This window comes from Lytechinus pictus, chromosome 6 (genome assembly GCF_037042905.1).
Source record: "Lytechinus pictus isolate F3 Inbred chromosome 6, Lp3.0, whole genome shotgun sequence".
In the NCBI taxonomy this organism is placed as follows: Eukaryota; Metazoa; Echinodermata; class Echinoidea; order Temnopleuroida; family Toxopneustidae; genus Lytechinus; species Lytechinus pictus.
Genome location: NC_087250.1, coordinates 21,280,681 through 21,352,769, shown reverse-complemented (window position 1 = coordinate 21,352,769; position 72,089 = coordinate 21,280,681). Strand labels below are relative to the sequence as shown.

General features: G+C 35.6%; 2 protein-coding genes, 1 long non-coding RNA gene and 1 other non-coding gene across 4 annotated transcripts in view; 2 read left to right on the top strand and 2 right to left on the bottom strand.

Annotated features, from left to right (window-relative positions):
• Positions 1-2,175, top strand: part of LOC135154348 (uncharacterized) — a 4,387-nt gene extending 2,212 nt beyond the window's left edge. The window contains exons 2-4 of the mRNA XM_064100475.1: positions 1-238; positions 1,500-1,602; positions 2,149-2,175. The exon at positions 1-238 is cut by the window's left edge and continues 280 nt beyond it. Coding sequence (XP_063956545.1) covers positions 1-238; positions 1,500-1,602; positions 2,149-2,175 — 368 coding nt within the window. The remainder of the gene's footprint in view (positions 239-1,499; positions 1,603-2,148) is intronic.
• A 25,379-nt stretch (positions 2,176-27,554) lies between these two features.
• Positions 27,555-31,794, top strand: LOC129262842 (uncharacterized). The gene is made up of 4 exons (XR_010293823.1): positions 27,555-27,654; positions 29,289-29,455; positions 30,214-30,326; positions 31,248-31,794. It is a non-coding gene; the product is annotated as an uncharacterized LOC129262842 (long non-coding RNA).
• Positions 31,795-33,866: 2,072 nt separating this feature from the next.
• Positions 33,867-33,938, bottom strand: TRNAL-UAA (transfer RNA leucine (anticodon UAA)). Its single transcript has one exon. It is a non-coding gene; the product is annotated as a tRNA-Leu (tRNA).
• A 17,833-nt stretch (positions 33,939-51,771) lies between these two features.
• LOC135154347 (uncharacterized) lies at positions 51,772-53,910 on the bottom strand. Its single transcript, XM_064100474.1, has one exon. It carries the CDS (start codon positions 53,908-53,910, stop codon positions 51,772-51,774), a length of 2,139 nt encoding a protein of 712 aa, XP_063956544.1.
• Positions 53,911-72,089: the final 18,179 nt, after the last annotated feature.

Sequence of the window (72,089 nt, the reverse complement as noted above, 5' to 3'; positions counted from 1 at the left end):
GTCTTCGTCGGACTGGAGGACAAAATCTCAAACACATTATCCTTCGCAATCTGGACTCACTTCCATTAGAACAGTGTCGCGTATCTCGAGAGACCTTGAGAGGACTGAGTCTGCTCATTAAGAAACATACAAAGAACCTACAGTGGCTCTATCTGGACAGGGTGAAGTGTACAGACGAGGATGACTTGGTTTATCTCATTGAGTGCTGCAGACATGTGAAGACGATGGAATGCGTAAAGTATGTTCTTGCTTTAAACAGTATTTGTTATCATTAAGGTACATCAATCAAAAGCGTTAACATTACAAGAAATCCCCCTGTAACTAATTTGCACCAGGGCTAACATTTCAGCTACTTAAACTATTAAACCAATTACAGAATTTGTGTAAACATTAAATACCACAATTGAAAAAACAGATTAATACTATTTGTTATTTCCAAATTCAAAATATTGAATACTCGATACGTTGGTGTATTTCCCCCAATTTCTCTCAATATTGTATTTGCATCATTTTCATAAAATATTAATGTTTACTTGTGTTAATCAAAATGATTCAAACTTATTAAGCTTAAATTGAAAACTCTTCTAAAACAATATCAAACACGTGACAATTATAGTATTTCGAAAAAGGTCCGATTTTTCCTTTAAGATTTACTTAAAAGAGTTGGACGAAGAGGGAGTAATATGTTTGTCTTATCACAACATTGAAATGTACATCTCAGAACAAATAGTTCCATTTTGGTAAAGTTATTATATTGAATATGGACTGTTATTATTATATCATTAATTTGTTAATCTTATGAAAGTGATCTGACAATCAGAATGTCACCTTCGGGGATATCGAGCTCCCTCTCGCAGTAATTCTGTTTTAACTTCTTTGAAAATGGCCCTAAGTGCCACCCCCATCATTTAGCAAATTAAACGACAAAGCCATAATTTATCAGCACATCATGCTTTAAAATGGCATTTTGTTAAACAGATGAAGAGTATTGCGTTTTTATTTATTATATTTGTCACCAAGTCGACCAATACAATTCTCAAAATGTATTCATTTAAACTCGTTTGAGTAAATTCACTTCGTCACAATCATCTCACGTTAACTGCAGGCCAAACAATTACATTTGTTAGGGTGAGGTGGTCGCCGAAACGCATGTTCAACATATATACATGACACTTGCACACAAATCGCGTTTCAATTTGAAATGATATTTGGAGAACCATGATCTTGATATCCGTTATTGCAAACTCTCATGGAATCTTGCAATGCGCTAACTCCAAAGGGAATAATGTTTCAAACACTTTTGCATTATAAAGTATTAATGTTGATTTCCGAAGGGAAGAGTAAAAAAAAATTATTCAATCCAAACGACACATTCCAATATTACAAGCATATCCACCTCAAAAATAAAATATATTTACAAGACACGCAAATACTTTTTGATAAGCATTCCCCATATTATTGTGATTTCTTGCACCCATAACTTTCTTTCATGAATATAGGCTCCGGCACTGTGGGACGATGTCGAATGGGAGGGTGGATTCTCACCTCCTGCGCCTTCACACTGAATCACCCAACAATCTCTACGTGTATGTTTCCCATGATGTAAGTCACATGCTCTGCTTCTGTACACTATGTAATTTCAATACCACATAATTGACACACTAGTATCATTATTGATGGTAAAGCATGTACGTGTCAGGATAAATCGAAAGATAATCCAACAGTGAAAGATTAAATTAATGCAATTTGAAATCTAATGTGTAGTAGTAGCTCTTCTCTGATTCATAATTCACTCAACTCTTTTCAACGAAAATATATAGAATTTCTGATAAATTCGTGAATTGTTTCTCAAAAATTCACGAATTTATAAGAAAAACAAAAGTTTTTTATTTTGTGTAAGTCTTTGCCTAGGTTAGTTCTGTTTTAAACACGTTTTTTTTCTGTTTGCAACCGTTTGGGATTTGCCTTCGATATGCCGTTGGCCTTTGTTAGTTTCCACACATTTGTATTCTCGGTATTTTGTTTGATCTTATGTATTATATGCCTTTTATCATGGTAGTTGTATGTATTGCCGTCTTACGCAAATGTGATATAAATTAAATTGAAAGCAGTCAAAACGCGTTATTTGATTTTACCCTTAATTCTTAGCATACTCCAATGACAATGAAGAAGTGAACCATATTCTTTTTTTTTTATTAAATAAGACAACAAAAAGCACCCAGTAAATGCCGGGAATGTGGAAGAAACATGTGATCACGATTTAACATATACTTTGCTGTATATTTCATGTAAGAAAAGGTCAAACGGGGAAAATGAGATGAAGGAAGGGAAAGGGGGAAAAGTCAGAATACGTAAATTTGGCTATTTCTTATCGTAGTCGGTCCAATGCACCATATATAATTATTCCCTTTATGCGAGTTAACCTTTAACCGATCCTATACCATTAAAACGTCGTAGGTACCAAGCGCTATATAATAAGCCAGTTCACGGTTAGCTCATGATCAACTTTTCTCAAATGACCTTTGTGATTTTTCATTAGGATAAGCACTATCATTTTCAAATGTAGATGTTGCGTAAGCTTTACCGGTAGAGTATTCAAATTATAAGAACAAAAGGCATTGTATAGACCAGGTGACTAGAATAGTAGGCCTACATCAGGGATAAAGTTTGGAAATCTGTTTTATTGTCTGCCTTTGGCACATTTGACTATTGTTTAGGCTACTGTCAAATATCAGTGATTATGAAGGCTCTATTTATTACTCTTCAGCTTGGATGTGATAAATATTTTGAAAGGAATACATGAATAATCATCAAATCACAAATGCCTATGTCAGTGAATTTGAAAGCCGCCTTCATGGTTGTCTCCAATGACCTTTTTCTGCTCGTGCGCAGTTTACAACCGTGAACAGGCTTATTAACATGAGGGAGGAAAATGGAAGTCATAACTCGATCACAATCATGACTTGCAAATTGCATAATTATGTTGTAACGAACAGCGAACTTAAGGATGCTTGATTGGTGATGCTTACTTTGTTATAACGATCGTTGTCTCACGGTGGCTTTTATTTCGCCATCTACGATGTCAAGCATGTACATTCATATGATGACTTTAAACAATATAAACGCACACACACACACACACAAATTATAGCGTGTGGCGGCCTACGATGCCCCATAAAAAAACGTAAATTGATACATTGTGTGATGATCGTAGAAAATCTACATTATAGGCAATAACTACAACAGGCCATCGGTAAATATATACATTCGATTAAATATAACCATGTAAATACAATATTATATGAAACAAATAGAATATTACCACTCGTTATCCTTTTTTCAATCGATTGTCATTTCCAGTGAGAAACAACAACTATGGTATCTTCAGGACATGTGATGTTGTTTTCGTCTTAAAATTCAGACACTGTCAGCCAAAATACTTTTTAAAATCCTTTCTTTCTCTTTTTCACTCCTGTGTAAATTACTCAGAAAATTACATACCCCCGATGAATGAGATAATTATCAAAAGATTTTAATCATTACAAGGATTACGCCATTTATTTTGTTATATTATATAAGACATTGATAATTCCTTACTCGTATTTTTTTTTCGGGCATGGAGTGCACGATTTCCTACCTGTCTTATTTCTATTAGCTTACCAATTACCAAAACTAATCACCACAGAAAAGAATGCAGTCCAAACTTTTTTGTTTACATTTTAAATGCGAAAAAATGAGCAACATTGCAAAACGAAAGACATTCTTTTACCTCTTTGGGAAGAAAATAGGAAAGGAAAGCAGAGTTGAAATAATACACAACAAAAAGTGAGTCCCTCCTTAGACAAACATCAATAATTTTCGAACCACTGAGAGAGGTCGATATATTTTTACATGAGCGTGTAGGTAATTGTATAAGCTACCCTCAGAGTGAATGTTACGGACGTACTTTATGCCATGCTTTAGTGAGCACCGTCAGGAGGCAAAATTGTCACTTTTTAAAAGTCGTGAGCCAAATATCATGACTGATTCCATTTTATTGGAACGAATTCTACATTATCATCACGAAAAATCGTCAGATGGCTTGAAAAATATACTTTCTAAAAGACCGTATAACTTTTTTTTGGCTAAATTTCACGGTTGAATAAATACAAGTCAAAATTTCCTATAATTGGATTTTTTTACACATTTCTATCGATAAAAAAGTTCAAATATGATGACAAGATGACAATTATTTTTGGAAGAGTATCTTTAACAAATTACATAGGCAAGAACATTTTATTTTGGGAAATGAAATTATCGTATCAACTTCTTTTCGTTACGTTCATGACAAATTAAATGTTTCAATGATTCAACATGTTCAAAGGCTAATTAAACATTACCGCTTGAATGAACATGTGGAATGTGAATAGCTCTTTATTTTTACTTTATTGGGAAAAATGCAATTGCTTACTATGGATATCTGTCACAAACCTTCTTGCATAGTTCTTTGATATGATTTTTTTTATGAAATCCCAGTGCCTTATGCTTCAGTGAGGACAATATATTCGAAAATTATGCAAAGGAGAAAAAAGTTCAAGGCCTTGTTCCCACTCTGTGAGGTATCAAATGATTATTTTAGTGTGCGCACTTTTTGGATAGTGTCAGTCTGAAGCAATGGGCGAAGTTTCGTGAAAAAACTATTGGCAAAAGTAACAAAAACCGTCCATGAAACAAACCCTCATTTCACTTTTATTAAAATGTTGGTTTCCTCTGTCATAGACATTTTGTACACTATGGGTGAAAATGTTTAAGAATGAGTAACCCCTAATTTAATATGGTGGAACTTTCTTTCAAAGCTGTCTTTATCAATGTCATTTGACAGAAATGTTTATCAACCTGTGGGCGGAATTCTGTGCAAAAATGAAATCCATTTGTTTATTTATGGATGATGAGCACGAATCAAAGAGGAAAATATTGCATTTTCAATGTCGCAGTTATTTTAGGGGATATAAAAAGACAAAGGGGCAAATTCCGTTACATATGTGAATTATTTGCTGTTGGTTTTATCTTCCATCATTTGTATCACCACACGGTTTCTGAAGTTTTTACACTTGAAAACTTAGGAATGAATACTCTTTATGTAGCATAAATGCATCCCTTTCCTAACAATTTCTCAGGATCAGTTAAATTTAAGGACAAATCAGTGGTGGATTCAGAATTTGAAAATGGGGAGGGGCCGAGAATTTGGGGAAGGGGAGCCACTAACGCTTTTCAATTTTAACATGTATTTTTTAAGTTATGTAGGATACTACTTTAAAACCCTATAATGATCCGTCATAAAAAAATGTGCTCAACAATGAACAGACGCTATCAAAATTTTGTGTGGAGTGGCTAAATGATGGATAGCGAAACATCATTAGCACCGTAAAACTCACCACAACAGAAAAGCATTCGCCCGACTTTGCATTTACATAATCTGATAAACTACTCTTGTGACTGTAAAAAAATGTAAATTTTAATTCAATCTTTGATTACCCATGCATGCATGACTCAACCGATCAATTTCATTTTCCCCAAGAGTTGCTTTATGACTCTAGAAAACCACCTACGAAATATTATAGGCCTATCTCAAAATTATTCCATTCAAAATTACAGCATTTTGATTTAGGAGGGACTAAGTTTCCAATTTCTAGAAACAAGATCAAAGTAAGGATAACCCCAGAAATGACCATTAAGATATTAGTCTGCAAGCACTGACCCCAATCTTGCGTGAAATGAGAGTAGAGTCGGTCACAGAACTTATTGATTTTAGCCAAACTGCTTCAGACCCTGCACTATGCAAAAAAGAACAAGTGTCTGTGCCTTTAGACCAGTTAAGTTTCATTTCACCAAAATAAAGTAAGAATTAAAGAATCAATAGCTAAAACCAAAACAAAAGTTTCGTTTTGTTTATATTTTTTCCCGTTATCGTTCCGTGAAAATAAAAATTGAAAATCGAAACGAAATTAACAAAAGGAAGCAAACATCTAACCTATTTTCCCAATATTCTATATTTCGCTTTTCCATTTTATCAAAAGAAAATTATTTATCTGATCGTATAATCATATTGTAGATTAAAATGATACTATATAAATAGAATTGTAAGCGAAATAACCGGCAGACGAATAAAAAGATATAGACGAAATGAAGATATATTAAACAAATTAGCGAGATAGGGGACGGTAGGAAAATTTGATAAAAAGGGGAATGGACAGGGTCATGGGAACTATTTTTTAGATGAAATAAGTATTTTACAAGAAGTTAATTCTACATTTATTTGCACACCAAGTGGTTTTCAGGGGGAATTGCCTATGGTGTATAACATACACAGCACCCCCCCCCCCCAGAAAAGTAATAATAATGATAATAAATAAATTAGTATTTAAATCAATGAATAAATTAAATAAATAGATAAATAAATAAAATAGATATTGGGGCGCTTCAGCACCCAGCACCTGCGCTTCCCTGGGCTATGGGCGTGGCTCCGAATTGGACGAGGGTTATAACCAAATGAATTAGGCAACAAAAACAAGGGGTGTATAATTATCAAAACCAATGTATATCAACCCAAAAAATAGTCTCCGTTCCCGTTACGTTAAAAATTATATACAAATTGAAAAATGTGTCATCACTAATAAATGTTGTTTATCTCGGTGGCATTTATATTGTTTTGTGTCTCGTTTTAGGATGACTTTTTTGATTACGAAACCTACATCATTCCCTACATCGATTGAGCGATGAGCATAATGAGAGTGAAGCTGAATCCTAAATGCGCCATCATATCCTAATGCAAGCAGGTTCATAGTACCACGCCATGGAATGGATTTAGACGCTGAAAACACAAGAACTCGTCAAGTCAACTGCTATGTTCCATGCCTTTATGGTTTTTTTGCACAATCTTGTAGAGAAAGCTACTATAATATTCATTAATATTATTTCTGAAAGCAGCTTATTATAATATGATAAGTAATATGACTAGTTTAGACCCCATTTGCTCCTACCGAATGTCTTTAATCTTCTTACACTTATTTGTTAGTAGCCTTAAAATGAACTGTTTGTTTATTATACATGCATTTTCGTTGATCTTAATTTAACCAAATAAAAATGTATTGTATTCATCAATAACTATTATGTTGTAAATATTTGTTTTCTATTATTACTCGTTGACAAGTAGCATGTAATATCATTTTGTACAGATCTTTCATATCACCATTGGATGTTTTTCATGTATATTTATGTATATGTATTTTATGTTATGCAGGGCCTCCTAGTATAACAGCGTTGTAACTACTGATGGGACTACCCTGTTGAATAAAGACGAAATAAATAAATATCAGCAAACGACATGCATGTAACATGCATTATACATTTTATGTATAATTATGCAACTAGTGTAAATATAAATGTACTCATTTCCACACTTCATTCGAGTTCATAATTCAAGTTGGCCTGATTACGTAACAGCTTAACCGACAGTATAATAATTGCAGAAAAGCGGATATGATTAATATTTTCAATTCAATTCAAATAAACATTCATTTTTAAATTTTCATAAAATATAATTTTCGATATGAATTATACAAAATTATTCGTCATAAAAGCAGAGAATTACATTTATAACATATCTGAAGAAAAAATTTATTCTCAAAAATGCATACTTCTTGTCAAATAATTATTTGAAGTTATAATGGTTTTTAACTACAGGACATGGTGTATTTTTTTTTTCTAGCGATGTAATCATAGCAGTTAACACGTTGCTAGTAATTAATGAGTCGCGAAAATGTTTGTGGTGGTGTAAGTTATAAATTTCAGTGTCGGGGGTTGGAATTATGCTTGCTTGTACTTACAGACCTACACCTTTTTACTGTTTATAAGACTGCAGTGCACTTTAAACTGGATCGTTTATTAGATTCTAAGGATAGCTACAGGGGTATGCAAAACAACGATAATACGGTGCAGAGATTTGTTTGTGTTAACTTAAGGCCTTTCACACGTAAATCTTGAATCATCATTATAATGATGATTACTATTGTAATCGTGACTGTGATTATCGTTCGTGATTCTAAACAGGTTCTAGGTTGGTTTAACACGTGCTAAATATTCGCCATTGCCCCTGTTTTTCACTGGAATCATTCAAATTACTTTTTTACCGTGTGAAAGGGCGGCTAATGGTTCTCTGAACGGCATACATTTTTTAGAGCAGGTGCAAGTATTTAACATGTAGATTGGCATGTACTTGGGCAGCCAAGTATGTGAGGCGTTTCAATCAGTAATCTTTGTTACTCAACCCGCCCTTTCACACGACAGAACAATATCATAATTTGAATGATGATTCCAGTGAAAAATATGACTAATGGCGAATGTTTAGCACGTGTGAAACCAAACTATAACAACGAACGCAAATCACGAATTCAAATTCTACCCCGGATGTGAATTCCAGTTAAGTTTCACTACAATGACGGTACGAATTTTACGCGTGAAAGGCTTGACCTCCAAAACATCCTTCGGGGGCGGAGCTTACGTGTCCTTCCAAGCACTTCCGTAGATAATACAATTGTCATGCACTCATCGTACCGATGCAGTGCTTTGATTGACAAGTCACCAAAAACACCTTCGCTTGGTCGGAATTGGAATTCAAATCACAGTTTTCGATTGAGCGTGTGAAAGGTCGGATGATTCTACAGACGAATTGCAATCATTAATGCAATGATAATTCAAGATTCACGTGTGAAAAGGCCCTATGTCAAAAGTACTTCTGTAGTTTGGAAATTCTCAGCCGTCTAAAATAATAAAGGCAATTTGTTTTATTGAATAAGAACATGTGTGATTACGATAAAAATCAATAGAGGATAAGACCGAATACTCTCAAGTATGGAAGATTTTAGAAATATTGAATATTATATATTACTTGTTTAATGACAAGTGTGTTTCTTTAAAGAGCAAGTGAAAATGATAAATGTGCAAAGTCAGCTCAATTTAATGTACCGTATGGGCGCATTTTTCGCTGAAGTATGGTTAGTGTATTATCAGGATTGCAAAAAGTTAAGATTAATACTTTATTTGGAAGATCTGAATTGTATTGATTGTGTGGTTTTAGATTTTGTTTAATAGTGGAAATGTGACATTTAGAGATGGCAGACCCACTGTACTTATGCCACGCCTGCTTTGACTCTACATTTTTTGTAAACATGATATTAAATGGTTCAATGTTAATAGTGCTTTAAATCAGATGTGATGAAAATGATATTTTGAATTCAATTTTTATGTCTGTAAATACTAAATAATCAGGCCCGTATTCTGAATTCAGGTTTAAATTAAACCCTGGTTTAAAGTTGTGGTTTAACTATGGAGAGCCAATTGGGGCACGAATCCCTAAAAGTGCACATCCAATTGTTATTAACTCCTATATACCCAAATCGTCTGGGAATGATAACTGAAGTATTTTGAAGTATTTTTTTTCATTGTGATAGCAAAAAGAAGCTGAATAGTAAACATAAGAGACATACAATGCAAACATAATTTTCGACTCCCCATAATTCAAGCACAGAGTGACCGTGGTTTGACTTCAGAATACGGGCCCCAGTGTTTGAATGTTGGAGTACAGGTTGGTGATTTGAATTTTGATTTAATCTTTGAGCTGCCTGCTTGCTGTTCGTTTTATGCCATTATGATGATCGCAATGTTGAAAAGGAGTCTGTTATGACTGAATGTAAGTTTTACCGTGATTAAATAAATACAATACAATACAATACAATATAATAAAATACAATACAATACAATACAATACAATACAATACAATACAATGTGACAGGGCCTTAAGAGTTGGAGTAATGTTGTTGAATCAAGTGAGTTTATTTATGAGGTTTTGTAAATATTACAGTTTTGCTATGGACCAGAAGATGATATGATATATTTATGTCTTGTTTTGAATTTGATGATTGATAAGAGTTTTTGCTTCAGATCATTGAAGATTCTATAAAATATAAGGTATCTTTATTGTAATAGATTATTAAAAATGGCAGTTCTTGTAGCAATAGTAATAAGTAATATCCAATAATGTAATTAAATGATTCTAAATACTCTCAAACTTATATATGTGTAGGCCTACCTCCAGTATGCATTTCATTTAACTTTATTTTTAGAAGATATTTAAGGTTTTAAGATTTAAGAGTAAGGGTTGCAAGTTAGATTTTTATTTCCAAACTTATTTTGTTCTTGCCTTGTAAGATGACGAGTGTTATCACAGGATAACGAGGAAGTAACTATTGAGAAGCAAGTCAGAGGATTTTCATGTCACATTCGGGGTGACGATGTTCTCGAGAAAAGATATACAATTTATTCATTATCTGATTTGATGATACAGATGGGGGTGTTAATGAATAACATGTAATTTTATAACTGAAGATTTTAATATTATTTACAAATTGAACTTAGAAAGATTATAAATTTCATATTTGTTGAAACACTTAATATTACTACAAAAACATCTATATAAATTTTCAATGCAATACTAAGATGTATATTACAGAATATGACTGCCTTGTAGCACAGTGTACTTACTTATTGTATTTATCATGTCTTTGCAGGGTTTTTGTTTGTTTTGGTTTCGTTTTCATGACACTTTGATCTGGCTGTAAAATAAAAGATCGACTACAACTCAATCTTTTGGCGTCTTGACTGCTCTTTATTGTCCTACCCACGACATATGGAAAATGACCAAACATGAATAACGAGTTTAGCTTTATTCATTAATATAACAGTACTATTTGCACGCTTAACTCTTTTAATCGCAATATGAAAAGTACATAAAAAAATATTTCCCTTTTTTTCCTATGGTTATAAGATTGTTTGTAAAATACAAAGACAATGTGACAATGTCAACAACTAATATAAACAATTCCGTACGTATGACGGTCATTTTATACAATCAGTGTTGAGATGTTTGGAACAAGTTAGAGCTGTTCATGGTTGAAGTAGGATGTATCACATTCATAATCTTATTCAATTCATTCGTGTTTTATCATTGTGTAAAAATGATTGAACGTATAAGTAATTAATCTTGAGCGCGAGAGGGCGCGTTGTAATAATCAATAACACGAATAAAAACATACATCCCAAAGTGAAATTGGTATCAGGACAACTACCCCCTGGACAATCACCCCCCGGACAACTACCCCCCGGACAATTACCCCCCGAGGACAATTACCCCCCGGACATTTACCCCCCGGACAATTACCCCCTGAGGACAACTACCCCCCGAGGACAATTACCCCCCGGACAATTACCCCCCGGACAACTACCCCCCGGACAACTACCCCCCGGACAATTACCCCCCCGGACAATTACCCCCCGGACAACTACCCCCCGAGGACAATTACCCCCCGGACAACTACCCCCCGGACAATTACCCCCCGGACAATTACCCCCCGGACAACTACCCCCCGAGGACAATTACCCCCCGGACAATTACCCCCCGGACAACTACCCCCCGGACAATTACCCCCTATATAGACAAAGGGAGTGCACAGAGTCATACGTCGGCCGTACGTTTGACGTAAGAAGTACTCAAGGCATTCTCGAGTATCTTGGAATCAAACGTACGCCGTAAGAAAGCTGTAAAATTGAGCTCTATCCATAGGCGGATCCAGGGGGGCGAGGGGATCGCCCCCCCCCCTATCGGCAGAGCAAAAAAAATGAAGAAAAAAGGGGGAAAGAAAGAAAAAAGAAAAAGAAGGGGAAAGAAAGGAGGAAAAATAAGAGTTAAAATAAGAGGGAGACGAGTGAAAAAAAAAAGGTCAGGGGATGACTTGGAAAATGATTAAAAAATATATTTCATGTCACTATATTAATTTTTTTCGCTCGCGCTTCGGGCTCGCATAGCCTGTTCGATGAGATACACATCTTGCTAAATAGGCTGATATGTAGCTTAAAATGTCAAGTTTTGAAGTCGATATTACAAAGCATATTTCAGCTCGGACATTATTCATAATTTTGTTTGATTTACAAACTGATTTTTAAGTGCTCTGTTTAATGTCCGTTTTATGGTGTGAATATAACTTGCAGCTTGCGCTATGCGCTCGAATTATTTGATTTGCCAAATTATATAACAAACTACTTAAAACCCCCCTTTTATGACAGTTTACCAAAAATTTCGTCTCACGATTTGCGCTCGCATTTTTGTTAAAAATATATCAACTCACAAATCCTATTCATGATTACAAAAGTGCTTAAAATATCAAGTTTTCAGGCCTCCGTGTCAACACATTTTACTCACTCATTTAGGCTTATTACATTAATAAATATGATAATAAAATTTTCATGAATTCTTAATGACTAAATTGTCCCTTTTCAGAAAAAAATATCGACAATATCACAGTTTCATATGTTTCATATCGCGCTCAGGAAGAGGAATAAGAAAGTTGTCATCATTTTCATTTGATGACAAAATGTCCTTAGACCTAGAATGTCCAGGTCCTAGGTCAAAATAATAATGAAGATATCATTTATTAAGTGCTTTCCACATCCACTTCACAATTTCCATACACAATGCTTTAGATAGTGCTCAAATTCACCATTTTCATACCGGAATATCAAGTATTTTCCGCTCGCGCTTCGCGCTCGCATTGCTTTTTCGATGAGATTAATATCTTGCTCAATATAGGCTGATATGGAGCTTAAAATATCAAGTTTCGAAGTCAATATACAAAACATATTTCATCTCGGATATCGAGCTTTCATTATTTTTTAATTTACACATTGATTTTTCAAGTGCTCTGTAAAATGTCCGTTTTATGGTCTAAATATTAATATTTTTAGCTCACGGTGCTCGGTCGCATTATTTGATTTGCATAGGCCTACTTCTTTATAAATTCTTACAAACCGTCCTTAAAATGCACCTTAAACGAATTGTATACTATCATGATTGCCAATTTGTATAGAAAAAACACTGTATTTGACTATGTCATATTGTTTACAATTTAGTAAATTTGGTACTTAATTTCCTTCTTTAATGTTTAATTGCTTTCACCCAAGAATAATACACACAAACACACCTTGTAATTTACAAGGTGTTCTTGTGTGTATTATCTTTGCATAACGTTTTTTAGCTAACTGTATTAAGTTATAAAGCCACATCTTAATCTGGAATGTGCACCAATTGTTTCATAATTCTTAGCTTCTTGTTAGTTGAACTGTTAAAAAAACAGATTTATAGGTCTACTTGACAGTATTAGTGTTCATAGTTGCGTTATCGACTTTCAATTTTTCTACCTATTAAGGTGGTTTTTTTTACGTTTTATCTATTTGCCTGATTTCTTACCTGAAATTAAACCCAAAATAAATATTAAAAAAAATCAGATCAGTTGGAATCAGGGATATTCAGCATATGTGATTATTATGACTAATCGTGTTCAATTGTTCTATGAAAACTTAGAATGAGGGCCAGTTTACAAATTTTCTGATGTATATATGCATAGCCAAACGGGAGGTTTCGGGTGCAAGCCCCCCCCCCCCCCATTTTTCATGATGCAGAAGGCGCCGCTAAACAAAAACAAAAAAGTAAAAAAGAAGAAAGTGAGAAAACAGGAGAAAGAGCAATATAAAAGAGAAAGAAAAAGTTATTAACGTAAGATAAAGTAGAAAATATTTCGGAAACCTGTGCCACCAACCAAAACTTACAATGGGTCCCGCCTTATTCTAACATTGATGCTGGAGAGAAGGGGGTATTTTCTGAAGGTAATTGTCTGGGGGGTAATTGTCCAGGGGGTAATTTTCCGGGGGGTAAATGTCCGGGGGGTAATTTTCCGGGGGGTAATTGTCCGGGGGGTAGTTGTCCGGGGGGTAGTTGTCCGGGGGGTAATTGTCCGGGGGGTAATTGTCCGGGGGGTAGTTGTCCGGGGGGTAGTTGTCCGGGGGGTAATTGTCCGGGGGGTAGTTGTCCGGGGGGTAATTGTCCTCGGGGGGTAGTTGTCCTCGGGGGGTAATTGTCCGGGGGGTAATTGTCCTCGGGGGGTAATTGTCCGGGGGGTAGTTGTCCGGGGGGTGATTGTCCAGGGGGTAGTTGTCCTAGAACCAGTGAAATTATTGCATAGTGTTGGATTGTGTGCGTGGGTGTTTGTGGGGGAAAGGGGGGGGGGAAGAAAGTGGGAGAGAGAGGAAGAGAATAATTTGTTAAATCAACTTTAGTTCGTCTAATTTAACAAAATGTATATTTTAAGACTAGCCATTCATGTATGGTATTGGATTTTGTGTTTAGGTGTTTGTGGGATAACCCTACTAAAGTAGCCATTCTTAAAACATGAACAGAATCAATGAGACACTACACAAAGTTTTAGTCAGTGTTGTTCGCTACCCATTTAAATCACAAGAATGAAAGAACAAATCTAAATGCCTGATAGTCCAATCTTAGGAACAGATTGAGCGTTTGACGACGATATTGATTGGTTATCGGCATGTTTCTGTTGATAGCAAACTATGGTATTGATCATGGGGGTCTGGATCGAGACAGATTTCTCAATGCATTCGACTGTTCAAAGTAACAATTTCGACAGTGAAACAAATTTGAGCTTTTATTTCTTTTTAGCAAGTGCACACCTAGTTACCAAAATGCGTATACCATTCTCATTTATTTGAATGCATGATAAAAGACCATTATCGAAGATCGAACCCCGGACTTTCCATGTATTGTCAGGCCCTTTAGACCGCTCGGTTATGACTCATTTTATTTTTGTATTATTAAAGTTACTTGTTTTATTTGTTATTTTAATTTTATCAACTATTTTTTTTACAAGTGCACACCTAGTTACCAAGAGTGTGTATAGCATGTTCATTTATTTGAATGCAGGATAAAAGACCATTATCGATTAAAAACAGGCATTGGTACCGCCGCCGAGGATCGAACCCCGGACTTTCCATGTATTGCCAGGCGCCTTAAAACTATGACAATAAAATTGTTTTATTTTATTTTTGTATAAAGTAATTATAATTTTTTATCAATGTTGAAATCAATTTAAAAAAATTTCAAACCAACAATAAATAAATAATATGACAGAAATCTGCTAATATAACAAAGTACTTTTGCTTCAACCATTACCTTTCTTATGAAAGCTGCATTTTAAAGAATCACCCCAGATTAAATAGTCTAAAAAGACTGAAAAGCCTTTAAACATAATAAAAAAAAATAAAAAAAAGATGAATGACTTTATAATCATTGACAGTGCATTTAAAAGTGATGTTAGGCGCCTTAGTCCACTCGGCCACGGCTCCGTTTATTTTTGTATAAATAAATTATATTATTTTTTTTTATTATATAATATCAATATTGTAATCGATTAAAACCGTTTTTACCATTAATTCGTTTGTGTGTGTGTGTATTTGAGTTTTGTCAGACGTGTATCAATCAGATATGTTTATTTACGTCTGGGACCGACCTTTTACGTCACCATCCGAAAGACGTGACCAGGGCTCGTACCTCGAACCTCTGCATCAATTTGTAACTTCCCCACATAGCTTGGATTACAGGCGCACGCCACAACGCCCAGTTGTGAAAACTGCATTTTTAAGAATCGGCCAAGATAGCTTATTAATGAGTGATTAATAACTTCATAGGACACATTCACATTATAAATAAACAAGTTCCATTTTCGCTTTTTTTCTTTTACTTTATAAGTTATAATCGATTGTAAGTCTAATTTTGTTGAGGCACTGAAGCGTTTGGTTAACGTGTCTGAGAATGAATATCACTCTGTTTTGGTCATAATTATTTGAAATGGGCAAGACCAGATCAAATTCACCCCCTCTTCCGATCTCGACTATTGGGGCCTGTAACACACAGGTTATCAACTAATCGCTAATATGAAAGAACAATTCTGATTGGTTCCTCGATAGCCTACTGAATAAAATACGAATGCAACGATGATCTTGATAGGCCATTTCAATCGGCAATTAATCTTAACCTTCGTGTTCCAGTCGCAAAAATTCGCACAAAATGCCTAGGGCCGGCTGTAAACTACAAGGCTGAAGAGTAGTTTTGAATAAATTTGAAGTAATTAATTATGCAAATGACTGTGAAATTCAGGAGAACACTACAAAACCATTTCTATTCTACTGAATAAAATTCATTGATGTTTTTAAACAAGTGCACACATAAATATATAAATAATGCTCTATCATTGTCATGTGTTTGAATGAAGAATAAAATTGTTGATTAAATTCCTTGCTCACGGACACAAGTGCCGTGACCAAGGACACAACACATGACTTTTGTGATCAAGCGCCTTTAATAGACTACCCGGCCAAAGAATTACAAGCCATTTATTAAAATTTGGTTCACCCTGAAAAAGCGTTCATTGTAAAAGTAGCAGTTTGACTTGTGACGTAATGCGAGCAGTTTATCCTCATATCGTATGGTAAAATAATCGGCGAAAGGCCACTTTCTCAGAAAATTTAAATGTAGGTTTTACTGTATCACGAGTACATCAATAGTCCGATTATTTCACATCGGCTCCTAAAGAGAATACAAAAATAAGTCATCTCAAACAAAGTAAAACATTTTAATTTAGGCATTTTATATTAATCAAAATATGAAACAACTGCTCGGTTATGAAATCACATATCCAAAACTTGAAATTATATTCACTTTCTTAATCTTTAATTGATTTTTCGGCAAACCTACAATTTGTGTATTATCATTTCTGTCAAAGCGACCTTATATTGTCAAATCATGGGGAAATTGAATCAATACGAAATTTGCAAAAGGCCAATTGACTTGCATAATATATTCCGTCCGTCATGAGAGCCCGTCGGACTAATGCGATAAAAGTTCGGACAACACGAATTCGACCGAACTCGTGATCGTTATTTAATTCGGGCTATCGCAGTTCTAGTTTCCAACAATCCCAATTCCTAGACTCTTAGCAGGTCTCTTGATTGCTAAACCAAAATAAATAACCTTTGTGAAGTTACATGTTTCAAAGCGAAAACACATTTTTCTTCTGCTTGGTTAGTCTAACTATTGCTCTCCTGTATTAGACCTCCCAGGCATGCCGGCGTCTATTACATAACACCCCTAGGCATATACACCCGAGTGAAAGACTTTAAACCCTTCTCCGTTCTGAGATTGGTCTTGATTTCCCCATGATTTGTCAATGAAAGGTCGCTTTAAGGGTGAATTCCCTCTTTAATAAACAATTTTTGTTTTATAAACGATTTTTTTTAAGGATGTTTTATTGTATTCTCTCAAATCAAAATAAACATTCACATTCCATAAGCAAGTTGTACAAACTATTTGAAACATGATTATAAATTATACAATAAATCCATAACAAATATAATTATACAAACTATACATCAAACTTCAAAGATACTAGAAATTAATACTAATGCGTTTCAGCAATTACAAAATGAAATATTAACAAGATGTATGAATGATAAGAGAGAAAAAAAAAGATAAAAAGTGTTGTTCTACCTCCCAACCCCCCCCCCCCGGTCCCTAGGTTAGGAGCACCCTCCCCTTTTTATGCCTATACTCTACATGGAAGGGACTACAATTCTCCGTATTTATTTATTTTTGTATTTTTTGTGTGGTTTTGTCTCTCGTTGTATATATACCTTTGCCTCACTCTCCCTATATATTCTTTTAATTCAGATTTTCCCATTTCCTTAAATGTAGAGACATCTTACCTCTACCTAGCGCCAGCCTTCTTTCTTCCCATTCTTCTTCTTTAAATTTCCTTTTAATTTCATCCATGGTTATAAGTGCACCCTTTTCCTTCCCTTTGAAGATTAAAAATTTAACAAAGATTAGAAAATGATTGACTAAACGTTCCTTTCCTTCGTCATTTAATTCTACACCTACAAGAATTTCCTCCCAGCTTAAATTGCCCGTCGAAATAAAACCAAACATCTTCTTACAATTATCCCAAACCAAACAAGCATATTCACATTCCAAAAATAGATGGCGATATGTTTCTTCCTCTAATCAATATTGTAATCGATTAAAAAAGATTTCAAACTAATGAAAAATAAAACGACTGAAATCTGCAAAAATACAAAACTTCTTTTCGATTTTTTAAAATATTTTTTAAGGATGTTTTATTGAATTCTCTCAAATCAAAATACACATTCACATTCCATAAGCAAGTTGTACATATTATTTGAAACATGATTATAAATTATACAATAAAACCATAACAAGTATAATCATACAAATTATACCTGTACATCAAACTTCAAAGATACTTGAAATTAATACTAATGCGTTTCAGCAATTACAAAATGAAATATTAACAAGATGTATGAAATGATAAGAGAGAAAAAAAAGATAACAAGTGGAATGCCTCTGGCCGTCTCACCTGCATCACGCGATTCAATATAGCAGCAGTGCTGATTTTGAAAACTACTATAACTCGCACAAGATGTTCAGTGATACTTGGTTACTCTTATTTCCACGTTTTATGAACTAGACCAATACACTCATAGAGATATGATGGCAATTCAACAAATACCCCCAACGTGGCCAAAGTTCTTTGACCTTACATGACCTTTGACCTTGATCATGTGACCTGAAACTCGCACAGGATGTTCAGTGATACTTGATTACTATTATGTCCAAGTTTTATGAACTAGACCAACACACTTTCAAATTTATGGCTGTAATTCAACAAATACCCCAATTTGGCCAAAGTTCATTGACCCTAAATGACCTTTGACCTTGATCATGTGACCTGAAACTTGCACAGGATGTTCAGTAATACTTGATTACTATTATGTCCAAGTTTCATGAATCAGATCCATAAACTTTCAAAGTTATGATGGTAATTCAACAGATACCCCCAATTCGGCCAAAGTTCATTGACCCTAAATGACCTTTGACCTTGGTCATGTGACGTGAAACTCATGCAGGATGTTCAGTGATACTTGATTAACCTTATGTATAAGTTTCATGAACTAGGTCCATATATTTTCTAAGTTATGATGACATTTCAAAAACTTAACCTTAGGTTAAGATTTTGATGTTGATTCCCCCAACATGGTCTAAGTTCATTGACCCTAAATGACCTTTGACCTTGGTCATGTGATATGAAACTCAGGCAGGATGTTCAGTAATACTTGATTAACCTTATGGCCAAGTTTCATGAACTAGGTCCATATACTTTCTAAGTTATGCTGTCATTTCAAAAACTTAACCTAAGGTTAAGATTTGGTGTTGACGCCGCCGCCGCCGCCGTCGCCGTCGGAAAAGCGGCGCCCAAAAAGTGATGTTCTACCTCCCAACCCCCCCCCCCCCCTTTGGATACTAACTCCTCTAGATCTATTGACAAAATTCTTTTTCAGATATAAATGATATTCCTTCCCTAAGAGAAGCCTCTTTGCTATCTATTTTCATATTTCGTTTCCAGCTGACTGGAATAGTTTTATAAATTGACTCTATCAAATGAAAATCATTTATGTTTAAACCCTGTCTTTGGAAGTACGAAAATGACCTTAAGTTTCTATCATAATCCATAATTTTTTTCACTCTGTAAATATTATTTTCACATACCTTTTGGTTAAATATGCATTTCCCTTGAATTCGTACAAATTTATTGTTAAAAACATTTCCTTTAAATGTATCAGATTTAAATCGAAAATCCTTCGTCTCTATCATGTCTATCCATACTTCTAACAAATATATAATACTAGAGACAGGAGAGACGGCTCATTTTAATTTTAATTTATGAAACACCGAAAACTTCGCGCTTCGCAAGGGAGGGGGAAACTCCCCCTCCCTGCACCCATCTCCTAGGGAGCGCGCTTCGCGCGCTCTTTAATTGTTGGCATGCTTCGCGTGCATTTACCGCCCCCTCCTAAATGAAATCCTGGCTACGTGGTTGAGTACTGCTCCTGTTGATTTTGTTCAAATGTCAGTTTTTGTTAATCTTCTCAATTGAAGACTCAATAACCGTAGTAAGAGGGTTATGTCAAGGCTAAGCTATGTTTTTACCAAGATTTTCCAGGAGCACAAAAGCACAGGTCACTCATTATGATGGTGATACTTCGCAAACTTAAGTGTCTCCTTTTGTGTCCCGATAATCATAATAATCATGATAATCAAAGAAATATTTATGTGATTTTAACTTTAACTTTTCTCTATTTATGCTGACATGAATGTCTTTAACAATGTATATTAACGGAGTTTGGAGAAATTAATCTGTTCGGTGATTTTTTGTTGTTGTTTTGTCTGAATGTGCCGAACCCCCTAATACAACCGCATGTCCCGACGATATCATCAAAATTGAATCATAATTTCATAAATTCCGAATGGATGAATATTATATTAGGCTCTGTGCCTGAGAAATACCGATGATAGTTCTTTTCTTGAATGAATATATGTAAATATGAGTACATGTTGAAAATTTTGCAAGAAAACAACAATTTTGTCGGATATTTTATGTCCCGTAATTCTGTGTTATCTCCGTCACAAAACCTAAGGGCGCCATCTACGACATGAAATATGGTATAGATACATTTCGATGACAGTGCTATGATGTTGCAGGCTAAAGATGAAGAAATAACCAGGTGTTCTCCCTGATTCATCTACACAATCTCTCAAAGTTCGTGTTTTTTTAACAGATCCAGGTCGTACCTTTAATCAGCGTCAACTCCGAAGGTGCCGAAATAAATATTCGATAGCAGTTATTTCTAATTTTGATGGCATAGTTAGAGAGATATATGGATATATGTTAACACACATAGGCCTTATGCAATTGTATCCCCAAACAGTTATATCCCTAATGAATGACCATGCAGAAAGGGTAGTTCGTGTATTTTAAAAGATTTAGTACAAGTTTATTGCAATTCCGCTTCCCCTGATAATAGCAAATGACCAACAAATGCAAAGATATACAAAACGAAGTAAGGTATTTCATAATAAGGTATTAATACCTCAAGTAGTTAAACTATTACAACCGCAGAAAACCATTAGCGTATTACTGTAATGTACATAAGTCTTGTCGCAGGTACTGCTGATGAAGTAATCACTTTCTAACTTTACCAAAAATCATCTGATCTGTGATATCTTTCAGATTAATTCTAATGTTTAAAAATATTATTTGGCAGCAGAGAAATTAAATTTAATCTACGCTAATGAGAACAGTGACATAAATTGAAATTCCGGATTACATAAAAAAATCTCTATCGACAACCAGCTTTAAGTATAAAATGAAAAAAATTGCTTCTGTCGTTTTATATATAAATATTTCTCATCTTACGTTTCCTTTTGACTTTAAACATGATAAGATGAACCATGGACAATTGTGGTTGCGGCATTTATATTTTGCCCCCCCCCCCACTGATATTTTGTTGAGGATTCTATTTTCATGCCCGCCTCCCCGCTCACGTCTCCCTCTCTTGTTCCCTTTCCTTTTCTTCTTTTCTCTGCCCTTTCCTTTGTATTGTTGATTGTATTGTATTTATGTCTATAGGCGTATCCCGCCACAAGCCTCAGCTTTTAGGGTATACGCCTTCTTCCTTAAACCCAACATGTATATATTTATATTTTTCATAACAAATTGATTTATGTATTTATGTATGTATGTTACAAGAAAACTATGTGATGAAATAGAAGAAAATAAATGTTTTATTTGAATTGAATTGAATAATGTCAAGTAGGCCTTTTTTTTCAGCTGGACAAAAGTCATGTCGCAATTTACAAATCATTCAGACTGAATCAACAAACATTGCTTCTGACATCACATCAACATCATACTAACTGCAACACCGGGAATTAACACTTTAGTATCTGCTGTGCCTTATTTTGGCCTTGGTCTTGGGAGGGGGTCGTACCAGTTTGTTGATGTAGGCATCAGAATGGCATAAAAGATGGCCTCACGAGTGTTCCACAACTCCCCCCACATTATTTGGCTTCGTTTCCATGTGCTCTCATTCATTCTGCTTCATACATGCTCAATAAAAGTCATGTCTGGAGACTGTGCTGTCCTATTCTCAAGACATTTGATCTTCTTGTGCTGAATAAATTTCTTGGTGGAAGCTGACGTGTGACAAAGAGCTCCATCCTGCTGGAAAATCTGCCCTTGTAGGTAGGTAAGAATGTAGCTGGAGGTCAGAATCTGTTAAAAACCTAATGCTGTAAATGGTCCCATCTTCTCTGCAGATCTTGGGGCTACATCAGATCTGGTGGTGCAACAAAGATCTGCAGAGTACGTGGACAGCATTCAGTATCAAGAGATTCTGACCTCCAGCTACATTCCCTCTTTCAAGGACAGATTTTCCTGCAGGACAGAGCTTCACCTCACCATTCAGCTTCCACCAAGAAATTTTGAATTTCAATGAACAGGCTTTCGATATTTTCAATAAATGTGACCAAGTCTGGGCGTTTTATATATTTTATATAATCATTTATATACATGCCTACGCCTCCTCCTCTTTTGTTATGTCTGTGTTTGCCTACAAATGTATAACCTGGAATCATACATTCATGTTCTTCCTCATTATTGAGCCATGTTTCACAAGTACCAATAAATGACAATTTCTGACCAATTTCATCAAGACAATTAGTGAATGTCTCAAAATTACACTTTAAACTACGGCAATTGAAATTTGCCAAAATCAGATTTTTCTCACCATGTAATTTCAATGCATTTCCAAATTCCGTAGGGGTATAATATTATTTATCAAATTTTCAAAGTACCCATAATTTTCATCAAAACTAGTTTCAGATTCTTGTTCATTTCTTAAAGGCCTACATAAGAAACAATCATTACAAGTTAAGTTACATTGCCTGCTACATAATACACAGCTACAGTTAGAAGACATTTGGCATTACTGAAGGAAAAATATACAAAAACAAGTGGAACGCCTTTGGCAGTCTCGCCTGCATTACGCAATTTAATATAGCAGCAGTGCTAACTTTGAAAACTACTATAAACTACTATATAAATAATCATTCACAAAAACATCATTCATATAATGACATAATACCACGTTCATTGACCATAAATGACATTTGAACGGAGACTTAAGACTGTCAACTACACCAATGTCCACATTTCATTCACTCTATCCATAAACTTTCAAAGTTATGATGGCACTTCAACAATTACCCCAACATGGCCTAAGTTTATTGACCTTAACTGACCTTTGACTTGGTTTTGTGACCTGAAACTCACAGGGGATGTTCAGTGATGCTTGATTACTCTTATATCCCAAGTTTTATGAAATAGATCCATAAACTTTCACAGTTAGGATGGTAATTCAACAAATACCCCCAACACGGCCAAAGTTCATTGACCTTTAATGACCTTTGACCATGGTCATGTGACCTGAAACTCGTACAGGATGTTCAGTGATACTTGATTACTCTTATGTCCAAGTTTTATGAACTAGATCCATAAACTTTCAGAGCTAGGATGGTAATTTAACATATACCCCCAACACGGCCAAAGTTCATTGACCTTAAATGACCATTGACCATGGTCATGTGACCTGAAACTCGCACAGGATATTCAGTGGTACTTGATCAACCTAATGTCCAAGTTTCATGAACTAAATCCATAAATTTTCAAAGTTATGATAGTAATTCAACAAATACCCCCAACTTGACCAAAGTTCATTGACCCTAAATGACATTTGACCTTGATCACGTGACCTGAAACTCAACCAGGATGTTTACTAATACTTGATTAACCTTATGTCTAAGTTTCATGAACTAGGTCTATATACTTTCTAAGTTATGATGTCATTTCAAAAACTTAACCTTCGGTTAAGATTTTGAAAATAATTTTCCCAACATGGTCTAAGTTCATTGACCCTAAATGACCTTTGACCTTGGTCATGTGACCTGAAACTCAAGCAGGATGTTCAGTAGTACTTGATCAACCTTATGTCAAAGTTTCATGAACTAGGTCCATTTACTTTTTAAGTTATGATGTCATTTCAAAAACTTAACCTTAGGTTAAGATTTGATGTTGACGCCGCCGCCGTCGGAAAAGCGGCGCCTATAGTCTCGCTCTGCTATGCAGGCTAGACAAAAAAAAATATATATATATAACAAATAAAAAAATCAAAGTATACGGAATATTCTGTTCAATTCAACAACTTCCAGAGTTAATTGCATTTCATCTGTCATATCAAATCTCTATTTTGATCTAGTAGATGATGAGAGTTGCTTCGCTTCCTCTAGTGATCTAGCGAGTTTCTTGACAGTTTTGCCATTTGAAGCCGGTAACGCCACAAAGATTCGACCATCACTCGACCATGAAGCTGTGACCTTTGTCGACTGTCGTGCTGTTTTGAGTATCCCATAATTTTCAGCCGTTAGATCTTCTGAGATGGAAACTCCAGTACCTTTCAGCTTCCGTCGAGAAAGGAGAATGGTTTGGCGAGCACGATACGAGGTGAGCTTGACTATTCTTGCTCTATGATGAAGACGATCCCTGTTCGAGGTAGATGGTGACGGTGTTAACTTGCTGGCATATGACGTCGAAGAAGAAGCTGAAGAACTCAAAGATGAGGTGTCAGTAACAGCACTAGCAGCAGACGACGAACCCTGGACACTCTCATTACTACGTTGGATGTTACGGATAGGCCCAACTCTGTGACTTCGGTCGATGTCGCCGATACCGATATTGACTCCCAACTTCTCCTTCACGACATTTAGTACAATATTATCAGTATTTTCACGTGAAGATTCTTTGCCCTTATAGACAGGTTCTTGTATAGACATACCGACGAAAAAATGCCTGGTTTTTATAGTGGCCACTGTAGGAAGGTTTTAAGTATAGACAGGTGGCCCCAGACACAGGTGTTACGTGATTTCTTGCCTTGAAAATCGTTGAGCTCATTTGTATTTACTAAGAACAAATTTCCTATTTTAAAATATCACAAGAATAAAAAATCGATAGAGATGAGATTGACCGGATCAATCACTATTGTTTGTACAAGTCCCTTGTCCACACGGTTTGTGCCATCACAACAGATTATCGCTTTGGGTCGGGCAGTCGCAAATACCCAAATGCGTTTAAGCAAAAAGCATCCTAAATTCACGAAATTTAAGGGGTCCATTTTACCCGAGAGTTCGAAAACTTTGTTATAATTTTCACTAAACATTGGGTTAAATGGACCCTACCTTTTATGGATCTAGGATGCCCTTTTCTACCATCTGGGTTGTCTCATCTTGTCGCTTGATACCGATAACTTGGTCCAATTATATTTTATTGTTATAACCTTTTTTTACAGCGGGTTTATTTTCTAATTATTATGTTAGAAAATACCCACTTAATCTAATAAATACAATAATAGACGAAGTGTATTGTAGGCCGAACTAGACCGATTTCATATCCTATCAAATGAGTTTAGAATATATTATAATACGCTTTCTGACATGTAGACCAACTTCCTGCATGCCAAAAAATAGAACATTATGAATGATAAAAAAAACATCAATCCAAATATATTATAATTCATCACTATCATGTATCGACATGTCTGATTTTTCTCTCAAAGTTAAAAAACTCTCTTTCTGGGTCGCAATTCTATTTAAAACTATTAACAACTCTCTTTGTGATTTCGATCCAAATAAAAGAATATACCACAAAAGAAATATCATTAAGATTTTGACCAAATATATTTGGCGAAAGAAAAACAAAAGCAATAATAAACATGAAGAGATAAGTTTGAAATTACAGAGTATCATCATGTTTTAAATAGAAGAAAAATACAAGCAAAAATCGGGCGGTATGAAACTTAGCAAATACGTCGCAATCTTACTATTTTCGTTTCATTTTGGTGCCTTAAGTCTGTGTGTATAAATTACTTGCTAAGGAGTGTTGAAAATGTATTGGAGTATTGTATTTGTTTTATGACATCTTATGACATGTTTTATGGCATTATATTGTGTTACTGCATACATGTACCCCACAGATTTTCAATAAAGGAACCCAGACCTGTGGAAGGTTATTAAGAAAAAAAATTATTGAACTATAATTTTAAACAGTTTGAGATTGCCTTTATTGTACCTTACTATGACTTTATATACGCTCCTTGAAATCAAATGCAAATTTGATGTTAAAAAGAGAGTATATGACACTAACGACCGGCCCAGTATAATTTTACACCGGGAAAATCTGGAGGATGTTTATTTTTCGTTTTCAATGTTTTATTCAGCTTTTGGTTACAATAGACTTTCAAGAATGAAATTATTGATCACAATTTTAGAAGAATTGGCCCAAATTAATTATGTTTTATCGAGTATGTATCCGATCAAAAAGAAATTGCAAAAATTGACAACTTTATTCTTGTTTAAATCTATTAGAATTTGGTTGTAATAGACCGCTTTTATTTATCGGACAAATATTTACCAAATTTTTTTTTACTTCGACCAATCTTTTTTATGAGTGGAAGGAAACATTTCATAGGGTACTGTAAGAAAAAATATCATAGATGTAGGATAATTGTTTACTTTTGAAATATGGGGAAGGACCCCCGTGATACCAGAAGACTTTAAAAATTATCATGGATAATAAGTTAATTAAAGGACGGAAAGCTTGATAAAGTTGGCTATGCTCTAAGCTTTGTCTTCCTATCAATTTATACACACCTTTGATATACTTTCGGAGGGAGTATTACTTACTTTTATTCATTAATTTTTTCAATCTTTCCCGAGTAAAGAAATCATTGTGACTGTCTTTACAGATACTAGCTAAACAAAGGAATCATTGTAGTTATAATTCTTAACTATTTACCTTCCCCGAAATTAGAGGTTGCATGCATGCCGGCAAATGCCGTGGAAAAATAAAGATATATATAATAAATGAGCACAGCATCAGAGTCATCGAGGGTCGTCCCTTTTCTTTGCATTTGTATTGAATGATTATTTATGCGTACGGCTCAGCAAAACGTTCCTGGATCGAATCGCCGCTTGGTCTACCAGCTAAATGTAATTGTTCTCTTTTGTAATATTTCAATCATATTTCAATCACTAAATGATTGATCACACTGCCCTGGGAAAGGTTTAGAAATAGGGGGTGCTGGTTTGTTAAAAAGACCAAGAAAAAGGGTTTCACTTCAAATGACCATGATGCCAGGGGATTTTGTTCAGAAGAAAAAAGATGACAAGAAAAAAGAAAGATTTATTCCAACACAGAACTAAATTTAGTCTTTAAAAATTACAACAACAATAATGATAAGTAGATAAACATTTTTCTCTCTAAAAATGAAGAAGATTTTTGTCAAACCTCTACATTTAACATACCAACCAAATGTCCAGGGGTGCTGCTTACGGTGTACAAAATATCCAAAAGCAATCCCGCTTCCCAGGCTATGATCGTCCAGGGGGGTGTTTCATCAATATTTTCGTCCGACAACTGTCAGCGCTGACTAAAATTGTCAGCGCTGACAATTTAGTCAGCGCTGACAAAAATTCGTTTCATCAAACTCTCGGAGCTTCTCTGACTATTGTCAGTGAATTTTTATTTTACAAATCGTCTTGAACGAGGTTCGCTGACTAATTAGGCCACGCCCACTCCCAAAGTCGTGAAAAAGATGTAAAATTGGTTGATGTTTTCGCCGCGACCATTTGAAATGAAACGAAGAAATGAGAAGAAGCGAAGGTCCTCGTAGAGGTGAATGAGGATTTTACCGTAAGTAAAACCCTTCAAAATATCCTTCATATTGTATGTAAGGTGATTGAATTATTCGTTGTGCGTGATTATCAAATGAATTACAAGAAAAGAGGATCTTCTGGCAGGACCCCTGTCGATACGATCGGTGAACTTGACAGTACAAAATCCAGTCTCGTCCCATACCCGTGTTTCTGTGTCTGTAGAACTATCTCAGGTCCAAACTAACGACACGGCTCACGGCTGTCACGTTTTTATGATCCGCACATGGCTGCAATTTTATAAATTTTGCAAAGATAATTCTTTATATTGTTCTACCTTTATGTCATTCTATGTTGCAAATCATATTTTTTCATTTCCTTTGGTTTTGGAATAATTTTGTTGCTCGGTGTGGTCGGAGATATCCTTGATCACCAGGCAAACCAGCGTGTGCAATTGTAAATGCACACATATCCAATGGGGCCATCCTAATTCTGTGTTACAGATATTGGAATTGAACAGGAGCTAAATCACATGGTAATTAATAGTGTGAGTGGTAAATTTGTAAAGTGGATGTTCTCAACTATTAATGTAGGCTTAGCCTTAGCAAGTCACAAGTCGAATGAAGTGAAGGCTCTCGACAGCTGGCGAGGATTCGGGGGGGGGGGGGGGTGATGCGATTGTGGCAGAGGTGCGTTCACACCCAATAAAAATTAAAATCTAGATATAAAAAATTATTAGATCTAAGTTTTAAATAGTGCACCCGGCCCATGGCCGTACTAGGCCTAGATCTATCTTAAATTATCTTTGACTTTGCGCACCCAAGTGAAATGAGCCATTGCATAGCTCCCTTTTAAAAAAAAGATTGATCATCCAATTTGGGGGAGACGAAATAATGCTCTTCATTTGTGTGCGATTATGAAGTTTGTTTTGCTTTTATTTTTCTAAGTCAATTTTTTAGACAAATTACTATTTAGCATGAATCTGCAATAGCATCGGTGTTATTGGGGTAAATAAATTAAATTATTGTTGATAATGTCTCTTAATCTATTTTTTGAAAAATACTGTCGTACCTAACCTTAAATAGCATGTAAAGGTTAAAGGTCTCTTCATTAGAAAAAAATATAGGAGAATATGGAATGGATCTCATCAATCCCAAGTATTTTTCTGCCTTGAATCTCATATTAAAGTTCCATTGAACAAAGGTCACAGTCCAGAAATAGTTGACAGTTTGATGGGGATGCAATTTGCTGCAGTTATGAATTAGGAGCCTATTCATATTTTTTATTAATTTGATCGTGGCTTTTAACCGGCAAGGTATCCAAGCGCTATTGAGTTAGAAAAAAACTTTTGTTTTTATTTTTGAATTAAAAAAAAAATTATTGAAAAAGCTGTTTTACTATTTTGTATGGTTAATGTGTTAATTACCGTCTTGTTTATAATCAATTGAAAATTATATGAATTAACAAGGATAAATTGTTGACCGATTGTTGGTAAATTCTATAAATTTCAGGATAATAAAAGAAGAAAAATGATTGGTATATTCGATCATTCCCCTTTAGGAAATGTCAACAATATTCATTGAAAGTGCAGTATTTTTCAATGATCACTGTAAATCTACATATTTTCTTTGCTACATGTATAACAATGTGATATTATTAATATTTTAATTTCAGACTATGGACATTTGAACAGTATGCAGAAGAAGACGGATCTGGAACTAGAAAGCAAGGCTCTGACTGGTCTACTACAGCAAGGAATGTGCCAGCGGCCAATCTGATGAACATGTGACAGAAGATTTGGCAATGGGTGAAGAAATACTGAGATTGAAATGCAACCACAGGTAACATGTAGACTAGTAAAATGCGATAATGATTAAAAAATAATGAAGGATATTGTTTTGGTTGCAGAATGTTAAATCATAAAAACCCACATCAATGACAATGAAATCGGACTGTGACCAGATTTTCTATTTAAAGTCAGTTTGAAATGCAAACATTACATAAGCATGAAAGACATAATAGATTCAATATATTTTGCATGTTAGCTGCAGGGTCAGCAGAACGGTTTTGAAAGTGAGGGGGCTGAGCCGAAAGTGGGGGGGGGGGGGGCTGACCAATGCAAAAAATCATAAGCAGATGGTCAATTTTACATTTTTGTACATGGTTTTGGAAAACAATGCGGGAGCTGAAAAATATGAAATGACCATCTGGTTATGCATGGTCAGCCCGCTCACTGTAAAATCCGTTCCGCTGACCCTGCAGCTAACATGCACCCCCCCCCCGGTTTCCGGAGCCCCTGCTCTCACCCCTCAATCCATTTAGCACTACTTGCTCATGTGTATGTACATACAAGCTACATTGTGAGGAATAATTTCACTTTTTAAGTTTCTCAGCCAGAGCATATGTCATTTACTATTGTTTGTATTTTTTATTAACATAATAAAAACTTGAACCCTTTATTAACCCCCTTCTATATGAAACCTGGTAATCAAAAGATGTTTTATTTCCTGTTTTTAGACATGTACATATACATGTGAGAAGAAATACCAGATTATGGCAAATATTTTAATGAGTTATTTCAATACTATTTTTCCTTCAGGTGGAGGCTTCAACCAAACTTTTCAGACAGACATGAGATACAAAGTTACACAAGTATAAATGGTTGAAGGTTTAGGAGAGCCAGACAAGAAGGCAGGAAATGTGATGTCACTTGTAAGTTAAAACACACTTAATTATGACTGCCTCACTTTGGCGAAGAAAGTAAAGTCACATTAAAAAAAAATATTAAATTACTGGTACTGCTCTCTTCTTTATTTGGTCTACTCAAATATTTGAAAACAATGACATCTATAAGTGCTTAGATGCTTAATTGATTAATGGTGATATTTATTGGACAATATCAATCAATGCTAGATGGTGTGACTTGCTTTCTATTGCCAAAGTAGTAAATGAATGTTCCATTGTTCTGCATTCCTATTAGACCCCCCCCCCCGCCTCATCACCATCTGCTTTGTATGGGAGTAACACTGGAAGATTACCCCCCCCCAAAAAAAAAAAAAAAAAAATTATATCTCTTGTAGGCCTGTATAAATGTAATGCCTACAAAAGCAGTCATGAAACCTCATTAATTCAAATGATCTTGGTAGGGGGGGGGGTGCCTCAGGATCTTGCCTGTTGATTGTGCACTCGCTTCAGAAATCATGCTGCTGTTCCTGATGTTTTTTTTTTTTTTTTTAATATGATAACATCACTCTTGCATGAAATCAGCATTTGGCTCAAGAAATAAAGACCAAATGTGATAATTTTGGATTTTGACTCCCTTTCTTTGGTAAACCAATGAGAAAAACCCAAGTCATTAAAATCAATTGTGTATAAAAAAAGAGGAAATTTTAATCATTTTCTTATGCATTTCTTTGTTATTAACTTTTTTGTTTTCATTGTTTAATAAGGCTTTGGTGACAATATTTTAACCATTTAGAACTTAAAGTTCTTGTTTCAAACATTAGAAATAAAAAAATGTAAGTTTTAACAATGATAATTAAATTAAGAATAAATGACTGATATCAATAATGATGGAAATTGATATCTTTATTAATAAAATATCACATGCTCTATAAATTAAATCCATTTCAGTTACTTCAATGAACATGGACAGCAGCAGGAGCAACAACAGCATCAGCAGCTGAAACTACAACTGCAGTAAGAGATGCAACAACCACACCGACAACATCAACAGCAGCAGGAGCTCCAACAACCATGCAGGGAACATCGGGCGCAACATAAATAACTTCATCAAGAGATGCAACAACCACAGTGGTAAACATCAACAGCAGTAGCAACAACGACAGTAGAAACAAAGCCAACAGCAAGGATTCTAACAAGCAATCATACAAGCAACAACACAAGCGACAACATCAATAGATGCATCAGGAGATGCAACAGCCACACTCGTAAACAGCAGCAGTAGAAGCGATGACAACAGCAACCACACAGGCAACACCTTGAGCAACATCAGTAGCAAAAATAACTAATTGCACCAGGAGATGCAACAACCACACCCACAACACCAAGAGCAGCAAAAACACCCAGCAATTCCAGCAATCACGATGACAACAGCAGCAGCAACACCAACAACACTAATGAACATTGAAAAAACTTGTACAAAAGTCAATGAGGTCGCATTTTCAGACATTATCAGACATTATTGATTAAAAAATGCACAATGATTTATTTGGGTTAAAGAAAATTATGTTTGAAAAAATGTGTACATTTGAAGATGTTTCCTATGTATTGATTGATATAATATAGTTTTAAAGATGAAAATATTATTCATGAAATGTCTACTTTTTATTTGTCATTGACTAAAAATAAATACATTTTCTTTGAATTTTCTCAATGAAATGAAAAATAAGCAATTTATCAAAATTTTATATTCAAAATCAACTGAAATTGATCGATTTTAGCTGCAAAGGCCCTCAAAAGGCTGATTAGTCGGTGAAAATTGGATTAGTCGGTGAAAATAAGTTTTGTCGGTAGGTGAAGGCCACCGACAAAATTAGTCGGTGGTTTCCAATAATTTGTCGGAGAAAATCACCGACAAATTTTCATGAAATGGAATTTAGTCGGTGATGGCAAAATTGTCGGTGAAAATGAAATTAGTCGGTGAAAATCACATTTAGTCGGAGAAAACCACCGACTAATTGTTTGATGAAACGCCCCCCAGGTGTTTGTATTTAATATTATATTGGATGCAGCAGTAAAGTTCCAGGGTCTTTACTTTTATAGAATCCGAACAAGAACCTCGATAGGTTTACCTGGCAAAACACGATTTTTATTGATTTACTTAAGTTACAAAACGTTTACCTGGCAAAACACGATTTTTATTGATTTACTTAAGTTACAAAACCAGTGACGAACCTGGGAATGCATGCTTATTGTCATTCAAATATCTAAATATAATAATACAGACGACATACAAATAAGGACAAAATATGTAACCCTAATCGTTCGTGTCTAAGCTTTCCCCTCAGTATTCCATGTGTTTTCCCCGCCCCCTAATCTGTATCTATCTCTCTACTTCTCTCATTCTGTACTCTTTCTCCTTTTCATCGGTAAACCTGGTAAAGCTTTTGATCAAAAGAACCAGCCAGACAGAAAGGAATGCTATTAAAAACGAGAAGTAAGAAGGGTGCAGTTTCATTTTGCTTCTGATAAATTGAATGAAAAATAGCTTTCCTTTGATTTCATTCAAAAAGCCGTCACGCTACAACGCAACCAAATTCGTAAAAAACATTGTTAGGCCAATAACGAAATTACGATATGATGAAACGCCTAACCGTGACATGCACTGAAGGCAAAAGAAAAAGATGAAAAAGAACATTACGATGCATTGGGTCAGATGCATAAAAAGTAGCAATTGCTTTTTCGAGGCTTTTGCCTTGCTTTTGATTGATTTCGTATGCATAAACTGAGCGAGCATATGCTTTTGCCAGTAAGTTCAAGAAATCGCTGACTGCTAGCATTTCCTTGACGATTAATCTATTGCTAAAAATCGTATGCATAAAGCGAACATTTTGCTTGCGTGTTAAAGTGCTTCCTTGGTTTTTTTTCAAGCACGGTCAGAATAACTTCAGCTTTTGCTTGATCAGGGTGTTTTTTAATCATGTTTATGCACCTAAGAGAGAACACCAAGGTATACCGTAGCCTACAAATACATGTTTAATAAGTATAAGTATTTATTTATTGTCCATAATTGGAAATTCTTCTTGGTTACATGCCGTGCAAAATGATAGACAACACATTGTAAAAATTTAACATGAATAATGCAGTCTACATTTGGAACATGACAATAAACATAATAAATCTTACATAATAATTCATACATTTAAATAATAAGTGCAAATCAAATGTTAAATATATAGAATTATCAAAAAGAAACAAGGTAGTTTGACACCAAGCGGTAATTTGCTGAAACATGATCGTTTACTTGCGCTTGAAGCAATTGCTTGCCAGCAATTGGTACTTTTATGCATCTGCCCATTATCACAGCCTCGTATCGTGCATGTTTGTTCCCCCTTTAATGATTACGAGGCCGAAACGATGTGTAAAACATCTAGGCCTACTCTGCGCAATATATATATATATATATATATATTGTAAAGAAATGAATGAAGAGAACAATGGTAGGCGTAGCTTAAATCAAGGTTCTCCAGAGCTATCTACCCTTTGGAAAAATTGGTGATGCCGAAAAAATGTCTCTGCCGGGAATCGAACCCGAGCCCCCAGCTTTTAACGCCGGTGCCTTAACCACTAGACCACAGAGACGTGTTAGTGGCTAGGTCGACCCCGATCTGATTGACCGTCAGATAGACAGATTTTCGACACAATACCAATTATAATTTCCTTTGTCGGGTGAAGGTGGGTTTTGAACAATGACAAGCCGCCATGCCTCAGCTGGATCAAAGCTATTGCTTTGATACAGTACACGTATGGGAGAAAGTATACAAATGTGTGAAGTTATACATGTACAACAGCTTTGGCAACTCTTTTTATTCTAAATATTGTAAAGAAATGAATGAAGAGAACAATGGTAGGCGTAGCTTAAATCAAGGTTCCCCAGAGCTATTTACCCTTTGGAAAAATTGGTGATGCCGAAAAAATGTCTCTGCCGGGAATCGAACCCGGGCCCCCAGCTTTGAACGCCGGTGCCTTAACCACTAGACCACAGAGACAGGTTAGTGGCTAGGGCGACCCCGATCCGATTGACCGTCAGATAGACAGATTTTCGACACTATACCAATTATAATTTCCTTTGTCGGGTGAAGGTGGGTTTTGAACAATGACAAGCCGCCATGCCTCAGCTGGATCAAAGCTATTGCTTTGATACAGTACACGTATGGGAGAAAGTATACAAATGTGTGAAGTTATACATGTACAACAGCTTTGGCAACTCTTTTTATTCTAAATATTGTAAAGAAATGAATGAAGAGAACAATGGTAGGCGTAGCTTAAATCAAGGTTCCCCAGAGCTATTTACCCTTTGGAAAAATTGGTGATGCCGAAAAAATGTCTCTGCCGGGAATCGAACCCGGGCCCCCAGCTTTGAACGCCGGTGCCTTAACCACTAGACCACAGAGACAGGTTAGTGGCTAGGGCGACCCCGATCCGATTGACCGTCAGATAGACAGATTTTCGACACTATACCAATTATAATTTCCTTTGTCGGGTGAAGGTGGGTTTTGAACAATGACAAGCCGCCATGCCTCAGCTGGATCAAAGCTATTGCTTTTATACAGTACACGTATACCATACACCATACCTCTGTGGTCTAGTGGTTAAGGCACCGGCGTTCAAAGCTGGGGGCCCGGGTTCGATTCCCGGCAAAGACATTTTTTCGGCATCACCAATTTTTCCAAAGGGTAGATAGCTCTGGGTAACCTTGATTTATACTACACCTACCATTGTTCTCTTCATTCATTTCTTTACAATATTTAAAATAAAAAGAGTTGCCAAAGCTGTTGTACATGTATAACTTCACACACACACACACACACACATATTTATATATATATATATATATATATATATATATATATATATATATATATATATATATATATATATATATATATATATATGTATATATGTGTGTGTATATATATATACATACACACACACGCACACACCCTCACACACACAAATATATATATATAGCGATGGAATAATAACTACTATAATTCTTAATTGAGTGGTATGTTGTGAATCGTGTTGCTTATAATCTAAATAAGATAATAGAATAATAACAATTCATCCGCAATCCACATGAGTAAAAAAAACCCTAGTGCGCTAAAGGTGAATGAAACCATTAGACTGTTATAGTCCAGTCAATATAGGGTTTGACCCACCACTAATTGCAACACGAGATATTCCACTGCAATGCTTTCAAGGAAGGTCCCCTAAACAACATACTAAAAGTCCCAAGAAATCCAAGCAGTGGAAATTTATGAAATTTGCATATTATGCAAATTAGCCATATAAAGTTAGAAAAATAAGGAAAATAGCCCAAAGATTACAAATTAAGTGTCCAAAACAATTCAATTTGAGCGAAAATTCATGATAAATAACTGTATTCAATGTTTTTTGTCAAAAGTGCAAAAAAATCTACCTCATTTGCATAATATGCAAATAAGCATCCTTATATGGAAAAATGTCAAGGTATTGTGATTTTTCTCTCATTAACTGCTTGGAAATTTCATTGATGTTGAAATTTACATGCTGCTATCACTAAGGACGTTGAATACATTTGTATTCAGCTTAGTGTATGTAGTGTAATTTGCATATTATGCAAATAAAAGTATCTAACATGTTATAGATATTCAAGAAAACTCACTGTTGATACATCCCTCAAAATTGCAAGTAGATTATCTATTGAAATTGGAATATGGCAATACCTTACAGGAAGGTTTCCTAAACACCATATTAAAAGTCCTTAAATATACAAGCATATAGGAAAATCACAAAATTTGCATTTTATGCAAATTAGCCATAATTAATTACAAATAATGAAAATAATCCAAATATTGGAAATCAAGTGCAGAAAACAATACGAATTGAACTGAAGCCCATGATAAGTTTTACAAATTTATTTATTTTTTAAATAAAAATCGTAAATAAATCTACCTCATTTGCATATTTATGAGCATCTTCATATGGAAAAAAATCCAGTAATTTTGATTTTTCTCCCCAAACCAGTTATGAAAACATTTTAGTCTAGATCAATATGATGTGATCACTAAGAATGGCAAATACATTAATAATCAGCTTAATATCTGAAGTGTAATTTACATATTATGCAAATAAGCATCCGACATATTATAAATATTCAAGGAAAACATACGTGATACTTTCCTCCAAAATTCCAGGTAGATTATGTATATTAACCATGATGACATTCCCTACACTTCTTGCTTGGTTGATATTGACTTATGTCACGAGCAGTTACTCCACTCATATTGTACAATGATGAGTCCATTCTACATGGATCCCACTGCTCGAATGCTTCATTATTTCCATCCAAGTCTTGCTCTCTTCTTGACGTTGTAGAGACTTTGCGTTTCTTGCGAGTATATAGTCCACGCTAGCAAGTTCCTGGATTGCCAAGTGATCAGCACAAGATGTCACACCCGTACAAATAAAAGCCCATTAGCTTCGAATATTTGGTCCTTGTAGCACACCACTTAGCTTATAAACTTGGGGTCCTTGTATTTAAAGCGCTTAATGATAAATCTCCACCCTACATATCAGAGCTCTTATCTCAGCATAGACCAACACACAGTCTCAGATCAGCAGATCAAGCATTGCTGAGGGAATCTCTCAGCCACACAACCTGGGGTGACAGTCACTGACAGAGCCTTCTACATTTCTGGATCAAAGCTGTGGAATAGCCTTCCCCAATTTTTCAGGAGAGCAGAGACCCAATCAACTTTTGAGTCTTACCCGAAGACCTTCTGTTCCCCACTCCAACATTATCCCAAGAATAACTCAATTGTAGCATTACTAGGACAGTACTTGAACTGAATGATGATCCTAAGCACTGTTTGAAGACATTGAAATTTGTGAGATATTTCCTATTTTTTAGCAAGCGCCATGAGCGCCCAGCTGAGGCGGATACCGGCGCTTTACAAGAACCCATCATCATCATCATCTTTATCATCATCATCATCACTTGTCATGGTGGTGAATATGAGTACTTGCTTGGATCACAAGATATCTGGGCATGCTTAATAAGAGTAACAATGGACATTTGCCTATACGAGCGACATGAAGGCCATTCATAAATTCATGATGAAGGCTTAAAGTGCATTATAGGCATCTTTCTCAGATACAGGAATCGTGATTAGACGTTCTTGCTGAATCCAGTTGCTGCTTCATGAATAAGCATCCATTTTCTTTTCTTTCCTCTTTGATAAATCTCCTATGGCAACCATCTCCATATATTAAAGCTATAGTTTCTAAGTAAGTCGTATGCAAATAATAATATTAATTTCCTGATATTGATGGTAAACAGAAATTCCTCAGTGAGACAATGAACAAACCAGATGGAGGTTATAAGCCAGATTATTGCCTTTCCAACAAGAGGACACAACAAAATGGAACACCCTGAACATCACCATCAAATACCATCCAACATTGATTAGACAGTGTGTACCACTTCCAGGATTTATTTGCCACAATGTGTTACTCATGGGTATACTGTGTGGTTATCCAGAGGAATAAACCTTTTAGAAATTATCTGGAGGAATGCTGACTTTAATAGTGTCATGCAGATGTACTTTGGACAATCATACAACTCTCATGACTCTCTGTACTGAAATCCGACAAGTCGAGCATAGGAGACTGAATGCCAATCAAGAGGACTCTAACAAGAACACACCGTTAACCATGTCTTCTTCCGACACAAGTTGCCTCAATGAGAAAATTGACATAAGTTGTGTCGGAAGATGTCAAGAGTTTTAGAGAAAGGCTAGAAAGGCTTGCACATTTTAGAGCTCCAAAAGCATCAGTAAGGTAAAGCTCAGAATTGCTACAATGCATTAAAGAGGACCATTAGAGGGTTTGTACTTTGTAGACAAGCCTATAATACATAATTTGTTGACCGGATTGACAATGATCCAGGCTGTAACAATTAATGTGTTGGGAGCCCTTAATATCAATAGCTATGACTACATTGGAATATCATTATTAAAGGAAGGCAAAGATTTTTAGTCTTTAATCACCACTGATGATGATGATGATGATGATGACGCTGATCTACAAGTCCTGGGACCCAGCCCTGACCCAGATATGGCCAGATAACATACTGAAGAAATTGTTAAAGAAAACAACCTGCATGAAGCTACTAGGCCAGACGAAATCTCTGCTACACTTCTTAATGAGACTACTCATCAGATCTTACCTGCCATAAGTTTGCTTTTCCTGGCCTCCCTTTATCATGCTTATACGGTGAGATTTCAAGAAAGTCTAAGTCGTTCCCATCCATAATAAGAAAGGGTTGTCAACTTTAACAAACTACACACCAATTCAAATTTTGTGCTTTTGTTCTTGCCAATCCCATCATCTTGTCAGACTAACAACGCGGCTTAGGAAGCGAAGAACATATTTCCAGTATTTTTCCTTGAATATAAATCATACTAAGGATACATTTGAATGCTTAGTGATAGCAGTATATTAATTTGAAAAACTGAAACGTTTTCACTGCAGTCAATGTGATAAAAATCAAAATTTCTTGACATTTTCCATATAAGGATACTTCTTTGCATAATATGCAAATGAGGCAGATTTGCTAGATTTTTTTTAATAAAGACATTGAACTTATTTATTCATCATGAACTTTTGTTCAAAATTAATTGCTGTGGACATTTGATTTGTCATCTTTGGATTAATTTCCTCATTTTCTATTTTTTTAATGGCTAATTTGCATAATATGCAAATTAATTTGCAGGCATTGGGATGAATTCTCATGCTTAGTGATATATTAGCATATTAATGTCAACAATAATGATTTTTTTTTTTAGTAGTCTATATGAGAAAAATCACAATATCTTGACATATTTTCCATATAAGGATGCTTATTTGCATAATATGCAAATGAGGTAGAAATGTTTGCACTTTTGATTAAAAGCATTGAATTTAGTTATTTATCATGAATTTCCATTCAAATTAAATTGTTTTGGACATTTAATTTGTAATCTTTGGATTATTTCCCTTCTTTTTCTAATTTTTCATGGCTAATTTGCATAATATGCACATTTCATAAATTTCCAAAGCTTGGATTTCTTGGGACTTTTAGTATGTTGTTTAGGGGACCTTCCTGGAAAGCATTTCAGTGGAATATCTCGTGTTGCAATTAGTGGTGGGTTACCCCCCTATTCTGGCTAGATTGACTGGACTATTAGAGCATGTTAGCTCTTTAAAAATAGAGGAAAAAATAAATTTAAAAAAAAGTTTTAGTAAGCTTGACAATGAGAAGGTTATGCACATTTGAATATCGAGATCACTAATTATAATTGTACATCGTCTGAGTAGGGAGTTTTCGCCACCACGACGGGAACGTTAGACGTGCACTTCGTGTGCAAAATTGTAGTTGCTACTATGGTAAGAGCGATGTGACTCGTGCTTAACGATCGGTTTGACAACTTCAGACTTAATAAACGCTGGTCTGAGTGGACTTTATTGGGAAAAATCTACCAATTAACCGCGTACGGCGATGCCGTCAGCAGTCATACCCCCTTTATGTTTAAATATACTATAATAATTATGACTTTAATCAATTTCATTAGAATATTCAGACTTTCGTCAAGATGGATTGTGAAGAAAGTGCAAAGATAATCAAATATCGAAATATTATTTACTTAACTGTCTCATTTGGTTTTCATATAAGTATGCATTTAGCTGGGCTAAATAAAAATTATACATTTGATTGAAGACAAACCATGACTATTATAAAGGAAAAAATCAATGTGCTGAAGATCATATATAGTCATTTATATAAAACATTATAAACTTAGATATATAACAGCATAAACGTGCAAAGAAATAGAATATAATGATTGGTAAGCTTTCGTCTGGCAATGTAAAAAAATGAAATTGTAATTTTCATCGTTTATATGAATCTATCTACAGTTTTTTTTTCTCCCTTATATTCATTCCCCTTTAATAATCCCGTTTAGCTTGTCTGAAAACAAACCTTATCGAGTTCAGGTGGTTACCATGTGAGCCCATTACGATAAAAATAAAATATAAACAAATCAACTCCCCATTCCATGGTATTTTTATTAGTATTATTGTTCTTGTTATCATCATCATTATCATCATCGACATCATTATTATGAAAATCGTTGATGTTGTTATAATTTTGTTTGCTTATAATGTTGATTTTAAAGTTAATATTATTAGTATTATTATTGTTATTAATAATTATCATTATTAGTAGTAGCAATATTAGTAGTTATAGTAATAGTAGTTATAGTAGTAGTAGTAGTAGTAGTAGTAGTAGTAGTAGTAGTAGTAGTAGTAGTAGTAGTAGAAATACTAGCAGGAGCAGCAGCAGCAGTAGTAATAGTAGTAGTAGTAGTATCATGTGTTTCTATATACTTTAATCATGTTAACCGGAACGGTATGCTTTGAGAAAATAATACAAGCAGGATTGAAAAGGGCGCAATGTAATTTTCAAATGATCTTTAGAAAGATGAAAATGTCTAACCTGAATAGATCTAGCCTTCACAATGAAAGCATTCTTTCAAACCAGACAAACTGCCAAAGAAATCAACCCAAACTCTTCAACAGTGAACTGCATTACATGGCTTCTTCTGAAAAGATAAAACCAGCAATGTGTCGAAAGGGAAAGTTTTCTGTATTAGCTAAAACAATAATTTGGTCTCTAGAAAGTAAACATTTGAAAATAAGCTTATATAGAGCGTATTTTTTTCTCTATACTGTCGGAGTGATTCGATTTGCATTTTCAAACGAATTGGTGCGTTGTAGAAAGCATCTGCGTATTGATTGAGAAAATATCGTAGTGATGAAAAGATGACGGTGGTATTGGTCGATTCGACGACGAAGACGAAGATTAAGACGACAATAATGATCATGAAGATTAGGATGATGATAATAATGATTACTCTAAGGATAATGGTGGAAATTACGATAATGATGATGATGCTATATTTTAATTATTGTATGCATGTTTTTGATAATGATTAGGTGATGAATAAAATATAGTTAAATATCTGGGCGATTTGAAAAATAAAAATAATGTAATTAGATAATAAAGTTTTTTCTGTCCAGGAATGAAGAAGATTAGTGTCAAATCTCTACATTTTAGCATACCAACCATATTTTCAGGGGTGCTGCTTGTGGTGTACAAAATACCCAACACCAATCCTGCTTCCCAGGTTATGATCATCCAGGTGTTTATATTTAATATCATATTGGATGCAGCAGTAAAGTTCTAGGGTCTCTACTTTTATAGAATCCGAACCACACCATCGATTAAACTCAAATAGGTTTACTGGCAAAACACGATTTTTATTGATTTCCATTAGTTACAAAATCAGTGCCGAACCTGGGTATGCATGCTTAATGTCATTTAAATACTTAAATATGATACTACAGAAGACATACAAATCAGGACAAAATATGTAACCATAATCGTTCGTGTCAACATTAACGTCTAAGCTTTCCCCTCGGTACTCCAGGTGTTTTTCCAGCCCCCAAATCTGTCCTTGTCTCTCCACTTCTCTCATGTTTACTCTTTCTCCTTTTCATCGATAAACCTGTAAAGCTTTGGATCAAAAGAACCAGCCAGACAGAAAGGAATTTTATAAAAAAAGAGAAGTCAGATAGGTGCAGTTTCATTTTGCTTCTGAAATATTGAAGGAAAAATATCCATCCTTTGATTTCATTTAAAAAGCCCTCAAGGTACAATGCAACCAAATTCGTAAATAGTATTGTTAGGCAAATAACGAAATTATTATGATGAAACGCCTAGCCTTGACATGCACTGTTAACAAATGAAAAAAAATCGTCCAGGTTTGTTCCTCCCCCATTAATGATTACGAAGCCGAAACGATGTATAAAACATTAGGGCCTAATCTGCGCATCATAATATATATATATATATATATATATATCTATATACAATATATAAATAAATGGTTTAATAAATGCCGTTTAAATGAATTCGTAGATTTTAAACAGAACACTGCTCTCAAAAATGAAAGGTAAAGTCACACTCTTCGTCAGTGCCCATGATGTGACAAAAAAAAGAAGATTCTAAATCCGTTTCTGAAACAGTCGTGAAAAACACGTCTGTTTATGGGCATACGGATTGTGAACCTCACCTTTCAAAGAAATCAATGCGCTGAAGATGGAGGAAGCGCACTGTAAAAGACGCATCTAAAGACGCGTTGCCATGACTGCAAGATGACAATGGCGAATATATATATACAGTGCGTATAAAAAAAAATTTACACTTAGAAAAATCCTGTAAAATCATACATTTCAATTATCCTGAAGATTTGTCTACATCTGGTACAGATCCATTTAAGTAAATGACGATATAACTGTCGAAAAATATTTCCGCTTGAGTGAGCACCACTTACTTTTGAAAAGTAAGTGAAAAATTATTTGCGTAGAACTTTGAAATAGTTATGCGAATAAAAGTAGACCTTAATCATGAAGAACACATGGAATTTAGCTAATAAAATTGATTTGAAGATATATTTTACCTTTTTAACTTGTTTCCTTGCCCAAAACACTTCGAAGAGTGCATTGCGCCCCAACCCACTCCTCCAAACACAGAAGCCATCGTGACGATATTTGCTTTACACTGACATTTGATTTACAAGCTTAGGCTTGATTTTCATTTTGTTAATCATTGTCAAGCTTGGAAAAAGTGTGGAGAAACAAGTATTAAATGAAAAATGAAATGTAAACCCACTTTAAATGATAACAACTTATTGAAAAAGTGCTAGAGATGTCTGATATAACGTTTTGTTCGGATTCAGTTATGTCCTCAGATCCAGCTGGCCCAAAAAGGGTAATAGGTTGTGCTTACTAAGTGTTGAAATTTCAATTTTGGTGGCAAAATTGTTACAAAATGCTTGAATGTATCCGTTTTATTTCAATCGACTAAAAGTGCAAGGGAAGTGTATGAGAAACGTTTCGTACGGTAAGTTTGATTTCGCTCTTTCCCCTTGACACAGCGTGAAAACGAGCATTTCTGCGCAAACAGATTTCTGCGAGCTTTACAAAAAAGGACAGTGCTCACTCAAGTGTAACATTCTGTCAAAACTTTTACTTTCATTGCATAGATGAGACCCAAACCCAAGATTATATGTGAAAAAATTACCCACATTATGTGTATTTCTTAATTCCCAGGGCTTTTTCAAAGTGTAAATTTGTTTTTGATACACACTATATATATACATATATTCTTCGAAAATGCTATCCTTGTATAGAGTGCTCGATGTCCTTCACAGGAAGAGCTTTGAATAATAAATAAATATAAGTTCACAAGGTTGACTGGAGGTTCATCAAATTTAATTGCAACTCGGAGTTTCACGCAACCTACTTGAGGTGCGATCTCCTGAATTGAAATAATCTACTTCATAATTAAAACGTTGCTTGAAACATCTTTTTTTCGGTAAACAAAAAAATCTGCGCGCATTAATATTTGAAATGTCCACTTTTCGGATCAGTATAAAATTCCAGTACGCGCTTCGCGTTGGCATGTTCTGTCCAGTTAGATGGTCCTTGAAATGTTCATCATTAAAGTCTGTAGCCCCCTTATCCCCCAAGAGGAAAAAATCAGCTCGCGCTTCGCGCACGCGAGATATTTGTTTAAAACACTGCTTGAAATATTCAGTTTCTGGTTTGTTTAGTGATATATTAATGAGGCAACTTGACCCTGTTCTTCGCTACGTTTTGCGATGCTGTTGTCTTGTATTATGTCCCGTTGCCCCACTCTCGCGCACTGACCAAAAATGGCTTTTGTTGCTTGTGTACCCGTTCCATACATATTAGCATTGGATCCACACATTCCTGATACGTTCCGCTTGACTTCTCATTCCTGTCCGCGTGTTCCCGAATCACTCCGCTTGCCTTCTTATTCCAGTCTGCACGTTCCTGAAAGTTCCTGAACCCTTGGCTGCTCTGCTTCCTGAAGCTGTCCTGATTGGGGATTGGTTTCGGAGGGTTTGCGGAAGACGAGGAAGGGTTTAGAAAGGGTGGGACATCATCGGGACATCGTCAGGACAAGGTCCCGAATGTGTCAGGAATTCACTTTCCGTGTCCAGATTTTACTCTCGACTAAATTCGGATGCGGACAAATGTTGATGTCCCGAACCTTATGAAGGGTTAAGGACAGCGCGCAGACACCCCTTGGAATGTCCGGACAGCCGGACAGGTTGCGGTAGGGACGTGGGTTGCAAATGCTGCATTCCGCGCATTGTCCTGGCGCTGTCGTGGCCTTAGTGGAAACGTGGGTTTTTAAGGTGAATGAAACCCTTATAGCAAGTTAGCTCTTAAAAAACAGAAACAAAATAAGATCAACGAAAGCTTTAATAAGCTTGACAAGTAATGGGAAAGTAATGCAAATTTAAATATCGAGATCACTCATTCTAATTGTGCTGTACATCGTGTTAGTGGAAAGTTTTCGCCACCACGGCTGGGTCGTCAGATTTGCACTTCGTGTGCAAAATTGTAGTTGCTATCATATAACTTATGCCCCCCATTCTGTTTAAATATTCTATCATAATTATGTCTGAAATTAATTTCATTAGAATATTCAGCCTTTCCTCAAATAGGATCGTATAGACAATATAAAGTTTATTACATTTCGAAATATTGTTTTACTAAACTATCGATTTGGTTCACATAAGTATGCAGTCAGCTGAGGTTAAATTAAAAAAAATATATACACTTGATTGATCAGATCAAAGTGCTGAAGTCATTTATATAAAACATTACCTACACTTTATATATATATACAGCATAAATGAGATAAGAAAAAAAGAATATGATTTGTAAGCTTTCGTCTGACAATGAAAACAAAATGAAATTGTAATTTTGATCGTTTATATGAGCCTATCTTTAGTCCCCCCCCCCCCGTTCTTAAATTGAGTTCCCTTTAATAATTCCGTTTAGTTTGTCTAAAAACAAATCATACCCAGTTTAGGTGGTTACTACGTGAACCCACTGCGAGAAACAGAGAATGCAACAATGTAACTGCAATCAATCAATACTATTATTTTGTTCATAAAAGACTATTTACACAAGGGGACAATGGGTCAGATGCATATAAAGTAGCAATTGCTTTTGCTAGGCTTTTGCTTGATTCTGTATGTATAAAAATGAGCAAGCAAATGCTTTTGCTAGTAAGCTCAAGCAATGACTAACTGCCTGCTAGCATTTGCTTCACGATTAAGTCATTGCTAAAAATTTTATGCATAAAGGGAACATTTCGCTCGTGCGTTTTTTTTTCAAGCTCCGTCAGAGCAGCTTGAGCGTTTACTTGATCAGGGCGTTTGCGATTTTTTTGTCATTTTTATGCAAGTGAGAACCCCAAGGTGTACAGTAGCCTACATGTACAATTTTTCTTCCTAATAAATCTAAAAAGTGCAAATCAAATGCCAAATATATAAATTTATCAAAAAGAAACAAGTTAGTTTGACACCACGTCTGAGGAAGAGATGTTATAGGAAAGAAGCGGTAATTTGCTCTGTCAAACCGTTGTGTTTGAGCCCTGCATTTTGAGTATCCCGTAATTAGTAACCATCTGGAATAAAATTATTGGAAATGTTTTTTTGACTGATTTGAGAAGATATTGGTGTCAACATTTACCAAAAAAGTTAGGAGGAATACGGGTTGGGGAAAGTTTTTTTCAAGGTTAAAGGTCAATGACCTTTTTAAATATTCTGTATCATGGTATCTCCCAGATAAAATATTACAGGTTGGTGATCATGGTGTCAAAATGCACAGATTCTTACAAGAAGATCAAATAAAATAAAAGCAAGTACCTACAATGCTCATTCACCCATTAAATTCAAGGTCAAAACCTTTCAAATGTCAATGACCCTTTTCACATTATATAACATATACGTATAATGGTATATCTGAGATGAAAAGGCACAGGTTGGTGATCTTGTTGTCAAAATGTACATATTCTTACAAGAAGATCAAATAAAATAAAATCAAGTACGTACAATGATCATTCACCAATGAAATTCAAGGTTAAAGCCTTTCAAAGGTCAATTACCTTTTTCGCCTTATTTACCATATACGGTATCTCTGAGATGAAAAGACGCAGTTTGGTGATCTTGGTGTCAAAATGCAGAGGTATACAGGAAGATCAAATGAAATTAGATTAAGTACCCAGAATGCATAATAATCAATAAAGTTCAAGGTCAAAGGTCATTGGCTTTTTTACATAGGCTATATATATCGTTTAATGGTATCTCCTAGATAAAACACTGCATGTTGGTGATTTTGGTGTCAAAAAACAATTTTTGCAAGAAGATAAAAAGGCACAAAATAATCATAAAGAATAATCCTTCACCTTTGATATCCAAAGTCAAAGGTCAAAAGATAGTAAATATTTATATATCCATGCATGATTCCCCCAAAAAGAAATTAATCCATTATATTCACATTTTATATGTGAATAATAGAAAGAAAGGTAAATATGTGTAATGAAAACTTGGATGTTTAATAATTTCACTCTGAAATAAGGATAAATAATGGCCATGAAAAATATATGTAGGGGCTAGAGGTCAATCAACCATGTCAATAACGTCAGGGAATTTAAGTAAATAGGTCGATAACTTAATTGTGGCATGTATATAGTGATTCTGATGGGAAACAGACTGACCTGCATGGAAAATGGAGGAGCCGTGGTGTAGTGGTTCAGACTCTCGCCTTGTAAAGAGAGGATCGTGTGTTCGAATCCCATCGCGGTCTGGCGTCCTTTGGCAAGGCGTTAATCCACACTTTGCCACCCTCGACCCAGGTGCTAAATGGGTGACCCGACAATTGCTCCGCCGATATCTGCTCCGCCGACAATTGCTACGCAAAATACGACAACTGCTCCGCCGACAATTGCTCCGGACAGTTGCTCCGCCGACAGTTGCTCCGTCGACACTTGCTCCGCCGATATCTGCTCCGCCGACATCTGCTCCGCCGATATTTGCTCCACCGATATTTGCTCCGCCGACTTCTGCTCCGATTATATGACAATTGCTCCGCGATAATTGCTCCGCCGATAATTGCTCCGTCGACATCTGCTCTGCCGACAATTGCTCCGCCGATATTTGCTCCGCCGACATCTGCTCCGATTATACGACAATTGCATGAACATCTTATTTCTCAAAGTTGGTCTATGTTTGAAATGATAAGATATTCATCCTGATACAAATTGTTATGTTGGTTTTTTTTTCTTGTTATTCGTTAATATTTTATTTATTTTATTCTCCCCCTATCATCACAGCTTTCTGCTTAAAAAAAACAAAACAAATCGTTCTCCCTGCCGCTGCCACTTGACAAATTGTAACGGAGAAGGGGAATGACACACTCCCCATTGAAATTGTGAATCTGGATTTTTGTTCATATGTTATTATCATTGGTTTCAATCCGGTCTTGAGCGGGGAGAGAAATTGGGGGGGGGGGGTGCTGGACACAATATCTCTTCTGCTTTTCAGCAACTTATACGCCATACATTCGCACGGGCTCTCTCTCTTTCTCGTTTTGTTCTTTCACGCTGTTTATTTTCATTGATGACCGCTTGATTTATTGTATATTTAGCAGCATTATAATTATTGATATTTTTATCAATAATTTTTATTTACATCTTGGGCCTTATCTACCCTTGCATCTTTTTTCTTTCAATTTGTTCCAAACGAAAGTATGATCATCACTGGTGTACAGATGGGGGAGGGGTGTGCTAGTGGTCTCGGATCCCCCCCCCCCCATTCTCCCTACCAATGAAAAAAAAAAATAAAGGAAAGGAAAATAAATGTAATCCTTGTCTGGCCCACTCCAATTGTTGTTGTTGGCTCATTACGCTACTGGTGAGTTACTATAAAACTAGACTTCGGTTGTATTTTTGTTCTATTCTGTGCAATAGCGACAATATAAATAGGTTTTAATAAATGAATATATGTATCTCTCTCACTACGTCTAAACAAATAATGTTATTTTTAAAAGACAATAATATATATACCAGTAATAATATAGTTACAAATTCATGAAACCCGATACGCATTAAACTGAATTTATAATGCGAGCACAAAGCGCGAGCTGTTATTGACCTGGAAAATTGTAAACATTGAAGCATATCTCGGGGGGGGGGGGAGATATTTCATAGTGAGAGCGCAATGCGCTAATTGAATATTTTTTATATATTTCAGAAAAGGGACATTTTGTGATCGTGAACTTGAGACATATTTAAGGAGTGGACCAAGCTTTCGCCACTAGGGTTGGGGGCCGGGTGGAAAAAACATTTTCATCCACATTTTCGCCGATCAGCCGCTAAAAGCGGATTTTTTTTTTTAAAGGGTTAGTCCTAACTAAAGACTAAAGTTTAAAGTGGAACCGTCGTGATGTGGTGTAGCGGTTCTGACTCTTGGCTTGTACTTAAACGGTCGTGTTTTCGAATCCCACCTTGGTGTCGCATCCTTTGGCAAGTCGTTAATCCACACTTTGCCATTCTCAACCCAGGTGCTAAATTGTAAGATGTGAAAGTCATTGTAGCTTGTCCTGCATTATGTGCGCCTAATCGGTGACAGGCTGGATTACTCCCCAGGGAGTGGAGGATGTGCATACGTTGTGTGCGGGAATAGCTGATTAAAATGATGACCGGGGTGATAAATATGTAAGCGCTTAGATACATACCATGTCTTAAGCGCATTATAGATAACCAAATGATTGTTATTATTATTATTTCCATTGTCCACAACTTGATGTTCTGTTGGTATATTAAACAGTAACCGGACTTCTTCCAGAAATCTAGGGTTATTGTTATATATTCTATCAAATGGGTCCTCTTCTCATTGTTCACTTCTCTTTCTAATTCAAGACCTTCCGTAAGATATTAGCTGTTCCAAGCAAGCTTGCCTTCTGTATCGTTTCAAAGGACACCTCGACTCCTAGAACAGCCAGAAAGCTTCTGTGTCTTGTTGTCACTGTTCCTAAGGCTCCGATGACTATTGGTACCACCTTCGTCTTCACCTTCCATATCCTTCTCAGCTCCCATGCCAGATCCTTATACTTCTGTATCTTTTCCTCCTCTTTACGCCAAGCTCTGCAGTCTCCCGGAATCGCAATATCTATGATGAGACATTCCTTTTCCTTCTTCTTTAAGAGAACGATGTCTGGTCGTCTAGCTTCAATGACCTTGTCTGTCTGGATATTAAAATCCCATAAAAGTTTTACATCGTCGTTCTCTACTACAGGCTCTGCCCGATGTTCGTACCATTTTTCCGCATGAGGTAAATGGTACTTCTTGGCCAGACCCCAATGAACCGCAGCTGCTACTCTGTCGTGCCTTCCTTTGTACTCTGTCTGTGCCATTTTGCTGCATTCACTCACCAGATGAGACACCGTTTCGTCTTTGTCATGACACATTCTACATGAGGGAGATGTATGCTCCTTTTCAACTTTGGCTCTTCGGTAATTTGTTCTAATTGCTTGGTCCTGAGCAGCAACTAGCATACTTTCCGTCTCCTTCTTTAAACTTCCTCGTTTCAGCCACTGCCAACTCTCTGGTCCAGCAAACTCCTCTGTCTGTCTTAAATGCTGCCCGTGCATCACCTTCTCTTTCCATCCTTCCAGTCTCATTTTCCTTTGATCAGCCTTCAGCTGTTTCGCTGTCACATCCTTTCCTTTCCTCATCGAGTCTTTGACTGCCGCCATGATGCTATCCATCTGGCCTTCAATATAGCAGTATAGGCTTTGTTCCTCATATCTTACAGTCTCCTCTATTCCAGTCAGACCACGTCCTCCCTTCTCTCTTGACACATAAAGTCTATCTACATCAGACTTTGGGTGAAACATCCCATGCATAGTTAGCAACTTCCTTGTCTTCCTGTCCAGGGTTTCGAGTTCAAGCTTGTTCCATTCAACTATGCCAGCAGCATATCTCACTAGGGCTACTGCCCAAGTGTTAACAGCCTTCACCATGTTTCCAGCATTTAATTTGGATTTGAGCACCTTCCGAATTCTCCTGATATACTCTGCAGTGGCGTAGCTACGGGGGGGCCTGGGGGGGCACGTGCCCCCCCTGAGATTTGGTGTGCCCCCCCAGGTGCCCCCCCAGAAAAAATTGGCAGAGCAAAAAAAAAAAAAAAAAAAAGGGAGAAAGAAGAAAAGAAAAAAGAAAAGAAGAAGAAAGACAGAAGAAAAAAAAGAAGAGGAAAATAAGAGGAGGAAGACGAGTGAATGAAATAATGTGAGGGGAAGACTTGCAATTAAAAAACAAATCTTTTCATGTTACTATATAAAATTTTTGCTGGCGCTTCGCGCCAGAATTGCCTGTTCGATGAGATTCATATCTTGCTCAATAGGCTGATATGGAGCAAGTTTTGAAGTCAATATGCAAAACATATTTTAGCTCGGACATCGAGCTTTCATTATTTTTTTTTCATTTACAAATTTAAGTGCTCTGTGAAATCGGCCCGTTTTATGGTCTACATATCAGCATTTTAAGCTCACGCTGCGCGGTCACATTGTTTGATTTGCCAAGTTCATATTGTATTCCATAATGTTCCATTAAACAAATGTATTCAGAATGCCCAGATTCTAGGTCTAAATCTAAAACATGCGCGATAGCCTGCATGTTCTTTATTTAAAATGTACTTAAATTATCCAGTTTCACATCAGAATATCAATAATCGTCTACTCACGCTTCACAATCGCATTATAAATTATACCCAATTGACTATATTCTATTTATGATTTACAAAATATGAATAGAGTGTCCCGCTTTTAGGTCTAAAATCTCAATTTTAAAATTTCTTCCTCTCGCGCTTCGCGCTCGCATCAATTATTTAGTTACATATCTACTCCATTTATTAATACAAACAGTGCTTAGAAAGACAATTTTTTAGGTCGGAATGTCAAAAAATTTGCTCGCGCTTCGCGCTCGCATTATTGAAATATATACCGTCTTCGTGGGTAACTGTAAGCAGTCCTTAAGCAGTCCTTTTCGATAATGCTAGAACAGTTGATAAAAATTTCTGTTCACGCTTGGCGTTCGCAGTAACCATCTAGTTACATACGAATCTTGTTCAGGATCACACATAACATTGCCCAGAAAATTAAATTTTCAGGAAAAAATACATGAAAGTTTTTTTTTTTTAAAAATCGCTCGCGCTTCGCGCTCGCACTTTTTATAAGGCTTATGAGATTATTTCATGTTTATGTTGTTCTATAAGAATAAAACTAAGAAGTTACTGATATAGGTGAAGATAATTTCGGGCCCCATCCCCTAATGGCGAAAGTCGGATCCGCCCTTGTGACACATACACACACACACACCGGAAAAATGGCCGGTGCCCCCCCTGAAGAAGCAAGGACCCCCCAGTGCCCCCCCGTGAAAAAAATCCTAGCTACGCCACTGATACTCTGCCTCAATCTTCTTCTTCATTTCTTGATGTTTCAACTGATCTGCCTCTAATATTCCGAGATATTTATAGCTACCACCGTCTTCGATTGATCTGATCTCTTTTCCGTTCGGCATCTGGAAGTTGTTGTCATTGGCTGGCTTACCTCTCATGAGAGTAATCATTGCACATTTATCCATCCCAAACTGCATACCGATGTCTTCGCTGAAGATCCGCACAGTGTTGATGAGAGACTCCAAGTCACTTTGTGTCTTACCAAACAGCTTCAAATCGTCCATGTATAATAGATGGTTGATTTTTGCCTTGCTCTTGAACTCATATCCTAGCCTGGATCTTCTGAGTACCTTAGTTAATGGTGTCATTGCCATCACAAACAGCAATGGAGATAGACTATCTCCCTGAAAGATTCCTCTCTTGATACCAACCTCTCCAAGCACTTCACCATTACTTTCCAACTTAGTTCTCCATCTCGTCATACTTGTAATGAGGAACCTTCTGATATTGTCTGCTACCCCTAACATTTCCATAGACTCGATGATCCAAGAGTGTGGAACCATGTCGTATGCTTTCTTGTAGTCAATCCATGCCATTGCGAGGTTCGTTTTTCTTTTCTTGCTGTCTTTCATAATTCCTTTGTCGATGCATAGTTGTTCTTTTGTTCCTCTACTTCCTTTTCTACATCCCTTCTGTTCCCATGGTAGTATGGCTTGATCGTCCAGGTGTTGATATATTTCTTCTGATATTATGCCAGTCAGTAACTTCCAGAGAATCGGCAAGCAGGTAATTGGACGGTAGTTTGACGGAATGTTGCCTTTGGTAGGATCCTTTGGGATGAGAACCGTTCTTCCTTTTGTCATCCAATTAGGGGGGTTACCATTCACGACAATCTCGTTCATTTGCATGCTCAGCCTTTCATGAAGATTTGTGAACCTTTTAACCCAGAAAGCTTGCACACCGTCTGGACCGGCAGCTTTCCATGGCGCCATTTTCCTAATGATCTTTTCTAGCTTGCTTTTGTTGATCGTCAGATCATCCTGTGCAACTATATTTGCACATTCCTCTTTCGTTGTTTTCAACCACATAGCTTCTTGGTTGTGATTGTGTGGTTGGCTCCAAATGTTGCTCCAGAAGGCAATTGCTTCAGCTGGATTTGGTGGTGGAACTTCGTCTTTCATCTTTCCATTTATTTCTTGGTAGAACCTCTTCTGGTTGTTCTCAAACAAGGAATTCTGTCTATACTGTGACACTCGATCGGTGTACCTCTTTACTTTTGCTGTAGTGCTTGTTATCCTTTGTTTTAGTTCCTCCACGACGATCTTCCTTCCTTTCCTTCTAATACTGAACTTCTCCTCAAGGTACTTAAAATCATTGATATCTGCTTTGCCAAGGTTTATCTCTGTCAGTCTTGATAGGTCTGTCCTCCATCCCTTTATCTGATTATCAAGTCTCCTTTTCCATGGTGGTAGGCAGTGCTTCCTTGTGTTCTCCTGTTTTCTTACACCTAACCTCTCTGTTACCAGAACTGCTCCAGCATATATGAGATCATTGGTATCCTCAATACTGTCTGAGCTGATAAACTTCATAACATCGTTGACTTTCTGAGTTTCTATCAGCAGTTTCTCTCTTGGTATTCTCTTCAGATTAGGAGGGGTGGGGCGCTCTCCTTGTGTTACCCACTCTTTTATCTCCAATAATATAATCTTTATCTCTTCCTGCTCTTCATCCAATCTGTTAGTGGTTGGATCCAATTCTGTTTGAAATTGAGCTGTTGCTTCTGTCTGCTCTTCTCTTCCCGGTCTGAGTACTTCCTCCTGCTCATCTCTCACAGGTTCATACACATTTCGTCTGATCCCTTCCCTCTCAACTTCAGTCAGTAACTCATTCCTTTTGATCACACGTACCTGATCTGCAAGTCTTTGCTCTGATGTTGGGAAAAGACCCTTCTCTTGCCAGATCTTGTACATTCTCTTGATGTAGCCTCTTTCCTGGTCAGGTCTGCTCTCATAATAACATTCCATGACATTCATATTGTCTCTTCTGCTCCATTCTCTTCTTGTTGAAGTTTTTGGTCCAGTAGTAGATTGACGACTGGATCCTGCCTGAGCCTCCACAGAATCCATACCGGGCGCGAGCGAACTATGCAGGCTAGTTCTCTCGTTTTCGCCGTTAACGTTTGTATTCAAATCTGTATTCATCATTTGCATGAGTGATTGTGCCGTATCCCTGGCTCGGGGAAAAGAGTTGGCGTTACCCTGGAACTTTACAATTAAAGTTTAAAAAAGTTTGTTCAGCTAGGCCGTTTATCTCCCAAAGTATCTCAGTTCTCCACCATCATAATTATCTCCTTTCATCGTTCTACGTCACTCAAAGTAGCGCGTAACAATGGTTGCCATCAAGCCAGCGTAGTATCATCTACTTGTTATCGTGCGCGCTTCTCGAATAACAACTTTCTATGAAATTTCGATAAAAAACATCATGAAACTCACTGATATATGTCCTAATTATTCTCCAAATGCAAATCACGGTACTCCATCGGGTGCCTGGTGTTGTATTGCATCTGCTGATATAAATTTCCTTCCACAAATCGTAAGATAAACAGTAAAATGATGGCAAAATACGGGAGCAACTTTTAAACACGTCATTATTATTATTATTATTACCATTGCTTTTTCATTATTATTATTATTATCATTGTTATTAGTAGTAGTTGTATTATTTGTATTATATTTCATTCTCCTTCCTTTCATTTTTTTAATATTTCAAAATATTTTGATATCCGTTCCAGAAATTAATCAAAAGGATACGAATCTCGCCAATTAAATTATGGAGGAGATAAGCTGAAACTTTTTTTTCATAGGTTATGAAAACGGAATAAAAAAAAAAAACACGATCATGTTCCGTATCTTACTAAATAGCGCGATATGCAAGCTGGGATTATTTATAGGCCTACTGGTCTGACGCTCACAATGGCATAATGAGCCAAAAATGGCTGATGGAACAATAGTTCTAAAAAGATGCGAGCGAGCGAGCAAATTTTTTGACATTTTTAATACAGAAATCGATTTTTTTTTTTAAGAGTTTGACTTAATATTCAGAAAATAATATACCATTTCACCCTTTCCGTTTCATTTTCTTTCTTGTTCATTTTCTTCTTAGGCGGCCATATACAGATGAAGGTATATCATTTATAGAAGAAAATCTTGTTTGATTGATTTGTTTTATTTTGAAACTACGTGTAAAATTATATATATCCCCCATCAACAACAAATTGTTACTTACATTATAACATCAGAATGAATATAATTCGACTATTGGCGGACCATATGGATTTTATTTTTGAATTAAAAAAAAAATTAAGTATCCTTTTTCTATCAGTGAAGAAAACAATCATGATTCACATAAAACAAAAAAGCAACTCACTATTATATATTATCATAATCTAAAAACCTACGGTGTATATGACATGATGTTATCAATAGAATGAAATTTCTTTTACCACAATCCTCATTATTTATGCTTTATTCGTCATTGATTTTGCCATACCTGAATTGCGGTCTCTTGATTTGTGGTAATACCCATCAAACGTTGATAGAAAATATTTTTATACTGCAAAAGTAGGTTATCCGGATTATTTGCAATGCTCTAATACGCTCTCATTATTTTTCTTTCGAAAACAAGATTTTTTAAAATTAAGGATTTATATTAATTTCAACTAGGTCAGTTTATGTATCAATATAATAGCAATGATTTACCTATTGTTTTTATGACATATTTCATAAAGATGAGAGCATTCATAAATACCCAACTAGGCAATCAGATGAATTCCATTTACCGCTTTTCAGGACGTTCAAAGCCAAAAATACTTTCATTTATGAAGGCCCAAAATTTTGGAATTCCCTTCATAGCGACTTAAAGAATTCCCCCTCTCTGTACACTTTTAAAAGAAAGTTAAAATCTTTCTTACTGAAATCCTATAATCACGTCTAAAAATACATCATCACAGATTTTTATCTTTAATCACCGTTCCTTTTCACTCATGCGCTACGTTGCTTCTGTTTGTCTACACTCCTCTCCCTGTAGTTCATTATGCAGTTCTCACATTCATTCCTCACCCCCCTATCCTCTCTCTTTCTCTCTCTCTCTCTCTCTCTCTCATTCATCCGCTTTCTTTCTATACTGTTTCTCATTCCTGAGTTTTTTGCGTAATTTTCGTATATTTTGGTTATTTTTTAATATTTTTTTTAAATGATGTCTCCTGTTGGTAATCATGGTTTATATTTTGATTTATATATATATAAATTCATTTCTCGCTTGTCATATTTTGAGGACCCCACAATATACAAGCTTTGCTTTTAAGTGGGATCCTCCATTTTCACAAATTATAAATCACAAATCCTTTACACATGATTACTTTGTATGTAACTTTCTTATAACATGTCTTTTTCAAGTTGATTTTATGACCTTGGTATATTTTTTTATGATGTTGACTTGTTATGATTGTATTTATTTGATTTATATTTTGTTGAAAATTAAATAAATGAAATTAAATGTGGATCTGGAGACCAGAGCACTGTGCATACGAGAGGATATGGAAACCAGATTGGAGGGGTGTGGCGAGAAGGTGACACGACATGTAGCGTTTCACAAGTTGGTATTTTCGTGAATATTAATTTTTAATTACTGAATGTCTTGGTCATGTTTGTGTGGGACAAAATTTGCCGACAGTAAACATTTTGCGTGACTACAGTACAGGTTTTCGACAAAAAAGGTGGGGTACCGTTGAATTTCACCTGGAGCAAATATCTCCACTTCGGAGCATATTTCGCCAGAGCGATTTTGACGCTAAGAATGGGGTATATCTAAGTTCTTTGTACTGTTATAATAATTACATGAAAACGCGTATTTTTTTTTCATTGTAATCACCAGGCACGTAATAAAACTTACACAAATGCTCCCCCACCATGAATAAGAATTAATAAATATCTATCCCTCCTTTGTGCTTACCCCTTTTTTCTATTTCTTTCTATATGCATGTATCAGAATTCAGGAGCCGCGGATCCGTGGGGCTTCAGCCCCCCACTTTTTTCCAAAACCGTGTACAAAAACGTAAAAATGACCATATGATTGCGATTTTTAGCATGGTCACCCCCCCACTTTAGACTCATGCAGCCCCCCACTTTGAAAACCGTTCCGCGGCCCCTGTGTATGCCATGTAATATATCATGCAAGCATTATCGGAGCAGTTTACGGCGGAGCCATTTTCGGCGGAGCAGATGTCGGCGGAGCAAATATTGACGGAGCAGATGTCGACGGAGCAGATATCGGCGGAGAAATTGTCGCGGAGCAATTTTCGGCGGAGCAGATGTCGGCGGAGCAACTATCGGCGGAGCAATTGTCGGCGGAGCAAATGTCGTATAATCGGAGCAGATGTCGGCGGAGCAAATATCGGCGGAGCAATTGTCGCGGAGCAATTGTCGTATAATCGGAGCAGATGTCGGCGGAGCAACTATCGGCGGAGCAATTGTCGGCGAAGCAATTTTCGGCGGAGCAGATGTCGACGGAGCAAATATCGGCGGAGCAAATATCAGCGGAGCAAATATCGGCGGAGCAAGTGTCGACGGAGCAAATATCGGCGGAGCAAGTGTCGACGGAGCAACTGTCGGCGGAGCAACTGTCCGGAGCAATTGTCGGCGGAGCAGTTGTCGTATTTTGCGTAGCAATTGTCGGCGGAGCAATTGTCATGGAACCGCTAAATGGGTACCCAATATGATGTGAAAGTCATTGAAGCTTGTCCAGTACTGTGTGCGCCTCATCGGCGACTGACTGGAATACTCCCCAGGGAGTGGAGGATGCGCACACATTGTGTGCGGGAATAACTGATTGAATCCGATGACCGGGATAATAATATATCTGTAAAGCGCTTAGACACGTCGTTTCGATGTATTAAGCGCTACATAAAAGCTGATTATTATTATTATAAAATGAACACAAATTTAATAGTTGATTCCTTGACGAATGATGATGTCAAAATACAAGTTCGAGGTAAAATCGAGATTAAATAGCACTTTTCGATATAGATTTTAGTAATGCATTGCCAAAAGTGTAAAAAAAATCATGTTTGATTTAATTTGAAATGGTGAAGTTGTCTAAAGTAACAGCATTTAGCTATGCATTTTATAAATCTAAATCAAGGTACTAATTTCTCTGTAGCAATAGGTCACTAACCTCAAATTCTACAATCAATATTATAAACCATAACTTAATCTGTAAATGGAAAGGATAGGCCTCACTATTATGGCAAGCATCATTTTCATATAGCCATGGACAATGATGAAGAATTAAAATAAGGCCATCATTAGAGCTGCAGCTTTTATCATAGTATATGAAATTAAGTGTCTCAACTTCAGCAAATAGTATTTAAACTTTGAAAAACTTCTGACATTTTCAGGACTTTGATCTGGCACATTTAATGAAGGCTTAACGTTCTGTAAAAGGGATATCAGACCAGGATCTATATTATTAACTAGGATAGATCTATATATTATAACTGATATGTTGCACAGCTTGATTCTCAAGAACTGGAAGTGGAGCTGCAGGGTTTTTTTTAGGTCGATGGATGTGTACTTGTAAGCTATTATCTCATTTTGAATTTCATTATCATATGCCTAATTTGTGTTGGACCAAAAAGCATCATGGGTGACGAACGGCAGAGAGCAGATATGAAGTTTTGTCCTGCAGCGTTAGCATCTCGAGAGATTCTGGCAGCTTGCAATGAGAGGTAATTAATAATATTACGGGAATCATTGGGAATTCATCTTTCTTGAAGTTGAGATACCTGACATTTACTATGACAGAAGCTGCAGCTCTAATGATGGCCTTCATTTCATTTTCATCATCATCTTCCCTCTGCTGTGTAGAAATGCTCTGAGATGATGCTAGCTGTGACATGAGAGTTAGACCTATCCTATTAATTTTCAGAAGATTAAGCTGATTGTTTATAGTATTTATTATAGTATTGAGGTGACTGCCCTATCGCTGGAGAGAAAAAGACACGACAACCTTGATTTAGATATCATGATGCATTAAATGCTGCTACTATAAAAATCATTTCAAATTACATACTAGATTTCATTTATTTTTGTTCATTACTTTTGGCAATGCATCGCAATATATGAAGAAGTGTTATTTGGTTATCAACTTTTTTAAAAACTTAATTTCCACTGATATTTTGGAAAGAGTTCATTGACCTCTGACCCCTAGATACATTCTCAATGACCTTCATTATTTCAGTCTGAAATTATGAAACCTCCAAGTTTTGATCACAAATTGTTGGTTGATCTTTTTGTACAAATCTTCGCATTTTGGCAACAAGATCACCAACCTGTGGTGTTTTATCCCAGAGATACCCTGATCATTATCTTATGTTAAAAAGGACACTGACCTTTGTCCTTGAAATTTAAGGAAGAATGTGCATTATCTATGCTTAATTTTATTTCATTTAATCTTCCTGTAAGAATCTGTGTATTTTGACACCAAGAACACCAACCTGCGCCGTTTTATCTTCGAGATACTATTATACAATATGGTATATAAATGTATAAAAGGTCATTGACCTTTGACCCTAAATTTTATGGGTGAATATGCATTCTAAGTACTTAATTTTATTTAATTTGATCTTCTGGTCAGAATCTGTGCATTTTGACACCATGATCACCAACCTGTGCCTTTTCATCTCAGAGATACCATTATACTGTATGGTACCTATAATGTAAAAAGTTTATTGACCTTTGGAAAGCTTTGACCTTGAATTTTATTGGTGAATGTCCATTCTAGGTACCTGAATTTATTATATTTTATCTTCTTGTCTGAATCTGTACATTTTGACACCATGATCACCAGCCTCTACCTTATCATCTCAGAGATACCATTATACAGTAATGTAAATAAGGGTCATTCACCTTTGAAAGGCTTTGACCTTGAATTTTATAGGTGAATGTGCATTCTAGGTACTTAATTTTTGGTAAATGTTGACACCCATACCTACTCAAATCAGTTGAGAAACCATTTCCAATAAATTTATTCCAGATTGGCTATTTTGGGGTCTAATTTAGGGATACTATTTGTGTGAGTCGTGTTCGCACGAGTGTGACGTCGCTATTGTTCAAACCGCAATCAATTGCTATCTGAAGGCAAGAAAAGGCTTCAATCAAAAACAAACGGTTATGCATATGAAATAAAGCACATGCTGAAGCATGATATTTTGCTTGGCTAGCTATTGCTTGTGCTTGAAGCAATTGCTGGAGAGCAAACGGTTCGAACAACGTCATGTCTGTGTGAACAAGACTCACAAAACAAAGGCTGCTATAGGTCTCGAATGTAGAAGTGTTGCAGTGTAAAATATTGCTTCTCTCAATCACATGTCACATCTTTTCCTTAGACGCCGTGTCAAACTAATCCTTTAATTATCATTATTTTTGTGTGTCCTGTGGTTCAGTCTGTCTGGGAGGAGATTATTAAACTTCTTAAAGAGATGACAAAACATTTTTTCGATCCTACTGTCTTTGAAAAAAAGTTTGGTTTTGACAACGATAAATTTCTTACATATTTGTTTCTTTCGCTTAAATATTTTATTTACTATGCAAATTTCAAAGTAAAGTGACATCCTTTGAAGATTACAAAGCATACATTGTCAATAATAAGGACCTGGATTACAGTATTGCCTGAAAGACCAACAAGTTAGTTTTTCATTTTCAGAAACGAAAATTTATATTATGATCACTCAATTATATTTTTAATCTGCAAAATAATAATATGGTCATATTGCTTTTGAAGTTTCATGTGACTTTAAGATGTTGCTAGTATATTTTTCTTTCCCGACGAAGGTCACCAAAACTGGGTTCATCCAACTGCAATTACCATATCACAATATGGTCTGTCTGTTTGTGCAGGAAATTTGGACCACTGTTTGCAAATGACCCCAAGAATGGTTCAGCCCTCCTCAATTTACACTCACTGACTTTCATTGATTATATTTATACATGCGAATTCCAAAATAAATCACCGTCTTTTGAAAGCTACAATAAACTTACACTGCCTATAATAATAACCTGGAGTCCAGTATTGTTAAGAAAGGAAGCCCTAAGAAAATGGGAATTTTAATTATGTTCATTAAACTTTGCGTTTGTCATGGTCTGTAGAACAATGTCATGCTAGGTTTTTGGCGTAGAGAAGTTGACAAGATTTCAAGATGTAATCATATTAAGTTGTAATATGTATTCGTATATCTTTACATGGATATAAGTTGTTGTTTTTTGCATGCATTATGTTAATGTCATGTTTTATTTTTGTTGTTGATTATTATTATTATTATTATTGTTTATTAAAGTCATCGCTATTTTTTGTTTATGTTTTTTATTACGTTGATTCAATAAAACACATAAAAAACTATTCCTTTAACTTGTTTCTTATTAATAAATTTATAAACTTTGCATTCGTTTTGCACTTACTTGGAAGAAAACATGTTAATCTAAGCTACTGTACACATTTGGGTTCTATTTCAGATGTATAAACATGATTATACAACGCGAAAGCCCAGATCAAGCAAACGTTCAAGCTGCTCAGACAGAGCACTGACCACACAAGCAAAGGCTTATGATAACCACTCGGGTCGCGGGCGCATTCGAAATCACTCGGGTCGCGTTCGAAATCACTCAGGTTTTGGATTTTTGGCGATATTTTGGATTTCGATGCGATTTTTTTTTTAACGGTGTCTTCAATGGGACAAACACGCTGGGAAAATAAAATGAAATTGAAATTAGAGGTTCGTTTTAGGCCGGCAAGTGCCTTAAATAAAATGTATTCTATTACTGTTTTAACATAACAAACAAGCAAATCAGCCATGTGGCTCAACTAACTTAGAATAGATCCGAACTTCTACTGTGTCTTATACGAGGACTCCGAGTCGGAACTTGCCATATCTGCCACATCGATATTACATCGTCATTCCCATATGCGGACATGCCTCCATGCAATGGCCCCAAGGTGGGACCCGGCCGCGGTCGGACACGACGTGCATCGGTAGCATGGAGCAAGCTAACGTGAGAAGAGCCGAGTTAGATCCCACGTTTCAGTGCCAGTCAGCCCGCAGCCCGTCCGAGTGATTATAATAAGCCCAAGCAAATGCGTAAACATACGCATAAGCATACGCGTCAAGCAAATGGAAATTTGCGAGATTAGCAATCGCTTAAGCTTACTAGCAAAAGTATTTGTTCGCTATTCTTTTATACATACAGCATCAGGCAATTGCTATTTTTATGCATCTTACACATAAGAACGGCGTACCAGCTCCACCACTGGTTATTTTAATCCTGGCGCAGTCATTGCAATTTTGTATCATTAGTATTATTGTTCTTCTTATTATCATTATCATTAACACCATCATTATGACCATTGATAATGATATAGTAATAATAATAATAATAGTAGTAGTAGTAGTAGGAGTAGTAGAAGAAAAAGAAGAAGAACATGATGAAAAAAAGAAGAAGAGGAGGAAGAAGAAGAAGAAGTAGTAGTAGTAGTAGTAGTAGTAGTAGTAGTAGTAGTAGTAGTAGTAGTAATAGAAGTAGTAGTAGTAATAGAAGTAGTACTACGTAGTATTATTTTTTTCTACTTGAATCTACCAGAATGGTATGCTTTGAGAAAATAGCACAACAAGGAATGGTAAAGGGCGCAATTTAATTTTCAAATGTTCTTTAGGAAGATGAAAATATCTGTTCCAGACTATTCACCAGAAGCCTTCACAATGAAAGCATTCTTCACATATATCAGTCCCGGCGAAACCACACAAACATATAATAGTCTGTAATATAAGCCAGACAAACAAACTGCCAATTGAACTAACCAAATTTTAAAATAGTGAATTGCATTTTGTATGTATGTTGTATAAATTTCGTATCTTCTTCTGAAGCTCGAAATTATACGTTTAGGGGACCTGCCCCCCCCCCCCCCCATACAAGCAATGTTTCGCCAGGGAAAGTTCTCTGCAATAGCTGAAAGAATAATTTGGTCTCCTAAAAGTATTTAAAAAAAAAGAAGATGTAAAAGTGAATAAAGAAAGATAAAGGAATTATTTTTAGGCAGTTTTATGGACTACTTGGAAATTTCGTTGAGATTGCACAGTGTGCACATCTCATGCCTTAGTGAACCAAAACTTCAAACCTTGTTTTCTCATTTTGAGGGAACCTCTCACTGAATTTCTTCTGCATTTAATCAAGCACTTAATTGTGAAGGTTATTGCTGATCACATTTTGAAAGCTAATAAAAGAAAGTGTGTTTCTAAGCACAACAAACCCCCCTAAATTCAGAATGGGCGACTTACTGTTGGTTTTGGGGTGGCAGGTCACATTTGTCTGAACCAGAGAGTTATTAAGAATGATCTGAAATTCATGCAAAACGCATCATAACATTTACGTCTCTAAACGTGGTAATGGCATGAATGGGGTATTTCTTTAAGCGTAGCAATTTGGTTTGACATTTGACAATGAAGTTCAATGCTGTATACCGTTCTTCTGCTGAGGCGATTTTCGTGTGCCCAATATCAGTTACGTATATAAATTTATATCGAAAAAAAAAATTATTGAAAATTAGCCCGTAACGGCTGCATCGAACATGTAGTCGCAAAAAAGCAGATTGATTCTATTCTTCCTATCTCTACTTAAACAGGTACTAAAGAAATTCAATGTGATATAACTCTGTTGGAGAGAAAAGAAGGGAAATTTCCAAACTTTGTACCACGTTTGAACAAACAAAGATTGCGTGCGAACTATGAATTGAATCATCCGAGCGAACTTAACCGTGGAATGAGTATAAGTAGAATTAACTGTGTGAAAAATATGCCATGAATCTTTATGATCATCGTCATATGGAATGATAGAATAACGATTCATCACCAACCAATACTGAAATCAAAAGAAAATAATGCAGATAAAAAGGAGAACAGGGACTCAAAAGGGGTAGCAGATTGGTAATTCTATGTTTATGTTATGGTTCTTGTCTGAATAACCGGGTGTAATAAAGACCCGTTTCGAAATTAACATAGTTTGATTGATCGTGCATTTAGATATAGTTGATTATTTCTAGAAGACCTTAAAGGGGAATGCTTCTTTTTCATAGATAATCGAATCAGGGAACAGCTCGTGAAAATAGAAAATACACAATCACATCCGAATATTACTATAATCATTGCAATAAACAATAGACAATATGGGCTGATATTTGCAGGTCTCTATTTCCCACGAACTCGTGCAAGAATGTAATCATTATACGACAACACTGTTTTCACTTTGTGTTCACACTGCGTTTACATAGTCAGTCCAATGTGATTAATTTGAACAAGTTTTCACACTTTCACAGAGAGTGTATGTAACAACACTGTAAATAGATGACAATGGGGGAAATTGAGCAATTACTTCGTGTAGAAAGCGTCTGCGAAGCAATTGCTCAATTTCCCCGGGGTTACATATATCACTTTGGGGGGAAACACTTTATGGAAACCAATAAAGTCAACTTTCAAATGACACCAAAAAGTTGGAAAACTATTCATGCTTGAGCGAGCACTGCCCACTGAAACAAAGGGTTTGAAAATAAGGGTGGGCAGGAATTAGCGTTCCAATTTCTTTCAGTTTTTTAGATGCGAGTCCCTTGGAACTTGCAAAGTTGAGGGTGTTTTGATAAATCAATGATCAAGCATCATCAATTTAGGTTTTTAAAGCAAATTTCAAGAATTATTCAATTGAAATTTAATGCATGAGTGAACATGAAATACATTTTTTTTACTTTTTAAAGTGGATCTTAGCAATGTGTTCATGGAAGTCAGAATAGGGATAGGACTTAGGTGGGGGAAGTAGGTTGACGGAATATGGGTCAACAGAGCACTTACCCCCCCCCCCCCCCTCTCTCTCTCTCTCTCCCTTTCACCAAGGCCTCCTGAGAGACTTGCCTTTGCTAGGGTGAGCAGGAATTAGTATGGGAGAGTTTATTCAGCTGATCGGGTACATAAGGTTTGATGGTCCCCACATGTTGGCATGATATCAGTGGTCAAGAAAATGTGTTGCTGCCGGGTCATATCCTGTACGGAAGGCCCACAGGACGCGTATTTTTTTTTACACCACTGCTCCGCCAAAATTCCCAGAAATGCGAAAGAAACGGCTCGCTGGCAAGTCTAATCTGTGCGCTCTTGAAAGCAAAGCTCTCGGAATTCCCGCGTGAGATTTGTATGAAATTTAATCAATTATCCAAAACCACCTGAAATCATCCCGTTATCACATGATTTTCTTAGGGTTATTGTTGATATTACGGAAAATGGTTCTAAAAACCATTTTAGTTTGTAACTGAGCTGATTTTGTATTAAAAATGAATTTGTAAAAGATATTGTCTATATTTATAGGTTTAAAGTCTAGTGGCGAATTGAATTTGCTGAAGGAAAGTGTGAGGGCACTTTAAAGTATTTTCCTTCAGTATAGGCCTCACTATATAGCGTCCCTACGGGGGGGGGGCAAGGGGGCAGTCTGCCCCCCTGACTAGTCACAACCCATGCAAGGGACGTATCTCTGCCCCCCCCCCTGACCAGCTTGAAGCCCCCTTTTTTGCTTGTCAATTTTTTTCTGGTACGAAATCCTATATTCATTGGTTGAAGACCTTTTTATTTTTATTTTTTGTTTTTGCTTGTCAAATTTTAGGGCGGATGAATTTGCCCCCCCCCCCCTGTGAAAAATCCCGAGGTACGCATATAGGCCTTCTAGTGTTGACTTGTTCTGGGGTTTTCCCAACCTGAAATACTTTTCAAAATCAGGTACAGAGTATACATTTGCAGCATTTTGTACGTAGTGCACCTGTTGGACAAAGTTCAGTAGTAGCTGTGATCTGAGAAAGATGAAAAGAGCCCGAAAAGAGAGGAGAAGCAAAAGGGGTGGGGAGTGCGAAAGATAAGAAATAAAGGTTGAGAGGAGATACAAGGAGATTGATTTGGAAAAAAATTATATTTTGAAGAAAAAAAAATCAAAAGAAAGGGCCTTAAGCAAGAGGGGGGGGGGGATAAAAGAAAAGTCTACCCAAGCAGAAAAATCAGATGAACAAAACTAAAACGTTCATATTGGACAACTAAATAATTTATGAAAAATTTTAATCACATGAAAATATGGGGAAATCACAAAACAAATTGCCGATTTCATGAAGTCGTGGATGCACCACTAACCATTCATTTTGTTTACAAATGTATTTATACTGCAAAGAAATCATTTTTGACCAATCACATGATTTTTTTTCAGAACTCGAATCAAGTTTACATTTCATTGTTATGTAGGCCTTTTAGAATATAATGAACTCAAAATATTGAGCTTGACTATATTTTTATACCTTTGATCACTCAATTATAAATATTGAATCATAAATTCATATTCAATTCAAGATCTTGAATATTTTCAAGGTTGTTAAATAGAACTATAAAGTCTGTAATAATGGAAACATGAAAAACATATCTATCATCTAGATATCCTGGAAAAAGTTTTGAGGAAATCAAAATTTCGGTAAAATTTTAATTTTGTAGTAATGAACTATACCTATGATGTCAGCAAGTTGGCAATCGCCTAGTGATATTCATTTCATTAAAAATTCATAACATTCTTATTAGTTGTCCGATTTCCCTCCAACTTTTTAGACTTTTCTGTCAATCTGACTTTTCTTGTCCTGTTGAAAAAATTGTTATTTTGGGGTAGACTTTCCTTAAAAAAAAATGAGAAAGAAAGAAAGAAAGAATAGGGAGGTAGAGAGAAGATCTTATCTGCCAAATGATAATAATAATAATAATGATGATAATAATAATAATAATAATAATAATAATAATAACGATCATAATATTAATAATAATATAAAATCATATTTCTAGAGCGCATCACACTGCAGAAGCAATCCCTATGTGCTTTTTAAATAACTAGAGAAAAGCAAAGGTATCATGGTGTGCATATCAATAAATACAGACAAAATTTATCGACAAATGATTGTGCCTAATTTAATTACAACAAAATAAAGGTCTTTTGTATTGGGCAAAAAGCAAGAGGGCGATGCAGAGACCACTGTCGCCCAAATACAGAAAGGAGAATGCTGGAGAGAGAGGGTGAGTGCTGAAGATCATGAGGTGAAAAATTTTGTCGACGAAGAAAATCTAGGCTATCTGCAGCAAAGGACCCTCGCTAGTTCTTTGTTTCATGCATCTGAATGTCTGGAGGTGCCATAACTGCGAACAAAATGCTCATGCGGTGTAGAATTAATATGAAATGTAAGCGGATTAGGTCCCTACAAACTAAACGCTTTTAAAAAGCTATATATCTACATGTATATTGAAATCATAAGGGTTTTTTTTTTTGTATGACTATTGAACGAAATCAAGATGTGCACGACGAAACGTGTGTGGTCAACGTGTTAGACTCTAGCGCGAGCCGTTTCTGTGGGGGTTTTCAATATTTTGGCGGAGCAGTGGTGTAAAAAAAAAATACGCCCACAGGACCCCATTTTTGTCGGCCATCTTGGATTTTTCATGAAAATCAATTATTTTCATATTTTTGCACAAACAACGGAAAAATATTAAATAAATACGCATTTCACAATGATTTAAATACGCATTTCACAATGGAGATGAGTTCTATTTTGGTTACGCCGATTACATAACGGTTACAATGTAGCATTGTTGCACATATGTTAAAAATATATATACAAGTAACTATTTTAGGATCGTCTTCTCCTCGTACATGTACACTTTGAAAACAAATACTTTTAAATGGAGTGTTTCTTTACTCTTCCGTTTTTCTGAGGTCGAGCAAGTCTATCAAAATATATTCAACCAAAACGATTTGTTTTGTATTGTACTTATATTTTGGTAATTGTCTTCTTGCACATCGCTGTGCCATATTTCTAGCATGTCATGCTCTTTTTACACTTTATTTGATTGTCAGTCTTGAATCTATTTTCCATAATTTCTACTTTATTAATATAAATGTGAATCAGCAAGAAAGTTCACAAAACCTTCGTACCAGTCGTGTATCGATTTGTAAATTATATCATCGCTATATTTATTTATCAAGAGATGCAAGTAAAGTCGTTATTATCGTAAAACCTACTATCATTATGTTATACAAGTATTGTTTGTTCACATGTTTATTATATGATCGATAGTAATATAGATTTGGAACTAAATGAGGTCATTGCAACGTCATCTTGCCAATATTATTTACCCCATGAATTTAAAAATAAGATTACTTACCAAGAAAATCATTTCAGAATTCTTCATGTAAATTCAAGGAGTTTATGTAAGAATTTTGATACTTTTCAAGAATTGCTTTCTTCTGTTGAATATGAATATAGTATTATATGTGTAACTGAAACATGGCTAAATGACAAATCTCCAGATTTATTTAATATCAGTGGTTATTTACTTCTTCATGTTGATAGAAATAATATGAAAGGTGGTCGTGTTGCTATATATATAAAAGAATCTTATCAATTTTTTATCAGGAAAGACTTACAATTTGTGAGTAATAGCGCTGAATCATTATTTGTTGAAGTTGAAAATTGTAATTCCAAAAATTCTGTTATAGGTGTTGTTTATCGACCACCCCACTTAAATACTGAATCCTTCTTCTCTGATATAAATATTATTCTTCATAAACTTACAACCGAAAATAAAGATATATATTTATCTGGTGATTACAATATTGATATTCTAAATATTAATAAACAAAGCCAAACATTTGTCAATGTCATTGAATTCGTATGCATTATATCCTTTTATAGATAAACCAACACGTGTTTCTGCTGTAAGTTCTACTTTAATCGATAATATTTTTTCCAACACTGACAAGCGACATATTTCATCTGGTATATTATATTCTGATGTTTCTGACCATCTTCCTATATTTATTATCACTACACTTGGACAAAGTAAAAAGCCTGCTACAAATATTACTTATATTCGAAAGATGTCTCCTGAGAATATGCAAAATTTTATAACCGAACTTGAAGCCGAATCTTGGGTTGATGTTTTATCCTGTAATGACGTTGATATAGCATATAAATTATTTATTGATAAATTGCATTGCTGTTTAAACCATACAATTCCAAAAGTTAGACGAAAAAGGTCATCCAAAACTCCTAGAAAACCATGGATTACTTTTGGGATTGTAAAGTAAAGTCGAAAAAGGAACAAACTTTATAAAACTGGTTTGAAGAATCATTCCTCTGAAAATATTAGTAAATATAAAAGATATAGAAATTTTTTAACATGTATCATCAAAAATGCAAAGAAAACATATTATTCACAAAAATTTGAAAATGCTAAAGGAGGTATGTCAGCTACTTGGAAAAATATTAACGAATTATTGGGGAAAGCAAAGGATGCTAATTTAAATCATAAATATTCACATGGTGATTTGGTATATGAATCATTAGATGATATTGTTAACGGTTTTAATGATTATTTTGTTAATGTTGGACAGGAACAAGCATTAAAAATACCACATACCACAACTAATTTTGCAGATTATTTACGCAATTCATGTCAACATACATTGTTTTTTAATCCAACAAATTCTGAGGAAATATTGAAAATCGTAAACAATCTTAAAAACAGTCGTTCTTTTGGACATGACGAGATTAGTAATTTTCTCCTTAAAAAAGATTATATTAAGCATTATAACTCCTTTTGTTCATATATGTAATATTTCAATGTCAACCGGAATTTTTCCTCTTCATATGAAAATTGCGAAAATCATTCCAATTTATAAAAAGGACGATCGGACACTCATTGAGAATTATCGCCCTATCTCTATTCTTTCGTCATTTTCAAAAATACTTGAACGTCTTGTTTACAATAGATTAGTTTCATTTTTGTCATTACATAATTTATTAAATCCATCCCAATATGGTTTTCGCAAATTTCATTCTGCTGATCTAGCTCTTGTTGATCTTTATGATAAAATTTCTTCTCTTTTAGCAAAAAAGGAACATGTAATTTGTGTTTTCATGGACTTAAGTAAAGCGTTCGATACCCTGGATCATACTATATTGCTTTACAAATTAAAATATTTTGGTGTTAGAGGTACTACTCTTAATTGGTTTAATAGTTATATTTCAAATAGGCAACAATTTACATGTATAAATTCAGTAAGTTCTAATTCACAGTATATTAATTGTGGTGTGCCTCAAGGCTCAATTCTGGGCCCGCTTTTATTTCTTCTGTATATAAATGACATAGTATATTCTTCACCCTTATTACAATATATTCTTTAAGCTGATGACACAACAGTTATTTCTTCAAACTCGAATAAAAGAATGCTTTTTGAAATGTTGAATAATGAATTGCCCAAAATATCCACATGGTTCCAAAGTAATAAATTGTCTTTAAATTTGCAAAAAACATATTATATTGATTTCAAGAACTCCAAAATAATAGCTGATCATTATACAGAGGAAATAAAGATAAGTGGGATTTCTATCGGACAAAAAAATAATGTGAGATTTTAGGTGTCATTCTAGATGAGTTTTTAACATGGGATGACCATGTATGTAAAATATTGACGTCTGTATCAAGATGTATTATAATGTTTAAAGTTAAACACTATTTACCTCCTCAAGCATTACTCTCAATTTATAATTCTATTTTACTTCCACATATCACTTATTGCAATATTGTATGGGGCTCATTCAAATAAAAAAATCACATCCTTTTACTTCAAAAGAAAGCTATTCGTTTGTGTGCCGACGCTGGATTTTTATGAAAATACTGGTCCCCTCTTTAACCGTTTCAAGACTTTAAAAATTGATGATATACATAAATTTCAAATTGCTTTGTTTATGTTTAAGTTTCACTGTCGCCAATTACCATTAACATTTGATCATATGTTCCTTTTGAATTCGTTTATTCATAATTATCCTACGAGAACCTCAACAAATTTACATTTATTAAATCCGCTAACTGCCTTAGCCCATAGGTCAATAAGACATACTGGTCCAGATACCTGGAATGATATAGCTTTAACAATACGTGGTGCTCCTACATTGAACAAATTTAAGTTTGAGTTTAAGCATTCCATTATTAGCACTTATTTGAGTTAAGATATTGTTCTATCATCAGTTTCATGACTTTCATCATATTGCATACTTTATTTTTTGTATTATCTCATACGACGTATCTATGTTAAACATAGTAATATTAATCGATACACGGCTGGTGTGTTATTATCATTTGATTTATTCTTGACATGCTTGATGTGTTTTCCTTTTGGCCCTGCTTTTACTGTAATTTTTAAATATGACTTATTGATTTTATTCAGGGCCGTAGTCTTTCTTGAGGGGCGTCCTTTTCAAGCCTTGTGCTTATGACTGTTCCCTCCCATGCCATGATTGTTTATTGTTATTTTACCATGAGATATTGTCAATATATTTTCTGTTGTATGATTTATTTTTGCATGGAAATAAAGAATCAATCAATCAATCAATTTAGACAGTAGAAATCGATTGCAATTGTTCTCTGGACAGTCCGGTTAATATTTTTTGAAAAATATAAGAATTTATGCCAAAATTTCCATGTTTTTAGGCCAATATTTGCATGTGCATTGATATCTTTCTGTTTTGTCATTAATATTAACAATTAATGCAAAATATCAACATTCAACACGAAAGAGAATATATTAACGAGAACATTGATATGCCTCATTACAGTATTAATGTCTTAACTTGCTTAGATATAGGGAAAATACTTTCAAATGTATTCCCCGATATTGCGATAAAATGGCACCAAAAAGCAACCTCCGTCACTAGTCACACTAGGATACCGACTTCAATGCGCTCGCTAACTTGCCTTTCAAAAGAGTACAGTAGACTCAATCGGTCTTGCCTCACCTTTGTTGGTGTCACTGGCACGCATAAATGCATTTAATGAGCGTCGCGATAGAAAAGTGAATCTTACGTACATGGGTATGAGGGCAAAAGGCGTTTTTTTTACACATTTCAGCAACTTTTATGTGAATGAAACCTCTTAGAAAAAGTTAGAGGAGGGATTGCTCTGCATGTCGCAATCAATTACATTCGGACACCTAAAAAACATAGTCCCGCAAGAGCCTGTCGAAGGTACCCCACCCTTGTCCGATGCTTGACTATTAAAATATCTTGCCTTTTGAAGCCCTCAATGTGGCAAAATGATGCTTCGGTTAGGTAAAAAAAAACAATTTTTATTTTCTTGAAATCACTTGCA

Bases quoted from the DNA above. Each gene is read 5' to 3' on its own strand.
- LOC135154347 (XM_064100474.1), bottom strand. From the start codon at position 53,910: ATGGATTCTGTGGAGGCTCAGGCAGGATCCAGTCGTCAATCTACTACT.